The sequence below is a fragment of the Miscanthus floridulus genome, chromosome 12, assembly GCF_019320115.1.
Source record: "Miscanthus floridulus cultivar M001 chromosome 12, ASM1932011v1, whole genome shotgun sequence".
NCBI lineage: Eukaryota > Viridiplantae > Streptophyta > Magnoliopsida > Poales > Poaceae > Miscanthus > Miscanthus floridulus.
The window spans coordinates 35703114-35775025 of NC_089591.1; the positions used below are offsets into that span (position 1 = coordinate 35703114).

The 71912-nt window shown below is 46.2% G+C and overlaps 2 protein-coding genes across 2 annotated transcripts; both read right to left on the reverse strand.

Annotated features, from left to right (window-relative positions):
- Positions 1-22941: 22941 nt before the first annotated feature.
- Positions 22942-31363, reverse strand: LOC136498081 (histone H2A.Z-specific chaperone chz-1-like). Its single transcript, XM_066494021.1, has 2 exons — positions 30755-31363; positions 22942-23216 (listed from the first exon to the last, which is right to left on the reverse strand). Exon 1 carries the CDS (start codon positions 31294-31296, stop codon positions 30781-30783), a length of 516 nt encoding a protein of 171 aa, XP_066350118.1. The 5' UTR covers positions 31297-31363; the 3' UTR covers positions 22942-23216; positions 30755-30780.
- A 20173-nt stretch (positions 31364-51536) lies between these two features.
- On the reverse strand, positions 51537-52158 carry LOC136498448 (histone H2A.Z-specific chaperone chz-1-like). The gene has a single exon (XM_066494379.1). It carries the CDS (start codon positions 52089-52091, stop codon positions 51576-51578), a length of 516 nt encoding a protein of 171 aa, XP_066350476.1. The 5' UTR covers positions 52092-52158; the 3' UTR covers positions 51537-51575.
- Between the last annotated feature and the right edge of the window lie 19754 nt (positions 52159-71912).

Consider the following 71912-nt stretch of genomic DNA (forward strand, 5'->3'; position numbering starts at 1 on the left):
GGTCGCAAAAACTAGGAGTGCGGGTGAATCAATTTTGATCACGCTGGTGAGAAAGGAGGTCGTAGCTACTAGGGCATGGATTTCCCGCAGTCCTACCAGTTGTACTCAGAATTTGTTCCCAAAATCCTAGCCCTTAGGACTTGTTATGAGAAGAATGAAAAACTTAGAGAATGTTTGCACAGGAAGTGTTTCTCAAGATAATCATACTTGTATTATTTATATCAGCCCTCGAGTGAGGTTCGACCCCTCGCAATTTTGCAGGGGTCGGATGTCACTAAAGATCGAGGATTTGTAAAGACAAAAACTGATAAGGAAAAGTATGTGTTTATTATGGGTAAAAATGACGTAGCTATTCAATGTTCTAGGCGTTGGTGAAGACCTTGCCGTCGATGGTTTTCAGCTTGTAGGCGCTTGGCCGGAGTACTTCCGCGATGATGTACGACCCCTCCTAGGGTGGGGAGAGCTTGTGGCGGTCCTTGTTGCTCTGTACGAGGTGGAGAACAAGGTCCCCGATGTTGAAGGCTCGGCCCCGCACTCGTTGGCCATGGTACCACCGTAACGCCTACTGGTACTTGGCTGAACGAATGAGGGTGATGTTGCGGGCTTCGTCTAGTTGGTCCATGGCGTCTTGGTGGGATGCCTCGGCTCCCTATTCGTCATATGCTCTGATTTTTTACGCTCCATAGTCGAGGTCTGTTGGGAGGACGACCTCAGAACCGTAGACCATGAAGAAGGGTGTGTAGCCAGTGGCCTGGCTGGGAGTTGTCCTCAGACTCCATAGCACCGCAGGGAGCTCAGAGACCCAGCGTGCGCTGAATTTATTCAACCGGCTAAAGATCCTGGGATTGAGGCCCCATAGGAGCATGCCATTTGTGCGCTCAACCTGCCCGTTCGTCCGGGGGTGCGCGACGGCCGCCCAATCAACTCGGATGTGTTGTTTATCGCAGAAGCGAATGAATTTCTTGCTGGTGAACTACATGTCGTTGTCTGTGATGATGGAGTTTGGGACTCCAAAGCGATGGATGATGTCAAGGAAGAATAGCACAGCCTGTTTGGACTTGATCACGGAGATCAGCTGAGCCTCAATCCACTTTGTGAACTTGTCTATGGTGACAAGCAAGTGGGTGAAGCCCCCGGGTGCTTTCTTGAGAGGCCCAACCAGGTCGAGCCCCAGACCACGAAGGGCCATGTGATGGGGATCATCTAGAGTGCCTAGGCTAAGAGGTGGGTCTACCGGGCGTAGTACTGGCACCCTTCATAGGTGTGTATGATTTGCTCGGTGTCGGTTACTATAGTGGGCCAGTAGAAGCCTTATCAGAATGCATCCCCAACCAAGGTTCTAGGTGCGGCATGGTGGCCACAGATCCCACCATGGATATCGCTTAGCAAAAGCTTCCCCTATTCTATAGGGATGCAGAGCTACAGGATCCCAGTGTGGCTTTATTTGTAGAGTTTGTCTTCTACAAGAACGAAGGATTTAGCGCAACGTGTGAGCCGTTGAGCTTCCGTCTTGTCCACTAGTAGTGCGTCATGGAGAAGGTAGTCGAGGTAGGGCATTCTCCAGTCGTCCAGAGGGTTAGGCTCTGTTGTTGAATCCTCTTCAAGCTCCATGACCTCAAGGTCGGACGGAGACATTGGTGGGTCAGCCCTCGGGGCTAGATCAGATGGGCCATCGTCGGCCTGTTCTGACCCTTCATAGCGCACCGAGGGCTTATTTGATCACTAGCGAAGACACCCGTTGGCACTAGCTCTCGGCCGGATGCTGCTTTCGCAAGCGTGTTGGTCGCCTCATTGAGGCGCCTTAGGATGTGATTGAGTTTGAGGCCGTCGAACTTATCCTCCAGTCGTCGGACCTCTCGGCAGTAGGCAGCTATCTTGGCGTCGTGGCAGCTTGACTCCTTCATGACTTGGTTGACGGCCAGTTGGGAGTCGCCCCTAATGTCGAGGCATCAGATGCCCAACTCGACGGCGATGCGTAGGCCGTTGATGAGTGCCTCATATTCGGCCACATTATTGGATGAGGGGAAATAGAGATGAACCATGTACCTCATGCAGACTCCGAGGGGTGATACGAAGACCAGCCCCACGTCGGTGCCCTTCTTCATTAGCGATCCATTGAAGTACATCGTCCAGTACTCTTGATCGACGACCATCGGTGGTGTTTGGACCTCGGTCCATTCCGCGATGAAGTCAGCCAGCACCTAGGATTTGATCATCGTTCAAGAGGCATATGTGATGCCCTGATCCATCAACTCGAGCGCCCACTTGGCCGTCCTTCCCATGGCGTCTTGGCTCTAGACAACCTCATCGAGGGGGAATGATGTCATGACTGTCATGGGGTGTGACTCAAAGTAGTGGTGAAGTTTCCTTTTAGTGATGAGGACGACGTATAGGAGTTTCTAGATTTGGGAGTATCAGGTTTTGGAGTCAAACATCACATCACTGATGAAGTACACAAGGCGCTACACCTTGAGGGCGTGCCCCTCTTCCCCTTGCTCTACCACCAGGGCGGCGCTAACCACTTGTGTGGTGGCTGCTATGTATAGTAGGAGGGGTTCTCCATTGCTCGGAGGAACTAGGATTGGGGCCCTCGTCAGAAGCAGTTTGACCATGTCAAGTGCTTCCTGGGCCTCGGATGTCCACTTAAAGCAGTTGACCTTCTTTAGGAGGCGGTAAAGGGGGAGACCTTGTTCACCAAGATGCGAGATGAATTGGCTAAGAATGGCCAGGCACCCTATGATTCGCTGAACCCCCTTTATGTTCTGAATTGGGCCCATCCTCGTGATGGCTGAAATCTTCTCTAGGTTGGCTTCGATGCCATGCTCGAAGACGATGAAGCCGAGCAGCATGCCCCTCGAGACCCCAAAAACACATTTCTCGGGATTGAGTTTGATGCCATTCACCCAGAGTCTCGCAAAGGTTTGTTCAAGATCGGCGATGAGGTGGTCCGCCCATTTGGACTTAACCATGATGTCATCGACGTAGGCCTCAAGGGTCCACCTGATGAGGTCTCTGAAGCATTTGAGCATACAGCGCTGGTACATAGCCCCAGCGTTCTTCAGACTGAACGACATTGAGATGTAGCAGAACGATCTAAAGCAGGTGATGAAAGACGTTGCGAGCTGGTCGGACTCCTTTATCACAATTTGATGGTAGCCGGAGTATGCATCAAGGAAGTAGAGGGTTTTGCACCCTAAGGTAGAATCGACTATTTGGTCAATGTGCGGCAAAGGAAACGGATCCTTTGGGCATGCCTTGTTGAGACCCGTATAGTCAACACACATCCTCCATTTCCCACTCTTTTTTCATACAAGAATGGGATTTGCTAACCACTCTGGGTGGCATACTTCCTTGATGAATCCGGCCACCGAAAGCTTGGCTATTTCCTCATCGATGGCCCTGCATTTCTCCTCGTTGAAGCGATGTAGTCGTTGCTTCACCGGCCTAGAGCCTGGGTGGATTTTCATGGTATGCTCGGTGACTTCCCTCGGAATGCCCGGCATATCCGAGGGTTTCCATGCAAAGATGTCTTTGTTGTCGCGGAGGAAGTCAACAAGCGTGCTTTCCTATTTGGAGGAGAGCGTGGTACCAATGCATACCATTTTGCCCTCGAAGCTATTGGGATCTATGAGGACCTCCTTGGAGCCCTCTGCCGATTCGAACGACCCGGTTGATTTTTTTGCATCGGGCGCTTCTTCGGCGACCTCCTCCTTGAGGGTGGCGAGTTCCCCGGAGGCGACAATTGCTGCGGCGTGGCCGCAGCACTCGACCTCGCACTCATAGGCTTGCTGGAAGGAGGTGCCGACGGTGATGACCCCATGGGGACCCGGCATCTTCAGCTTGAGGAATGTATAATTGGGGACGGACATGAACTTTGCGTAGCACGGTCGCCCCAATATGGCATGCAAGGTTCTAGGGAACCCTACCACCTCTAAGGTGAGGGTTTTCGTCCTATAATTGGATTGATCCATGAAAGTGATAGGCAGGTCGATCTGCCCAAGCGGTATGGCCTGCTTTCCGGGCACGATACCATGGAAAGGCGCTTGGGTTGGGCAGAGGTGCGTCCGATCGATGCCCATCTCGTTGAGCATTTTGATGTACATGATGTTGAGGCCACTGTCTCCATCCATCAGCACTTTAGTGAGCCATTTTGGACCAACGATCGGGTCGACTACAAGCGGATACCTCCCTAGGTGCGGGATAGTATCCGGATGGTCGATCTAGTCGAAGGTTATGGCGGATTCCAACCACTGGAGGAAGGTAGGAGTGGCCGGTTTGATCGTGTAGACCTCGTGGCGTGCGACCTTCTGGCGGCGTTTAGAGTCGTAGGCCGCTGATCCTCCAAAGATCATAAGGATGTCGTTTGGCGTCGGGAAGGTGTCGTCTTTCTCCTCGACGTCATCCATAGTGGGGGGCGGGTCCTTCCCCTGTCCCCCTTGGTTGGAGGTTCCGGACAAGAATTTCCGCATGAGGCCGCAATCCTTGTATAGATGTTTGACCGGGAAAGCATGGTTCAGGCATGGCCCCTCGAGCATTTTTTTGAAGTGATTTGGAGTACCCTCCACGGGCTTCCGACCACCCTTGCGGTCGGTAGTGGCCACGAGCGAGTCCTCGCACCGCTGCTTTTTGTTCTTTCTTTTGGTGGAAGGGTTGGAGGCGCCTTTGCCGACGCCCTCGTCCCGCCTTGCCTTGCCGTCGAAACGGTCAAAGATTGCTTCGACCGCTTCTTCTCCTGAGGCATGGCTAGTGGTGATGTCCAGGAGTTCCTTGGTGGTACACGGGCCCTTACGTCCTAGCTTATGAACTAAGGATTCGCAGGTCGTCCTGGACAGGAAGGCTCCTATTATGTCGGTGTCGATGACATTAGGGAGCTCGTTGCACTGTCAAGAGAAGCGCTAGATATACCCATGGAGGGTCTCATCAGCCTTCTATCGGCAGTTCTTGACATCCCATGGGTTCCCAGGGTGTTTGTACGTGCCCTAAAAGTTTCCCACAAAGATCTCCTTTAGATCCGCCTAACTTTGGATTGCGTTGGACAGCAGGTGTTCCAACCATGCCTGGGCCAAATCGGCCAAGAACAGTGGAAGGTTGCGAATAATGAAGTCATCATCATCCATACCACCGGCTTGATAGGCAAGTCGGTAGTCTTCAAGCCACAGTCTGGGGTTTGTTTCCCTAGAGTATTTAGGGATATTGGTAGGTAGTCGATACCTTGGCGGGAAAGCAACATTGAGGATATGCCAACCGAAGGCAGGAGGGCCTAGCAGCCCGGGACTCGGGCTCTGATCCTCGCCGCTATCGTAGCGTTCGCCGCGTCGAGGGTGGTAGCCGTGTTTGGCTCCTTCTCTTGAGTCATCGTAGGCATGTCTACGGGCATCGAGGGTGCTATGCGCATCGTGGTTATGGCCGAGACACTGATACACTAGGACAACGGTACACTGTCTGCCTGAAAGTGCATCTAGCCCTTTAGTGGGTTTTGGACGATTGAATGACAATGTGATTAAAGGTCTAACCCGTTTGCTAAGTGTGGATAGGTAATAGGTTATCTCACATGTACTTAATAAAAGCCAAAATGATGTGTTGGTTGTATAAACAATCTAGGTCAAGTACAAGACAACAATGCAAATGAAATTCATGCATAGGCATATTCATGGTGGGATTTCCATGTACTATGTGAAAGCAAGCCCGATAAAAATTAGTTGATGAGACATGAGGGATTGCATATGGAATGGTCTCATATTTGAAGCTTGCTAAGTTGAAATGAAAAAGGTAACAATACAAATAAATGAATGATTCAACATAAGATGTGACTTGATGGCTTGAGATGGTGAAGATAGCAAGGAAAGGGTTCGAGGTACTAAGCAAGGGTGAAGGGCAAGCGATGGCTTGGCAACCGAAGAACCTAGCTAGGGTGAAGAAGGAAGTACTTGCATTTAGTTGAGGTACTAATCAAGCTACGATGGTCATATTGATGTGAAGGATCAAATCTATATTGGACAAAGTGTTTGAAGTGACTTGATGCATTTAGAGTTATTCATATTTGATAAATGGAATCAAGTCACGTGCTCAAGATGGCTATGCTCAAGTGAAAAAAATCAAAGTTGACATGATTGTCACCCTCACTTGATGAAGATTGGAATACACGGCTTCAGTTGAAAGAGATCAACTCAAAAGGTTTAAATTTCATTATACTTTTTAAATTTGAGTTAATAGGGTTGCCGTACTATTAAGAGGGATGCATCATGTTGATAGATAATGTTTTATAAGTGCTCAAGCCAACCCATGTGAGTTTTAAGTGTTTGAGAGACAAAAGAGCTAATCTGATTTTGCTGGTCTAGCAATACCGGACATGTCCGGTATTTGCCCAGCAAATGTAAAAGTTGTTCTTCTCGGGTTGGTTCATCAGGAGTTTCAACGTGTGTCGGGAGTTTCGGCAATGGTCGGGAGTTCCGACGTCTTGTGCTTAACTGACTTAGTGTATTCACCGTCCTAGTCGTATGGATGGCCAGAGGCCAACGGCTAGTTTTCATATGCTAAGCGTCGGGAGTTCCGACGTGAGCTGAGAGTTCTGATGGTCGAAAGTCCCGGCATTCATCGGGAGTTTCGACACCTCACAACATCACTGTAACTTAGTTACCGTTGGCGCAGTGTAAGTCATATCGGACGTGTCCGGTATGTCCGGTATGGCAACGGCTAGTTTTTCAAAGGGGTTATAAATACCCCCAAGCCTCCACCTTTGGAGGCTGCTGATTCTGCTGATATACACACATATTTTTTAGCCTTACCAACTCTCCCAACCCTCTCTTTGTGAGTGATTGATCAAATTTGCCAAATCAAATTGTGGGTTGAGTGAAATTCAAAAAGAGAGCAATCCAACCACTTGAGCACTTGTGCATATTGTCAATCTCGTGATTTGTATTTGTTACTCTTAGAATCTTTAGTCCTAGATGGCTAGGCGTCACCGGAGAGCACCCGAGAGATTGTGGTGTTCCGCGGAAAGTTTGTAACGGTCGATTCCGCCGCATCGGAATCAACTAGTGGAAGGAGAAAGAAGAGTTGGAAAAGACTCTGGCTAGAGTGACCTTCATGGTATCCTCTAGGGCTGACCTTCGCTGGGTCGCCCGCAACCCCCTCAACGGAGAGTTGGACTCAAACAAGTCCAAACTTCGGTAAAACAAATATCGTGTCTCAATTCGTATTTCATTTGATATTTGTGTTGCTCTAGCTCTTGTGCAGGTTCTCTATGTACATTGATATCTCCAGTAGGTACCTGCAGTTTGGTTTGAAGATAGAAATCAAAAGGAGCAAGTTCGGGGGCGATCTATAGAAATCGTGTATACCGAACACGTCCGGTATTTCTGACAGCGCTGAATATATTTTGATCTCTGTCCTAACTTTGTGTTTCAGGGTTGTAGCTTCTAGACATATTCTTTATACCTTGTATACTCTGTGGCTAACTTGTGAGGGGTGGTACCACTCTTTATTTGGAGTTTCTATTTAGGAAACTCCATTTACTAATTATTTCCGTATTTAAAGGTGTTAATTTTTAGAAACGCCTATTCACCCCCCTCTAGGCGGCATCCTAGGTCCTTTCACTGCCGCCCGGTGGTGTTTGGTGGACCGATGCATCCCTGGCGAGGCGCACCGAGGGCGTACACTAGCTGGTGTCGAGCTCACGTCGCTGAGACAATGAGCTTTCCGCCTACTGCGCTGCCGCACGCTCGAGCAGCGTGCGAATCTCGCAGTGGGCCTAGCGATCCTTGGGCGTTGCAACCTCTAGAAGGCCATGGAGCAAGGCCATTGCGGCAGCGATGTTCTGGCTTGCTCGAGCGAAGTGGGGAAGGGTTTCATCATCGGCGATGATCCTTCGGTTTACGTCACGGGCCACGGCGCGTGCGTGCCCACCGTCTCCGCGGCGTTCGATCTCCCGATCGACCAACGTGTATTCCCGAACAAGCTATTGTCTGACTTCATTGATCTCTCCCTTTCGAGCTTTGAGCTGTTCCACCCCCACGTGGGACAGGGCCATCGCTCTTCCTTCGGCCCTATCACCGAGGTTGCCTACCGGGGTAACTTCCTTCTCGGAGGCGCTTTCGACGTGTCCCTCAGAGGTTTCTGCCATGAAGCACTCTCGGGAGGGATGATGGCTCCCCCTACCAGAGTCAAAGCTAGAGTCTAACCCCGAACCTTATATGAGGAGGCCATGGAGGGATTCTGTGATGTTCTTAATCATCCCTACGAACTCATTGTTCTTGGGGGACGAGATCGTGCGTTGTGCCATAAGGTGGCTAAAGGTTGCTGTGGCGTTGCGGAGACCGAATGGAAACGCCGTTGAGGCGCTCTGTGCGGAATGTTTCGGAGAGAGGGTGAGGCAGCGCTGGTCCTCCTTGGACAGCTAGGGTCCAAGGGTGATGCCGGGCTAGCGCCCAAGCCTCCCGCAGTCGGAGCCGATGGGGGGGAGAGATTGGATGGCGTGATGGGCCAACGCCAACTCTCCTCCCACCGTGACGATGAAGTTCAGGTCATCGAAACGCACGTGTGCCCCCGGGACCCAGCTGATTACGTGGTTAGCCATCCAAGGCCTGATTTGGAATGCGCAAAGGTCCCTACCTAGCACGCCAACTGTCGGTGTTTCGAACAAACACCGACTAGTAAATTTATAATTGATGCGCGTTAGGCCCGAATGGTGTACTAAAGGACACAAGGTTTATACTGGTTTAGGCCGAATGTCCATACGTCCAGTCTACTGCTGCTTGTGTTATTAGTACCAAAAAGGTTCATAGTAGGGGGTACAAACGGTCAAGAGAGGGACGTGTCCCAAGTCTCTGATGGAAAAGGTCGAAAGGACGCCAAGGGCGTGGTCGCCACTTGGCTGTGCATATTATGTGTTATTGAATCGTGTTGATCAATCTTAACGTGGGTCTTTTTTTGTCCCCCTAGTGGGGTGCCCTGCCCTCCCTTTTATACACCAAGGGGAGCAGGGCTTACATGTTGGAGAAAGGAGAAAAAAACCATAGGCCAAGAAACCCCTCCGAAGGCGTTGGGTCTTCCTTTTCCTCTGAGCCAGCCTCCCTGACACGGCTAGACGGTGTCAGAGAGGGCATGTTCACTGGGCGTGCATGCGTTGATGATGCCTCGCTCTGCAAGTGGTCACGTCCCGTCCTGCCCCCACAGGCAGCGTGTTGGACAGGGGTGTCGACCTACAACCCTCCAGGGAGCAGACGGTGCGGTGACTGCACGTTCGCTACTGTAGAGGATGCGGGTCTCTTCTCGGACCATAGTGGTTGTCGTATGTTCATGTCAGGTTCTGTGCCCGAGGGCTAAAGGCGGCGCCTACAACACTATTCGGACTCTGCCATGCCTAGAAGAGCCTAAAGCGCCCGTCCCGTCGCACCCTGACAGCACTTTCCTACAGTGGCACAGGGCATGGTCTTTGCTACCGTGGTTGACCCAAACGTCTTGTCTTACCCTGTTCCTGTCATCATGAAGGGACAGGGCATAGGTGTCAGGCGAAGCGACGCCCAGCCCTTGATAGCTAGGCGAGCAGAGCCAGCCCTTAGACGTTGGGTGAGGCAGGGTCTAGCCCTTGAGGGTCGAGCGAGGTGGAACCAGCCCTTAGACATCGGACGGAGTGGAGCCCATCCTCAGACGTCGGGCGAGGCAGGGTCGGGCGAGGCGGAGTCTGGCCCTTGACGGTCGGGCGAGGCGGAATCAATCTTCCATGGTTTGGGCAAGAAGAGTCGTCGCGCTCTTGTCTGATCGGAAGTGTCAGCGCTCAGTGTTTATTAGTTCCACCTCATTGGGTACCCCGGTATTAGGTTCCCGACAAGAGTGAGCTTGAGCCAGCTATGGGGCTTAAATAGAAGCCCCCACGAAATAGAGTCGTTGTACCCCTTCACTGGGTATAGCTCAAGGTGGCCGGACGCTCCAGTCATATTGACCGGATGCTGGACCTTAGCGTCCGGTCATGCGATGCACGCCACGTGTCTCCTCTCTTCAAACGCTGAGCGCCCGATCCCAATGGTCAAGTGATGACCGGATGCAGCAGCTCAAAGTGACCGGAAGCTAGACCTCAGCGTCCGGTCGTTTCTAGTAAGCATCTAGAGATGACTTTTCACGACTGGACACACCCAGCGTCTGGTCACACGATGACTCCCCTGTGCACTGCCATGTCAGCAGGACCAGACGCAGCCCTTTAGCGTCCGGTCACTAAGTGACCCAGCGTCCGGCCAGAGACCGACGTTGCGCGTCCTCTGCTGCTACTGACCAGACACACCGGTCCAACCGAGACCAGCGTCCGATCACTTCCAGTGACCTTCATTTTTTCTGTCTAGGGCGTCGGTGAAGTTCCTAACCCTTGCTCAAATGTGCCAACCACCAAGTGTATCACCTTGTGCACATGTGTTAGCATATTTTCACAAACATTCTCAAGGGTGTTAGCACTCCACTATATCCTAAATGCATATGCAATGAGTTAGAGCATCTAGTGGCACTTTGATAACCACATTCTGATATGAGTTTCATCCCTCTTAATAGTACGGCTATTGATCCTAAATGTGATCACACTCACTAAGTGTCTCGATCACCAAAACAAAATGGCTCTTACCATTTATACCTTTGCCTTGAGCCTTTTGTTTTCTCTTTCTTCTTTTTGAGTCCAAGCACTTGATCATCACCATGGCATCACCATCATCATGTCATGATCTTTATTTGCTTCACCACTTGGAATGTGTTACCTATCTCATGATCACTTGATAAACTAGGTTAGCACTTAGGGTTTCATCAATTCACCAAAACCAAACTAGAGCTTTCACCAACCCAAACGAATAGGACGTATGGCTCTATCTGGTAGATTACAACAGATAATGGAGCTTTCAGCTTCAACTCAAGTCATGTATCCAGCTGCCCTCTAGGAATGGCGCTGAACTCTATACCTTGGGAGTCCTCCCTCGTTGCGACATCTTGCTGCTAATATATTTGCCAGTTATAAAAAAACTTTGATGTGCCACACTTTCTTAGACAATCGTTTACTTTACGACATAGGTTTATCATGCTTTAGCTCCACGGTAGAATCATAGTTCTTTCCTATGCCACATGACCTTTCTATTATTACAATCTAAAAATATCGTTGCTAAGTACTTACTATATCTTCTTGCGCTAGGATTTTAGTTCATGTCAAAGAGTAACTTAACAAAATTAACAAAGAATTATTTTTTCATAAAAAATATTTGATAGAGCTTCTCTTAGATTCATCATAGAAAGATGCTCTATCATACAACCCCTAAAATCCATGACAGTGGAATAAGGTTACAGTTATTAAGTTGCTATCATCAAATGGGTCACAACTTGTGGAAACAATATATATTATCAAAAGATGTTGAAGTATTTTGTTCTCAAATAAACTCGTGTGTATAGAATAGGTGAAAATATGGTACTCTCTATGTCCAAGAATAAGTATCCATCTTGCATTTTGAGAAGTCAAACAATCTCAACTTTGATCAAATATACATCAAAATACTGATATTTATTATACTAGATAAGCATCATTAGAGTAATTGTGTCATATACTTGAAGATACAAATATTGATACTATATTTTTTTAAACCTAGTTAGAGTTAAAATTAGTTGACTCCTCAAAATATGGAGACTTAGTTGGAACAGAGGGAATACATAAGAAATCAACACAGGTTTGTTTTGCTTTGCCGCTATCTCAAATAGCACCCACCTCTGAGTACACTCCAAGGGTAGTGTTAGGACTAGGTTATCTAATGGTAATCAACTAAAATTATCATAAAAAGATGTTAACTAAACGAGTTTTCATAGAAATTGCACAAAGGCACAATGCCATTTTTTTTAGAAAATAGTATGCTATCTTAAACCATGTAAGACAATAATTGTTTTTGAATCTTCAGCAATTCAAAAACTAAAAATTTTAGTATTTAATAAGTCAATAGCATATATGCTCATATTCTCATGTATTCATATGGCCTTAGCTAGAGGATACTACCACATGATGCTTGTATAGTACCTTTGTTCTAAAGATGTAATTCTAGAATAGTATCAGGCCCCGTTCGCTTGGATGAATTTGGCTGAAAAATCAAGCCAAAATATTGTTCCGGCTGAATTGTTGTGAGAGAAAAACACTGTCCCGGCTGAAAAAAGAAGCCGAATAAGCCGGCTTTTAAGGTCAGCCGAACGGGGATTTGACTAAATTTATATAAAGAATTTCTAATATTTATCATACTAAATAGATACTATTAGATTTGTCACCAAATATATTTTTATAATATATTTTAATATATATTTGCACAAACTTTGAGCATTTTAATCGACAATAGACTTTGAATTGCATTTTTTAAAACGGAGGAGTAGAGGACTATAGGAGTGCAGTCAGGTGGTGCCCCAAGCAATTGAGCCGAGAGGAAAGCAAAAGCAATGGTCCTGCCATGTCCTGCGCCTGTGCTCGCGCAGCGTGGTGATGTGCAATGCAATGCAATACAATACTGTAGGTGTATACGGAGAATGTACGGCCAGTCTATTCCTCAACGTACAGTGCATCCATCCCTCCGTCCGTCTCTCTACTGCTGCCTGATGTGCGTCGTCCTCTGCTTGTCTTGTTTAGTTCCCATCAAAATTTTAAGTTTTTTCACTCTCTTTCTGTCACATCAATTTTTGGACGCTTGCATAGAGTATTAAATATAGGTAAAAAAATAACTAATTACACAGTTTAGTTGAAAATCACGAGATGAATCTTTTGAGTCTAGTTGATCCACGATTGGACAATATTTACCAAATAAAACAAAAGTGGTACTATTCATCAGGTTGAAAAAACTTTCGATCTAAACAAGGCCCTAGCTAGCATTCAAGCAAGCCGCACCCAAATCATTATAATAATATATATAATAATAAATCCTTAATAATGATTAGATGGCGGACGGACGGACAGACAGGGCAAATGACCTCAGCCTCTGCCCTGTCTCTCTCCTTTCCAAATCCATCAGTCTTTTTCCAGCACCAGGGTTTTTTTTTAAAAAAAAAATCCTTCTCGGCTGCTCGCGGTGCTGTAGAGCAAGGCTAGATCTGGGCCGCCCATCGCTCATTTGAAGATCGTCCATGGGTTTGAATTTCGAACCGGATCCAGTTTTCTGAAGGACGTGACCTCGTCAGTCCGATTTACCTCCTTTAATTAAAAAAACCAAAAAAAATTTATGCTCCACCAACTCTCGAAACAGTCTCATCTATTTTTCTGAACAGGTTTTAAAGCAATTTCGAACTTTCGCGATATTTCGTGGGAGATCAAGTATTTTTTTAAAAAAAATATGAAAATATTTTTTCAACAAAATTATCCAAAATTTTTTCTAGAATAATAAATTTAGAAAATATGAGTACGGAAATTTAATTTAATATTAGAAAATTTATAGTCCCTTTGTCCCTAAATAAATTAATTTTTAGAGTTAGCCTAAGTTAAATTTTTTAAGTTTGACCAAATTTGTAGAAAAGTGCACCAAGATTTATGGCATCAAATCAATATCATTACATACACTATGAAATATATTTTCATAATTTGTTCATTTGATGCTATGAAGTTGTACTTTTTATAAAATTGGTGAAACTAAAAAAATTTGACTTAAGACAACTATAAGAATTGATTTATTCTAGGACAGAGGGAGCAGGATTTTCACCTTTTTTTTTCTAAAATCATGCTCTACCTTTTTTTTCCTTGCATAGAATTATTTGAATTTTATATGGTCTTGTAAAATTTGAAGCCGAGCCAAATATGAAATGGAGAATGCATACCAATACAAATCCTTGCCGATCGCGGCATGAATCATCGTGCAACTTGTTGTGCAAATTGCAAAAAAAAAACATTTGTTCGGCATCAATGTCTTGCTTAACCACGGAGACATGCACGGAAATGACATGTGTAGGCTCATTGGTTGCACGTTAACAACATGTATCATGTGATTTAACTTTGCAGCAAACATCACAACAATGACGTGTAGGCTCATTGGACCATCTAGCATGTAACTTTCCAGACTCCTGAACCAAAGTCTATGACTTGGTCAACAACATCCGGATCGATGCAACCGCTTCGTCGTTTGTCATCGCCGTCATAGGTCTGTGAACGCACTAGGAGCACATGATCGAGCAAGAAAACAATTTGGATGGGCTCAAAATACTGAACTCATGTGTTTCCTAAACCCGTTCCCTATATTATATTATGGTGCCTAGCTTAGAGAAATATAGAGCATGATTTTAGGAAATTATGAAAGTGGTTTCATATTTTTCTATCTTAAAACAACTTTTTTATGATTTTTTATATTAAATCATATTTTCATATTCAACTGTATCTTTATTCCATAAAAACATTTGGATATTTTTTTGAAAAAATAATTTCTACAATTTTTAAAAAATTTAGTTGACCTCCCTAAACTATCGCAAAAGTCCAATTTACCTTCCTCGTGGCTGACGTGGCGCCAAAACCCTTCCAAAACCGCTCAAGGAGGTAAATCGGACGGTTTCAAGAGTTAAAAGGAGTCTAAAAACTCGGTTTTCTAATTGAGGAAGGTAAATTGGACACACAATAATTGAGGGGTTTAGATGGACTTTTTTCCCTTTTCTTAATGCATTTCTAAAATGGTCGTTTCTTCTTCCAAACCAGAAGAGTGGTGTATCATTTCAGTAATAATAGAGTATAAACTAAAGCTAACAAGATTTTTGAAAACATATGTCAAACGGGTTCAAAGAGCACACCATACTATAAGACATTGAAGCGCCAATTGATTATAACATCCCTAAAATACTAACCGGTATCATTTGTGATTAACCCATGGAAGAGTTCATAGAGAGCACCGGCTTTGATGTATTTTTAGTTTTTTTAGATCTTTTATGTGTTAATTTATCGATCTTTTCGTGTTAAGTTATCAATCTTTTAAGACGAGTATGTCACGGCAAGTGTGTCTTCCCGATTGATAACGTATATAAGGCACTGTTTTAAGTGTCTTTATTAAAAGAAATGCATGCCATTGATTCATCCTGTCCCAGTAGATAGTATATAAACGATTTTTCCAGTCAATAATACGGAGCTTGATCGTCGATAACCTTGCTAGGCGATATGATGTTTTCCAATAATATAATTGGCCCCGTTCGCTGGTCTGAAACTTGGCTGAAACTGGCTGAAAAATACTGTTCCGGCTGAATTGTTGTTTGAGAAAAATACTATTCCGACTGAAAAAAAAACCGAACAAGCCGAATATGGGTTAAACCGAACGGGGCCAATAATGACTTCAACGGTTGATTTTGGGTCGAGTTTGCACGTATGAGCTAATGCTGCTGCTGTTTCAATTGACCTTTAGCAACGCACATACAATGCAGTCAATATATATTGCGTCGATCATTCCTTGTATACGCACAAGAAAAATCTTCGTAGTAGGATACCAGATGGAATGGATAAAATGAACGAGGAAAGGAACAAAAAAGAAGAAGATTAATATCAGTGCCAACTAGTACTCGAGATATCATTAATTCAAAAAAAATAGTACTCGAGATAACATTGTGAACGTATGTGCCCTAGAGTAATAATGATTTTACAAACACAAGTTTCCAAAACATCACAGTCGGGAAGGCACTTGCCATGACATACTCGTCATGGATGTCGTTTTCTCATTGGTGGTAGTGTGGTACACAAATTCTTGATAACACGTGGAGCCTATGAGATTGCTGTCACGTGCTTACGTGCGACCGTGGGTGAAGATCAACATCCTAGGTCATTTTAAAAATTCAAAAAATATAATTTAAAGATATGAAGACGATGAAGACGGATATTTTCCACTTGTATCCAAGTCTGAATCCGTTTAGAAGAGTTTAGATCCGTCTGTATCTGAGTCCAGATATTCAACACCTAATATCGTATCTATATCCGAATACTCAAATCACATATTTATCATGTCAATATCCATTCATATCCTATCCGACATAGCTGACATTATCCGTATTCGAATCTGAATCAAGAAATACTATAGCTATCTGTATTCGTATCTCTAGGATCATTTGCACACTTAAGGAAAGGTATGGCTTGTAGAAAATTGCGTAGTTCGCTGATTTTAGGGACCTGTTGGGTGCAACCGATTAATTACATCCGCAAGACAAGGTCTTGTGAAAAACCTCCAATTAAGCTACGCTTTATGGTCACCATATATTCAGTTGCTCGTCATCAGTGTGGCCTTATGTTGTTGAAGCTCGGCCATGGCATTGCCATCACCACGTCAAAGTAACGAAATATGTTGATAATGAAGAGGATGACTTTCGTCTTGTCAGTGTCCGGTCATGTATCCGACTTTCATTAAGCATGGGCATGTCTGTTGCCTTTACCTCGGTGCTAGCAACGATGTGTCCGATCCCACTAATTGTGACGTGTCAGTGGGATAGTGACTTTGCCTCGTCGACATTTGGCTAGAGTTTCATCTACCCTTGTGAACACTAGACGTATGTGATCTTGATAAAAATGGACATACATGACGACCTACGACGTTGACATACTCCCTCTATCCCTAATTAATCTTTTTTAACTTTGACTAGATTTGTATAAAATATTAGTAATATTTGTTCTCCAAATAGATTTATTATAGAAATAGATTCAAATATCCATCCAATGATAGTAATTATGTACGATAAATATTATTCTAATATATATTTAGTTAAAGTTGAGTACGTTTGACTTCTCGAAAAACGAAAACGACAGATAAAAAGGGTTGGAGGGAGTAGCATGTAGACAATGCTTGATATATGATGAATGACAGCCTCTCAGTGTCTCAGATTAGCCTGGTCTTGCCAACACGAGGCATTAATGCCTTCTACAAAACATGAGAAGCTCTGCATGAGAAGCTCGTTACTAAGGGAGTATTTGGTTCAGCTAGGAGCTCTTATTTAATTTTATTTAGTCATATTTAGTCTTTTTTTTATCTAAATACTATGACTAAATGAGACTAAAAGGGACTTTAGTCTTCTCTAGCAACTCTGAAGTGACTAGATGAGACTAAATATTTAGGAGAAACTAAATTTAGTAGCTGCAATCCAAACATGGCCTAATATGCCATGGCCGTGCATAAAATCCATGGATCAACTTCAACAATTACCCAAATTATGGGCACAGGGAAATATACCCGCTCAATTTTCATAAATGACGCAACGCATAGGTTACCCGCTCTACATGTCAGTGACAAAGGCGTCGGTGACTCGAATGCAGAGGATTCCAGTACGTGCTACGCTGCTACTAGCTACGTGTAGACTAGCATAGCAGCTCAACATCCGGGTCTTAGAATATACCCAAGCTTGATTAGGAAAAGGACGCTGAACGGTAAGATAAGTTATGAAAAAGTCTACGTAACCTCCTCATATATTGTAACTCGACTACTTCACCCCAACCTATAAAATCAGATATTTAACCACCCATCTTTACAAAACCGTTCAAATAACCTCCTATGGTGGGTTTGCATAGTGGTTTTGCCACGCGGAGGCGCTGAGGTGGACTTTGGTGCTGACGTGGCCGATTGATAAGTGGGCCATGCTGGTAAGTGGGCAGGTCTCCTCTTCACAGGCAGACTTTTCTACCCACTGCCCAACCCTCTCCCTGACGCGCGGGCCCGGGCGACCTCTACAGTGGGTGCCCGAAACAGAGGAAGGCATGGCGGCTACTGTGGTGAGCGGGGCGGCGCGGCCATGGCAGGGCGGCAGTTGGTGGCTTAGGGTCGCCGGCGGGGGACTTCTCCAGTGAACGGCGGCCCGAGCTAGCCCCAATGGCGGCGGGCGAGCTTCCGAGGCCCGAGGGCATCCATGTCGGGCATGATGAGGAGGACGTCGAGGAGGTTGTTGAGCACGTCGTTGCGGACGATGCGATACGCGAGGCCCTCCACGACGGCCGTCTTGCCCATGTCGGGCTCGCCGATGAGGATGGGGTTCTTCTTGCTACGGCACGATAGGATGCGCACCACGCAGCGGATCTCCTTGTCGCGGCCGATGACGGGGTCTAGCTTCCCGGTCTGCTCGACGAGGTCACAGTCGTACGTCTTGAGCGCCTAGAAGTTGGTGTCGCCTCCCCGTCGCGGAGCTTCTCGAGCTCGGCACGCACCCGCCCCGCGGACACGCCAGCCGCGAGGGCAAGCTCGGTGGCGGAGAGCCCCGGGAGGATAGTCACCCTAGCCGTCGTGAGGTGAGCGAGAAGCGCGGATGGGGAGGGCGCGGGGCCTGCGGAGGCTGAGGGGTACGGAGGCGCCGGGGTGCGCGGGTTGCTGGGTGCCGAAGCGCGAGTGGAGAGGATGGGGCGCCGCCGGGTGGGAGGAAGAGGGCACTGCCGCCATGGCTGCTGCTTGGGTGTGGCGTGAGATCTGCATCTGAAAAATGGGGAGAGAGAACGGAAAAAGGGAGCTCGAGGTAGGGGGTGATGGGTGGGGACCACCTATCAGTGAGAGAAGGTGCATCACTTATGAGTAGGGCCCACTTGTCAGTCATCCACATCAGCATCAAAGTCCACCTCTATCACGCCAGCATGGCAAAACTGCTATGCAAAACCACCGTAGGAGGTTATTTGAACGGTTTTGTAAAGGTGAGGGAATTAAATAGTCGAGTTGTAATAGGTGAGGGAATTATGTAGACTTTTTTCAAGGAAGTTATCTCCAGCAGTAAAGGCATGCAGCACGGCTTACAAGGAAGGCGATAATTAATAACCAAAAACTTACTTCGGCCGTGTTCCAGCAGTAAAGGCATGCAGCACGGCTTACAAACGAATTTTCGGTGGTACTGTAGCGTTTTTGTTTGGTAATAATTGTCCAATCGTTGACTAATTAGGCTCAAAACGTTCGTCTCGCAAAGTACAACCAAACTGTATAATTAGTTTTTAATTTTGTCAACATTTAGTACTCCATACATGTACCACAAGTTTGATGTGACAGAAAATCTTGTTTTTGCATAGTGTCAAATTCTGAAATTGGAGGAAACTAAACATGGTCTTCATGTAGCAACAACCCTGATTATGACAGATACAGTACATAGCGGCAGTAGTAGTATATTTTAACGACCTGCAAATGCACGTCCAGTACAGTAGTAGTAAAAGGGACCCGCAACCGTAAGGCCCAGTAGTAGTACAAGGGACCCGCATGCGTAAGAGCTAGTTACCATCTTGAAGCCGACATCTTCAATGACGTTAACTTTTAGCAATAATGTGTGATTAGATTCACATGATATTCTTATATAATCTTTGGAATGTGTATAAAAGCCTCGCTCTTAATCAAATGCTAGTTTTTCTCTTTCTTTTATTAAAATAGAAAAAAAAATACTTAGAACTACATTAAAAATCGATTGTTGGAGCTGCCCTTGTCAACTAGCGTTGGCGTTGCTTGGCATCACAGCTCATCTCAAAGCCAGACGACATCTTGTAGCTCTAGCCTACTATATATCACCAGTTGGACAGTGAAGATTAATCAGAATCAGAACAGCAAAAGGAGGGTTGGCGTGGGAGCATGTGGGTGTGGCCGTGTGGGTAGCTACCTAGCTAGGCCATTGCCAGCCAGCGCAGTTTGACGAGGAGCTGGAGCAATTTGCAGTGCGCTCTCTCTCTCTCTCTCTCTCTCTCTCTCTCTCTCTCATTAGCTGCTAAGGAGTGGTCGTTAGTTGGCCTCTAATAAAGTAATTAAAAGGTTTGTTTTAGTGTTGTCAGCATATTTTGTCTCTTCTAGTGTTGTTATGCGTACGAATGTTAATTAGCAAGGAACTCTGCCACCGAGCTAGGAGCCTACGCGGCGTTCGGATCAGCAGGGTCTCAAACGTCAAGCGAGTTTGTAGAATGCATTTGCAATATTCGTATTTGTTAAAGTAATGTATTTTTTGTGGCCACGCTCAGTCGTTGTACGAAGCAAGACAAAATCGTGTAGAAAATTAATATAGAAAAATCTTAGAGAGGAAAATAAATTGAGGTTGCTACTTATTTTGTTACCTCGCTAGATTTATTGGTTTAGCAAGTGAACTATAGGAAATATCTGGAGTTGCTCGTATTTGTTACTAGAGAGGTATATATGTTGTCTCTACTTCAGTTAACATGCAAACCGTGCAATAATTTTTGCTTTTGACACCAAAATACACTTATGGCCCGTTTGGATAGGAGAATCATTTTGGATTCTCATGTGGAACCCCAAGAATTTGTGCCAAAGATCAAATGCTGAAACGTTTCTCCTTCTTTGCCTAGGAACTGAAATCACCAACATGCTGGTTTCGCAGTGATTCTAGTACGGTTTCTTTTGCCTCCCTTCTCTTCTAACAATTGTATCTTATTTGTTTATAATTCTTTTTTGGTGCAACAAATTAAATGTGTTGTATTTAAGTTTTTCTTCGCTAAAAAAAATTAAGATTTTTTAGAGCATATTTTTATTTATATGGTTTTCTAAGAAAAATATATATATTCCTATGAATGAATCATAATCTAGCCTACCAGCCAAACGATCTCACGAAGTGATTTTGATTCATCTTTTAAAACGTTTGTTGAGAGAATCTGAAACTAGTATTTTCTACGAGAATCTAGATCCCTACCAGACACACCCTCTGGAGACCACATAACCAGATTCTCAAAATAGATGTCATGTTAAAAAAGAGAGGAGAAAGTTAATACTCCCGAGCCCCACCAGTCAGCCCCTTGACCCCCTCTTTTCACCAGTGACCTGATCACTTCTTTTCTCTACCACGCAGTATTGCTTTACTGTCCTCCTGCTCATGTCTTTGTCCGAAGCAACTCTCTCCGTCCCATGACAGATGACACCCTTTCCCTCATCTTTTCGGCCATCATTGTCATCGATTATATCTATCCAAACGAAAGGTCTTCTGTAGATTTCCTTATCATTATATATTTATATCACAAGGTAAAATGTATTGTATTATTGCATCATATAAGTGAAGTGCAGTGTAGTGTGGACTCGTCATTTATTTTCTCTAAGTTTTCTAGGACCTGTCTTTATCTCTATCTAACCTGATTTAATAATCATTAAAATGATTAAGATACTACTCCCTCCTTTCGGAAAAAGAAATACAATTCTAACATAACATCAAGTTAAAGTATCTCAAGTTTGATTAATTATATATAAAAAATATTAATAGTTATGACATCAAATAAGTATTATTAGATTTACTACGAGATATATTTTCATAATATACTTATTGGTCAAACTTTGGATACTTTAATTGAAAATATATCTAGAATTGCATTCTTGTCAGAACAGATGTAGTACTTGACGTCATGGTTTTTTTTTCATCCCTAGCTCTCGGTTGGTGATGTCAAAAGATTATAGAATAGTAAAAGGAGGAAATGAGAAGAAGAAAACCATGGGAAAGTGGCATCTTTGTGGGGAGCTACCCTAGGCATTAAGATAATGGTGCATTTGCAACTAAACTAAGGGAGGTCCTAGTATGGATCCACAGCAACCTCCTCTGGCCTAGGCTAGGCAAGGCATTTGGTGGAGTAAAAGGCTTGCTTTATTTCCCTCCAAGAATTAAAAAAATAAAAGATTCTGTTTCTGACACACCTTAGCCAATCAGGTGCAGAGCTAAAAAAAAGCTCAGAGGGGAGAGAGCATGGAAAGGTGGTACTACTACTACGACTACGACCTACTTTCATCAGTACTATTTGGTAGTACCCCTGTGATACTCCCGGAATGAGAGAATGTTTGAGCACTCAGCCACACCCAATCCAGTGACAATGGATCGAATATGCTCATGTAGAAAATCTCGACCATGATGTCCGTAAAGGCAAAGCCGGGGGATAGGCTGCTAGCAACCCGCTTAATTTTAAGTTAATTAACCTTTACCAAAACGATGGACGCATCTTTGTAGACCGCATTTGAACCATAGCATTTATTTTTCACCTGAATAGCATTTGAAAATCGTTTGATTCATGTTGAGGGTAAAATGGCAATAAGCACATAAGTCACACTTCCATCCACAAAAAAACACATGCCATTTTTTTTAAAAAAAAACTTTGACCAAGTTAATAGAAAAATTCATATACATTTATAACACCAAATCATTTTTATCAAACCCACCAATTGATAATTTTCTTTTTGTCGAAGTTGGAGAAGGTTAACTCGCGAAACCAACCCCTCTCGTGTTAGGCAGCACCGGATAAGTGAAGTCATGCAGTGACCCCAGTGGATAAGTGATGTGGGACGATCCATCATCAAGATAGATTTCTATCAGCACGCATATCCTTTGATCCGCGGTTGCCTTTCCCCCGGCCCCCTTTGGTTGATGGAATCATGCATGCCCTCGGTTCGGACTATGGATCATCACCGAGACAATCAATCGACCAGTGTGATTGCTCAAAGGATGCATGCCATGGGGGAGAACTTATTCTCCAGACCCCGGTTCCAATCATGTGCACCAAGGACCACCACGAAAGCGACGCACGCTTTACTATTCATTCATCTCCTTCTGGCTTCTGGTCCATGATGCATCACATGCCCATCAGCCACCGGCATTCAACTTGACCAAATATAGAAGCAGGCGAGGAGAACGGTTATCAAGCGGCAACACATGGCAGGGCCTGTCCGTTTGGGCTTGTTTGGCTAATAAACCATGACTGAAAGTAGTGTTGGCTGATTTAGTGTGAGAGAAAAATACTATTCATTGACTAAAAAAGTACGGTTTATAAGCCAAACAAGCCCAAACAAACAGGGCTGCTATCTTGCCCGAGCACATACTGCTCAGGACAAGTCGTCCTTCAGGACGTCTCCTTTGTCTATGATCCCATATTCCCAGTTCGGCAGTTCCATCCAACATCTGCAAGACCATGCCAGGAGCTAGTCCACAACAGCAGCCGGATAAAAGAAGCATACCAGGGAACAAGGCTCGCTACACGGGAACCAACTGCTGGAATCTGCAAGGCTGGAAACACAGACAGAGGCAAACCGTTAACTGTTCAATCATGATCACAGCATAACCGTTTACCAAATCTTAAGCCTTACTACATAGTTAGAACTAAAAACGTGTTATCTTGAGCACTCCCAAAGTCCCAAGTAACACCCTACTGAAGCCGTAAATCATGGTGACAGACAACTCTTAATGATTGCCGAATGACGATTAGGCTATCCACAAACAAACCCTAACAGAGAACACGTCCATCTAGGTCCCCCAGGCACAGGAGGATACAGATACCCAGCACCAAAAGCCACCATTCATTCCTGCAGGGAATAGAAAACGAGCACAGAATTAGCAACAAGCTTTTATTGGTTTCCTACCTAAACGATCGGGGAAATGCGTGACTCCAAGTTCTACAACAATGCAGAGATTTATTGAGCACATCACGTTTCAATCATGTGCTTATATCAGACCAACAAGAAGGGGCTTTATTTCTTTGGTCCCGCCTAAGCAATCAGAGATCGATACAAGCACATCAACTATTGAGTGATCAGTAACAGAGTAGGTTTTGGCAGCACATTAATTGGCCGCTACTAGAAACACATGGGAGGGTCCCCGCTAATTATGCGGTTCTTTGGAATGAATGAGCAGCCCTTTAGGGCCCGTTCGGCTGCAGTCGGCTAAAGCTGTTTTGTTGTGAGAGAAAAATACTATAGATTCTAGCTGATAATCATTTGATGCATTGGTGAAACAAAAAATGATTAAATATTGACAAACAATAGGCTCGCAAACATCCAAATGCAACCATTATGAGTCAACCAACTACAATTCAGAGTTGCATATTGACAACTGCGCTAGACAAAGATTTGGGTGTAAAAACTACATCCAGTGTATGGTGCAATAAATCTTGTGATGTATATATGAATATGGCCTGGGGTTTTTATGTTATGATGCAGATCACCATGCCACCATGTTCAAATTTAATGAGGTGATGGTAACACCTCAAGTAGACACACCTTGGCAGATTTCAGTCAGAACCATACTAACTGTATCCAATACATTATATGATATCTACTTGTCTTGTTCGGATTTTGAACTGTGATTTAATAAGAGAAACTGTTCTAGAACCATGACTTTTAATTGTAAATCTGGGTGAAATAGGGGAGTAAGGGGCAGCTCAGATCAAACAGAACTTAAGAAATAAGGACATCCGTACTGACAACGAAGTTCCAACGCCAACAAGAACACAAGAATATCAAATGACTTCAAGCAACATGAGCGATGGATACAAGACAGTGCTTCACAATGGCAAAAGGCCAATTTCACATAACAGGTCAATAAGTGGCTATCAAACGGCGGCGAAAACAGGACACACTAACAACTTGGGGGTGGATCAAAGGTCAGAACATATGGAACTGTGGAAGCACGTAGGGATGGCTTGGCTTATATATGTCACAAGATAAGAACCATTGCTCAAGCAGGCAGCTATGTGTGGAAGGATATCAAGAAGCACAACCAAACTAAGCACATTTAGTTTACAGATGGTGGGGCTGAGAAACTATCATAGAAAATAACATAAAGTACAAATGTAAATAAGTGTATGTTCTATGAAGAACAAGCTTTAAAATTGAGTGAAAAATCTAAATAGTTGCTTTTCAGATCAATAAAAGTCTATAATTCAGTATAAGGTCATTAATGATGGTAGGATTTGGTGCAAAAGTACATGTTAAATTTGTGAATACTTTTATATGTTTCAAAAGAGGACAATGCTTAAAAATGTTTAAAAGGATCACCAAGTAGTAACTGAAAGGGGATCCTATTCCTATATTATTTTGTTTGCAGGACTTGCAAGTAACTGATGAAAATAAATTTCAGGAAAGCAAATGATAAACTGCTAATTTAGTTCATCGGCGCCCGGGTGCGGTGCAAAATGAGCAAGGGTCTTCACACCTACCTCGATGGGTGCGAAGGGTAAGGAAGCTGGTCGAGCCAACTAGGATCCGTTTAGGTCGCTGGAATGTAGGGTCCCTTACAGGTAAGTTAAGAGAGTTAGTGGACACAGCAGTTAGGAGGCGTGTAAATATCTTATGCGTCCAAGAGACTAAATGGAAGGGGCAAAAGGCGAAGGAGGTGGACAATACCGGCTTCAAGCTCTGGTACACAGGGACAACTTCAAATAAAAATGGAGTAGGACTTTTGATTGATAAGAGCCTCAATGATGGTGTGGTGGAGGTGAGAAGGCAAGGGGATAGGATCATCTTAGTTAAACTTGTCATTAGTGATATGGTCTTAAACGTAATTAGTGCGTATGCCCCCCAAGTAGGCCATGATGAGAGTGCTAAGCGGCTTTTCTGGGAAGACTTAGATCGCTTGGTTAGAGCTGTCCCTAGTAGCGAGAAGCTCTTTATAGAAGGTGATCTTAATGGCCATGTAGGTACATCAAGTGCAGGTTTCGAGGCGGTTCATGAGGGTTTCGGATATGGTAGTAGGAACCAGGAGGGAGAGGAAGTCTTAGACTTCACCATAGCTTTTGATCTGATGATAGCTAACACTTTCTTCCGTAAGAGACAGTCCCATTTAGTGACCTTTAGTAGCGGCCAGTACTCTAGTCAAATCGACTTTGTCCTTACAAGGAGGAGGGATAAACGAACATGTGTGGACTGTAAGGTGATACCTAGAGACAGTGGCGGATGCAGAACAGTATTGAAGGGGGGTTGATCTCTTATTCTTCCTCTCTCTCTCCATTTTTCTTCTTTCCTCCACATCTTCTTCTCCCTCACCCTCCCCATATTTCCATTGATGCACCAGTTGTAGGGGGGGCTGGAGCCCCCCTAGCCCCCCTGTAGATCCGCCCCGGCCTGGAGAATGTGTGGTCAATCAACACAAGCTGGTGGTGGCTGATTTCCGCTTTCTGGTGCAAGCTCGTGGGAACAAACAATCTAGGGTTGCTAGAACGAAGTGGTGGAAATTAGAAGGGGAGGCATCAAAGGTCTTTAAGGAAAAGGTCATTGAAGAGGGCCCTTGGAATGATGAAGGCGATGCAAACAGCATGTGGGAGAAGATGGCAACATGCGTTTGGAAGGTTGCTTCAGAGGTGCTTGGAGTGACCAAAGGGAGCGGATGCGACTCGAAAGACACTTGGTGGTGGAATGAAGATGTGCAAAAGGCTATTAAGAAAAAGGAGCGCTATAAGCTGCTTGTATCATGACAGATGTGCAAATAACATAGAGAAGTACAAGGTGGCAAAGAAGACTGCAAAACGAGCGGTGAGTGAGGCAAAGGGGCGGGCCTATAAGGACCTTTACCGACGTTTGAGTATGAAGGAAGAAGATGACATTTATAGGATGGCTAGGGCTCGCGATAGGAAGGCAAGGGACTTCAACCAAGTTAAGTGCATAAAGGATGAGAGGGAGCAGCTCTTGGTGAAGGAGGATGAGATCAGACATAGATGGCAAGAGTATTTTGATAAATTGTTCAATGGTGAGAACGAGAACACCACCGTTCAGCTGGACGACTCGTTTGATGACACTAACAGGCGCTTTGTGCGGAGGATTCAAGAATCGGAGGTCAGAGAAGCCTTGAAAAGGATGAATGGGGGCAAAGCGATGAGCCCCTGATGGTATCCCAATCAAGGTGTGGAGATGTCTCAGGGGATATAGCTATAGTATGGCTAACCAAGATGTTCAACAATATCTTTCGATTCGAACAAGATGCCCGAGGAGTGGAGAAGAAGCATATTGGTACCAATCTACAAGAACAAGGGAGATATCCAAAGTTGTACTGATTATCGGGGAATTAAGTTGATGAACCACACTATGAAGTTATGGGAGAGTCATCGAGCAAGCGCCTGCGAGGAACGACGCAGATATCAACAAACCAATTTGGTTTCATGCCCGGAAGGTCAACCACAGAAGCAATCTTCTTAATAAGACAGGTTATGAAGCGGTTTAGAGAGCAGAAGAAGGACATCCACTTGGTTTTCATTGACTTGGAGAAGGCTTATGACAAGATACAAGAAATGTTATGTGATGGTCTTTGGACAAACATAAACACATCAAGGACATGTACAACAACGTTGCGACTAGTGTTCGAACAAACTATGGTAACACAGATTACTTCTCGATTAAAATTGGACTTCATCAAGGGTCAGCCTTAAGCCCGTATCTCTTTGCCTTGGTAATGGATGAGGTTATCCCTTGGTGTATGTTGTTCGTTGATGATGTAGTGTCAGTGGACGAAAGTCAGACGGGAGTAAATAGAAAACTAGAGTTATGGCGGCAGACCCTTGAGTCTAAAGGTTTTAGATTGAGCAGAACTAAAACCGAATACATGAGATGCGACTTTAGCGGAGTTGTACATGAGGAGGGAGATGTGAGTTTGGAAGGTCAAGTAGTGCCTAAGAAGAATACCTTTCGGTATCTCGGATCGATGCTACAGAGGGATGGAGATATTGATGCGGACGTTAGCCATAGAATCAAAACATGGTGGATCAAGTGGCGACAAGCTTCTGGCATTCTCTGTGACAAGAGGGTACCACAAAAGCTAAAAGGCAAGTTCTATAGAACGGCGATTAGACCGGCTATGTTGTATGGAGCAGAATGTTGGCCTACAAAGATTCGACATGTTCAACAATTGAGTGTTGCAGAAATACGTATGTTGCGATGGATTTGCGGTCACACAAGAATGGAACCGAGTTCGGAACGATGATATACGTGATCGTCTAGAGGTAGCACCAATTGAAGAAAAGCTTGTCCAACATCGGTTGAGGTGGTTTGGCCATGTCCAAAGGAGACCTCTAGAGGCACCAGTGCATTGTGGAGTCCTAAGCCAAGCTAATAATATGAGGAAGGGTAGAGGAAGATGGAAATTGATATGGGGGGAGGCAATAAAAAGATATTTGAAAGCTTGGGATATAACTAGAGATCTATGTTTGAATAGGAGTACTTGGAAAGCAGCTATTGAAGTGCTTGAACCGTGACTTGGGGCTCTTAGTGGGTTTCAACTCTAGCCTACCCCAACTTGCTTTGGACTGAAAGGTTATGTTGTTGTTGTTGTTGTAGTAGTAGTAGTTCATCTAGCATTTGTTTTACATCAATTACATGTGCTTTGGGCTTCGGACTAAATGGCTGTCATTTTTGTTGTAAGCCACACATGGCATCCATGTGGTCTAGTCTAGGCCAAGATAACTGTCTTGAAAACCTGATAGTGTTAATGCTTGATATTAGTACACACAGTAGTTATATTAGAAGTTGATAACCACAAGACAACTGGCAGAGCTAAACTGAAACTTAGAAATAACAAAGTCACATAAGTATAGCTCATAAGATAACCTTGATTAATGCATTAGAATATGAATTGCACAACATAACAGGAAATCAACAGTAAAGCAAAAGCATATTTCTGTTAGGAAAGTTAAGTGAAGTATAAATTTGAGAAGATAGTCAGGTTATTCAGGTTAAGGCAGAATCTCACATGGAATCAGTAATGAAATATGCTCTTATTGTTTCAGGAAGGTTATGAGCATAGAATATATGCCTTTTCAATAACAGGCAGTCGGGCACAAGCCTTCATGGAGTAGTAGAATGAATCAGATGCATACACAATACATACTGTGTCAATATGAAGCTGGGCAAACATATCAAAGCCTATCCTTGAAACAAGTATGAATTTTTGCTCAACTCAGAATCATATCGCATTTTGGGTCCGTACTGAGTCCAGCTTACAGATAAAAACCGACTTCAAGTTGATACAGAGCTCGGTTCAGATATCCTCTCATGTTTTCATAATTTACTAAAGTACTAATGTACAGCAAAGAAAAAACCTTCATCAACACCACCTAAGCATTTAGTGAGCTCAAGATCCAAACTCATTAACATTCTCCAAGATGCAACACCAGCATCTCTGTTAGTAGAGTTCCAGAAAATGTTAAGGGCTAAGCAGGCGACTGGGTAGCACTTAGCACTTAGTCTACAAACACGGAGACAACGATTGTTTCAAATTGGAGATATTTACACTTTAATGTTTATGAATAATTAGGGCATCTGTAGCGTGCAAAAATCACCGGCCTTGAGGCCCAGCTGGCATCGTTAGGGGTGACCGCACATACATACCATCATAGGACCAAACTTCAAGATTGAGGCCGGGTCTCAAAGAATTAAAAAAAAATCAGCATGCTGCCATTGCCTCCGTCTCCAATCCCTACATCTCCTGCTGTCCAATGTCATCTTGCACAACATAGCCACCGCCCGACTGTCGGCAACTTTGGCGCTCCAACCAGCAGCAAAAAGGCCATGCAGAAGCAACCAACAATCCATGGGGAGAGCCGTCCACCTCTTCGTTCATTTCCCCAACTGGAAACGAGTCTTGCATGAAGCACCGGCTGGTGCCCGTCTTCACCAACTCTGTCCACTCATGTGCGGGCGAGGGAGGAGGAGCATCGGCTCTTGTGCTGACTTTAGCACCAAAGGACGCTCTCATGCCAGCGAACAGCTGGGGCGGCGGGATCTCACGCCAGTGGCGGTGCCTCTCACACGATCTGACACCAGGGGCATCGGTGAGAAGGGCTCCAACGGGGCAAGTGTGGGACGGGTGGATCTCGCATTGGCAGCGCTCTCGCGCTGATTGAGAGCAGGAGCAGAGGCAGCGGCCGGCAGGGAGTTCTACCGCTAGTGCGAGGTTGACCATGTGCGGACAAGGATGGGAGAAGAAGAGATTGGGGATTTCTTTTATGATGAACATGGGCCGCACCTTAAGACCCATATATATGAGACCTTATACATAAGAGAGGGAGACCTCAGCACAAGTGTGTCTCAGCTTATGGTTAAGGCCGGCCATACCCATTCCGGATGCCCTTATTTACTATGCCTGTTGAGGTCAGGACAGATAGCACAGATGTAACACTTGTCTTGAATCCACCTGCCCAAAAATCTTTATACCAAAAGCAACATCCCCTCACCACCTCTTACCCTCCGTCTAGCATAATTTTGTTGCTACCGATTCTTCCCTCCTTAGCACTCTTCTTACCCCAGCACCTCCTCCAAACATGCCACAACCCCACTCTTCCCACGCATGCACCCAGTATCACTTCAGTGCCTGTCTATCTTAACACGCTGCCCCTTGAGCGGCCTAGGTCGTGCCAGCAATTAAACTGCAGACATCAGTCCAAACCAGAGCAGCAGTGTTGCACCTAGGCCAATTTCAGGATCACGATACCGACAAATTTTACAAAGCAAGTACAATTCATTTAAACGCATAAATCCAATATACAAAACAACAAACCTCTAGAACAGCATAGCTCATTACAGATGAATTAACAGTTTTTCATTTTCCAAATGTGTACTGGTTCGTATAAGAACAATCTATTGCTATTTTGTTGTACATGTTTCAAAAGGGATCAAGGACCATGCAGTTCTATCTTACGTTAAAGTCTGCAAATCTCTGTAAAGGCTCAATTAAAAACTGGCAAGCCAGCATAAACTGGTTTCAACATGAACTCTTGCTCACAACTGTAACACTTATATCTATAATGCAGCATCAAAGCTCTGACTAAACCCATTTTGAGAACATCACCAAACAATGCGATTTGGACTGATGTCATCCAAATGCAAATGAAACTTTGCACATAAATAGGGCGTATTTCCATACCAGAAATACAAGGCATTGGCTGCAAAAAACGCAGCGCATCTAATGCACATCAAACTGCACAGGGACAGGTTTTAGGTAACACATGGTCACACGGCACGGGAACCTTGCATGATAAATTATTGCAATTAAAAACAAACGCTACAAATCAAAATGCACCCAACTAACAGGACTCACAAATGCGTTTGAGCAGCACAGGGGCCAGGGATAAAGAAATTACCTAGTGAGCCCGTTGCCGAGGCAGACCTAATCGCTCTCCTCCCCCTCCGCACCCTCATCCTCCTCAGAAACCACGTCAGCGTCGTCTTCGTCGTCCTCCGCGGCAGCCTCCTCCGGAGTGACGAGGTACGCCCCGGGCTGCGGGGGCGCGCGGCGGCGGGTTCGTGACGGGAGGATGTTGCTGAGATCTACCTCGGCCATCGGGTCTTCGACGAGCTCGTCGTCGTCGTCATCGCTGCCGCCGCCGCCGCCCTCCTCGTCGTCGCTGCTCTCGTCGCTGTCGTCTTCCTCCTCCTCCTCCTCCTCGACTACCATCTTGCCCTTACCCTTGTCAGCCGCGCTAGCCCTTGCCCTGGCCGCCTCGGCCACGGCGGCGGCCTCCTCGTCGACGTCGGGACGCGCGGCCTTGGGGGTCGCGAGGTCGGCGTCGGCTTCCGCATCCGCCTCGGGCTTGCGCTTGGCCGGGGAGGGGGAAGGTGCCGGAGCCGGGACCTGGGCGGGGTCGGTGGCCACGGCCTGGGGCTCGCCGTCGGCGGTGGCCATCGCGCGGGTGGGGCGACGGGGGTTGAGCTAGGGTTTTAGGACGGTGAGCGCGGTGTTGTGTCGTCTAGCGAATGAAGAGCGGGGAAGAGAACTAGAGGATGTGGGCTTCGCAGCCTTAATGGTGGGTGGCGCGGTTTGGTGGGTTGGTGGGCATGACCTGCGTATGGGTTATGGGCCGTATTTCCGGCCTGGGCATGCCGCGGGCCTAACGATACTCTTGTGCTGCTGGCCTAACGATTCTCCTGTAGATGTTTCGAATCTTGATATTCTTCATAAACGTTTCTCTGCGGAATCATAATCATTTATGGAATTGTTTGGTTATCTCATTGGATTCTTGGAACTACAGTTAGGAGAAACCAGATTTTGAGTGTTTCTATGGACTAGTACAAAAACGAGCTAAGAAAGACGTTTCTCTTTGTGGCGTTTGGCGGCGGTTCTAGTGATTTTGCTGAGAATTTGTAACATTTCTCGATGTCAAACGCACCCTTAGTCAAACTATGACTGCCACAAAAAGTAAGGCGAACAAAATCGAAGCTACGCTTCTGGCAAAATTTAGCAAGAAAATGAGTCTATGACATATGAGATATAGTATACTAAGGAAGCGAGACACGCTATAGTGTGACAATGAACCAAAACTAGCAAAGAAATTATGGCATGACTAAGTGTGGCAATATTGGGCACGAACCAAACATGCACTAGGCTTTCAACTTTGGAGTTCATGGAGACGATGGCCAGGTCTCTCTGTGGCAAGTTGAAAGGTTGCATCGAATGACTTATGGATCATGTGGATTCATGGTCAGCCTTTTTCCCTTGTTAGATTAGAGGCAATCCATAATTGCATATCGCAAAGCGTGGCCGCAAATAACGCTTGCCATTGTCAGAAAAAAAAAATCAGTCGTTACCTTCACCTTGTGACTCCATTCGTCGTTCGCTCTTCCCTTAAGAGTTTGTCGGTGTCTACACAAGATTGTGCTTTCTCTCAAAACTCTCTTGCTTCTGGTTCGTAATCATTTACTCAATCCGCCCGGAGAAGAATACAATTCTAACATAGTATTGAGTTAAACCATTTTGAGGTTGATATAGTCTTTTGTAAGTTAATTAGACCATATTCAAGCGCTTATTTGATCAAAAGGTTACCATGTTAGATTGTTAGGATTTTTGAACTTTTAATTCCACGGTTGTAGTATTGATACCACAAAATCCTATAGCTACATATGATATGGATAAATTGATAATCACTAATTAAACCGTTATTACTAAAAGAGTTAGATCTTGTTTTTTTATTGAGGTAAACTATATTAGTTTCATTTTATCATTCTTTTAGTTTGTCTGTTGTAGTATCCACGTTATCTTTTATGAATAAATCTTTCAATTTAACTACTAGTAATATTATCTACTTTATTAGTTTATCATGTTATCTTGTTAAGATAAAAGGTGTAAAGGTCCACATGACCTATTCGTCCAAGGGCGATTCAGCCCTTAGGAGGTCACGTAAGATCTCTCTGCTCATTTTCCTCCGTTTTTTTATGGAACTTCAGTCAGTTTCTGTCCAAAAAAAGCTAATACCTCGCCAAATGATGAACTTGGCCAGCTTATCCCTCGAGACCAACTTGTGCAGGTTAGCTAAATGCATATGTGAAGCCCTTTCATAGCCTCTGTGCTATCGTTTTCTATTTTCCCTAATCCTCACTCGTATCTCAGTATTCTCATTGCCCATTTTCCCCGAGCGTACGCTTGCTACCCGCGGCGCTAATCGACTCCCATGTGCGAGCTTTCCCTCTCCCGTGCGTGTCCTTGTTACCGGCGCCACTACGGTAGCTGCATGAGTATCTCAAAATACCAAAACTGAACTGAGGGAGTATTTTTTAGGTGAGTTTTCTAAGAACGGAGTGAGTACTTTTTAGGTGGTTTTTATTTAAAAAATAGCTAAATCTTATAAGTTGAAATATAGGCCCTATTCGTTTTGCTGAAATTTGGCTTATGCTACTGCTTATGTTTGAGAAGAAAACACTGTCCGTTCGCTGAAAAGAGTGCTATAGAACAGGGCCATAATTTTAGCTGGTTTCCGTTGCCCGAGCTCGAAAATGAACGCAGTGCTAAGTTTTTCGGGCAGCAGGGGTCGAGCCGCTTCTGCTGGCTTTTCCCCCCACCCGTGCCAGCGCCCATCCTCCTTGGTCCACTTCTCCCCTCGCATGCGCCTCCAGAACTACAGCGCCTCTAGAACTGCAAGTGTCATCGCTCACCGGTTGAAGCTTCTGTGGGTCTATTTGGTTGGGTGGCTAACTCCCAACCACTCTCTAGGAAGCTAACTTGCAGTTGTTTGGTAGCATGTAAACAACCCGTAGTTAGGCCCAACTAAGCCACTTTAGAGGCCTTAGCCAGGCTCTGCAAAAACAAGATGGAATTCTGTTTTTCGGTGGCCAGGCTTGCCATGGAGGCCCCTTGCCCGCTCCTCTCCCCCTTGGTGCTCATGGCCATGGAGGCCCCTTGCGTGCTCGCTTGGCTCGCCTCCCCGCCCCCCGGCGCAGCGGCGCCCCGCGCGTCCCCTCCCCCTCGGTGGAGCCCCGGTGCCCCTTCCCCCTCAGTGCAGCCCCAGCCCCTGCGCAGGCCATCCCGACGCGGACACACTCCGACAGTGGTCATGGAACTCGCGGCCATGGAGGCACAGGCAGGGGAGGCGCCGTCACCATCACCGGATTAGGCACCAGTCGAGATCACCGAACTAGCCACCCTTGTCCTCACCCACCTCATGCTCCTGGGCAACGAGACGTCCGGCGACGGCGTGCACCCGTAGCTCCCAAGTGGTGGTAGACCCTTCCTACACTACTCATGGTTCACCTCCGGCTACTGCTTCGCCTCCTCCTCCCATCGCCTCCCCACCCGAACCCTCCTCCGCCTCCCTCTTCCCAATCCGTCGCTGGGCTGCTCACTGTGCTTGTTAGGGTGCTAGTTGTGCTCGTTGGATGCTCACCGTGCACCCATTCAAGAGGTGTCGACTAGGTGTTCGACCAAATTTCTCAAAAGGGGTAAACTTACCGATTTAGAGAAGAGATGACTATATCAAAACAAATCAGGCAACCAAACACACTCTCGGACTAGCCAGGCTAACGTAGTTGAAAGCTCTAGTTTGATTTTGGTGAATTGATGAAACCCTAAGTGCTAACCTAGTTTATCAAGTGATCATAAGATAGGTAGCACACTTCAAGTGGAGAAGCTAATGAAGATCATAACATGACAATGGTGATGGGACTGACGATGATCAAGGGCTTAAATTTAAAAAGAAGAAAGAGAAAAACAAAAAGCTCAAGGCAAAGGTATACCTTGTAGGAGCTATTTTGTTTTGGTGATCAAGACACTGTCGATGTTTGACCACCTGATAGCCTGCCACGGGGGTACCCGGGGCAGTATGTTCGGGTTTCAGCGTATGCAGAACTCGACGGTTAACGCAAGAGACAGTCGATTTATCCTGGTTCAGGCCCTCGATCGCAGATCGAGTAATAGCCCTACGTCTAGTCGGTGTTTGCCTTTACGTTGGATTGATTATGAAGTGTTGTGTCGTATAATTGTTCTGTTGAACTCCCTATCTAAGGAGCCCTGCCCTCCTTTATATAGTCAGGAGGTCAGAGTCCTAGTCGGTTTACAATGAGAATTCCTAGTAGGATTACGAAGTAACACTGCTACTAAGATTATAGGAGAAGAGTCCTAGTTAGACTAGGTCTTCTACCTTCCTTACCGGGGTATCCTGTGGGTCCCACACTGACAAGCCCCCGAGCACTTCATGGTTGAGTTCTGGAAGTCTCGTCTTATTCCTTCAAGTCTTGTTGAGTAGGAACAAGCGTCTGTCCGAGTGCTTTCTTGATTGAAACCGTGTAGCGCTTCGTGAGATCTTTGCGTGGTGAGTACCTTTTTGAAAAAAAGTACTCCCATATGGATGTAGCCCCCGAGCCTCTTGCTGTTTGGCACAAGGAGCTTGAGGGTCTTTTTTGTAACTTTCCTGATTCTTTGTCGAAAGGCTCCCCGACTTCTTTGTTGAAAAGGGGCTCTGATGTAGCTGTGTTCGGGTTCTTTTTGTCTTGTGGTCCCTGACGTCGTCTGTCTTGAAGAAGCATTCTGAGTGGTGTGCGCTTTTTTGGAGAAAAAAGTGCACTCACTGAGTGTAGCCCTCGAGCCTCATGCTATTTGAAACAAAAAGTTGGAGGGTCTTGAATCTGAGTTGTTTGATAGAACTATATACCTCTCCTTTTGCAGCCCCCGAGCATATATCCGGATTGTTTTGTTCAGGAAGGACTTGGAAGCAGGGTTTTGGCATATTCTCTAGTGGTCTGCTGTTGTCAGATGTAGTTGTATGGTGATGGTTGAGTGTGAATGCCTTTTGTTCATGGGTTGTACTGCGTCGGTATATTCTTCCGAATATGCCCGTCTTCGAGTACTGTTCTCTCCCGCCTAAGTCTTTCATTATTGAGTCTTGTCTTTTCACTGTGTCCTTTGTTTAGGCTTATTTTGTTGGTACTCCTAGTCCTATATGCACCGCTCCTTTGATCTATAAATACCCTCCTGGAGTGCTTGCTTTCATCCATTGAACATTCTATTGAAACCTTTGTGATCACTAACATGGTAGTTTGTGAAGTAGAGCAGCCCCCGAGCGTGTTTCGTAGTTCTTGTGTGTCTTGTCAGTAGTTGGAGGAAGTCTTGTGATGTGGACTTTGTTCCTTCATCTGGCAGTTCTGGGCTGATCCTCGTCGTCTATCTTGAGACTGTCCGGTGCAGATCAACACCATATCCAGTATCACATCGGTCTTGGGTAGACAGATGCCTGTCGGCCTTCTCTACTCCATATTGTCCTGCCGTGCTACTGATTTCCGCCTTGGATGCACTACAGTCCATCCTTTGAAGAAAACAGTGTAGCCAATGGCGGTTTGTCCTTCGAGTAGCAATTTAGGGACACGTAGTCGTTCCTAAAGTCCTAGCCGTGTTCGTGTTCTTCTTTGCTACTTTGCTTTTCGTGGTACCGAGTATGTTGGGTCTTGTAAGATTTGTAATCTTCTATTTTTGAAGTCGCTTGTAATGGAAAGAATCTTGTCTTCTGAGTTGTTATTTACTTTTCTGCTGTAGTTCCGGTTGTTAATGATATTCCCGAGTTCTTTCCTGTAAGAACCGAGTTCTTATGTTCCTTGTGAAGTTGCCCTTCTTTTCTTCTTTGTTGACAGGTTGTTCTTGCAGTTATCTGATTAATCCGCAGTAGTGCTAGATGGATAAGTCTGAAATCTGCTCGTTGAATTATACCATTGTGTGGATTTGTGCCCTCCGTCATTTTAGCTGTGTCGGTAAATAGGACCATTGCGTTCTCACACGGTGCTTTAATAGGCCTGGTGGGCTGTTTTTAATGTTGTGAAATCTATTTAAAGACCCTTCATCTTCTTTTTCTTACTACCTTTCTCTTGCCTTCAAACCCTAGCTCTCAGTCATCTGCCATCGCCATTGCCGCCGCTGTCTCTAGCACCGCTGTCTAGGCTTTCTTTTCCCCTAATTGCTTTTTGCCTCCATTAGTTCATGGGTAAGAAGAAAACCGCAAGTAAGTCCCAGTCTTCTTTCATGGACGAGGAGTCATCACTCTCCGTGATCAAGAATCAGGAGTTTGTTGCCATGAGGGCCACCTAGAAGTCTTGGCCAACTCCGACAACCACCAAAGAGCAGCTCCGCGAGCTTGTCAGCGACGGCTTGATCCAGAGCAAGGATTTTGCTGAATGGAGAGTTCTAGGCGAGCATCGGGTCCCTGCTCTAGGTCCTGGTGAGATCGTTCTTTTTGTCTCTTTCATTCGCGCTGGACTTTGCCTTCCTGCCTCCTGCTTTTTTTCATCAAATTTTCAGCTATTTTGGGATTTGCTTGAACCATTTTGCTCCTAATGCAGTTCTCCACCTTTCTATCTTTGTTCATCTTTGCGAAGCTTTCCTTGGAATTCCTCCTTCTCTTTCTCTGTTTCGTTACTTCTTTCGCCTGAAACCCCAACCCCACCGTGAAGAAACCAGTGTTCTTGGTGGTTGTGAGATTCAATTTCGCCAGGGTCTTAAGAGCAAGTTCTTTGACTATGACCTGGATCAATTCTGTAATAGATTGGCAGTGCCGACTGGTTTTATACTGCCAATCTGATCCCTTCCCTTGCTTGTCCACTCTGGATCTGGTCCCGTGGTTAATGACCAATGGGATAAGAACCCTAGTGTCGCCCGCTGAGGTCTAGGCAATCCTAGCTATTCCTTGATGGGATTAGTATGCTGAAACAGTAGGGTTTAACCGGTTTCGGTATTGTCTCGAGTTTTCTTCGTCACCGAGTTTCAGCCTTTGAAGGAGCGAGAGCACCTCGGCTTCAAGTACTCTGGGGCTGAGGATCCTTCACGCATGGTTCCAGCTCTTGAGCTGACCGATGAGGAGGTACTTGAGCGTCCCTAGAAGATGCTGAAAGGAGCAAGCGTTGTCCCACTTACTGTCTCCTAAGTTCTCTGTCAACAACCCGCCTCCAGCTGTAAGTTGTTTTTCTCTTTGTTTGGGTGCTTTATGAATTCTTGCTGTATCCATTTTTGTTTAACTTTTCCCTATCTTGTTGTTTTATTCTTTTTTCGTAGGAGCTTGGGCGCAACTTTGTTGACCTGATCCCTCTTGATGTTCTCCCTGCTGTGGCGAAAACTGGGGAGAAACTTGCTAGAGCTTTCAGTAACCTAGTAAGTTCCCAATCTCCACAACGCTTCCTGGAGTTTCTTCCGGATTTGTTGATGTATATAAAGAATATGTTCCTCGTCTAGTTCCCCGCGGTCCTCGTAGTGTCTTGAAGAGGGGGCGAATGGATGGGTCTGCATCTAGCCTGCCTGCTTCTAAGAAGTCTTGCAAGCCAAGTACTCTTCTAGGTACTCCAGTTGTAGCTAGCATGCTCTTAGGTGAGCATATTTTATACTCTCTGTCCCTTTGTTTTCTTGTTTTTATCTTGAACCGAGTACTTTTATTCTTTTTTCAGCGGATGCTCTGGTGGCCTTGGTTGAGACCGAGGGGGAAGATGATGAAGAAGTACCCCTCATCATGCGGCGGTGAGTTGTTTTCATATTCCCCTTCCATTGAATTTCTCCTCTTTGTCTTGACTTTTAGTCTTGATCTTTCTGAAGTAACCGAACGTCGGGTATGGGTTCTTCTGAGGCTCCCACGCTGGCTTCTTCTGAAGCCCTGGTGTTGAGTTCTTTGGTAGCTTTGGTACCGAGCTCTTCTGCACCTTCGGATGCCGAGTTCTTCCGTGGCTCCAGCCCCGGCTTCTTCCGGGGCTCTGGTATCGGCTATACCGCTCCTGTCGCCAAGTGGCGGGGATGTTTTTGCTGCCGTGGTCTCCCCTGCGAGGTCTTCTTTTGGCTTTGCGAGGAAGAAGGTGGCTGGGTGAGTAGATTCTGGCTTCATCTTTTTGCTTCTGTTCTTCTTTTTTATGGTTCTCATCGGCGATTTCTTTTATCAATTTTCAGTCCTTCGTCTTCTCTCGCTTCTTCATCGACTTCTTCTCAGCCCTCCGTCGTGCCATCGAGTACCGAGCCTTAGGACTCGCAGCGTACTGTTGGTGAAGTGGCTATGGGGGCTATGAAGCTTTCTAGTGATGGTGCCGCTATAGACTTGGCCGCCCCGGAGGTGACCATGGCCATTGCATCGGGTCCTTCTGAGGGATTGGGCTCGGCTTCCTGGGAGGTCACTCTGGTCATTCCTTCTTTGCCTCGGCCGGCCTCTCCTTCTCCTTCTCTTGCCTCCGGCGGTCCGCCTTTTGCTGATGATGTGGTGCAGCAGTTCGATGCCACTCATCGGCTATCAGAATTAACTGCTGTCTGGGGAAACTTGTCGTCCCTTATGACTTCTTTTGGAGAAAAGCTCCTGGTAAGCTTTTTCATCATTCCTTCTTTGGATGTTCACTTTTCTTTGGTCCTTATTCTTTGTTTTTCTTTGTATGTTTTTGCTTAGTCCTTCTTTCATGATCATACCAGCTTCTTTTTCTCGTCTGAAAATGAGAAAAAGTTGTCTTCAGAAGTGAGCACCCTGAAAGCTAATCTTGATCTCCTCTAGGCCAAGATGGAGGCTGAGTGTCAAACGCATCAGGATGAAGAAAAATCTCTTCGTGCCTGGGCTATTGAAATCGAGAAACAAAGGGATGCCGCTCTTTAGGAGGCTCGAAAGAACTCGGAGGCTGTGAAGGACTTGGAGGTCGTGAAGAAAGTGTGCAACGGTATTGAGGGTTATTTTTGTTTCTTTTTGTATTTGAACTTTCCTTTCTGCTGACTTGTTGTCTGCTGCTTCGTCTAGCTCTCTGAGTTGAAAAGCAAAAGCTCTCAGAGGGCGTTGAAGAAATGAAGACTCTTGTTCGTACAAGTCACAACAAGGCTGAGGAGGTAATTACTCATGCTGAAGAGGAACTTGCGCTTGCTAAGTTGATTAGGTGTGGAGCTGATAGAGATCTTGTACAGGTCTAGAAAACCATTGAAGACTTGTCTGGCTAGGTTGGCGACTGGCTACTGAAAACTAGAAGGCTTTGTGGAAATCCTTTCATTCAGTAGCCGACATTCGAACTCCAACAGATGATGGGCATTCTTGGGCTCAGTTGATTCCTCGAATTCTGACTCATTTCCAAGAGTTTGTGAAGAGGTGCGCTCAACTGTGTACCAAGAATGTTCTGGCCCAAGTCCGGGTTCTTGCTCCAGTGGCTCCTTTGTCCAAGATAGCAGAGGAAGCTGATAGTCAAGAATACATCAATGCTATTGAGAGGATGGAGCCTAAAGTTGAAGACTTAGCCAGTAGGATAGTAGATAATCTTAATATCGTTCTCCCTTCTCCTGATGATGAGGCTTGATGTATTTGACTTTTATGCCCGTGCCTTGTAATATGACATTATACTTCTTTTTTGAATGAAGGTCTTTTTTGTTGATGTCTTCTTTGCCTGAATGCCCTACCTATTCCTCGGATGATTTGTCGAGTACTTTTCTATTTAAGTAAACAACTCGTGTTAACGACCTTTCTTGATCTATCGAGTGCTTGTCTAGGCCTTCTCTTGTGCCCTATAAACAACTCGTTATATGTAGATCTTTGTGTTGACGACCTTTCTTGATCTGTCGAGTTGTAAACAACTCGTTATATGTAGATCTTTGCGTTCTTGGGTATCTCTAGTGTAGCCCCCTGAGCCTCTTGCTATTTGGTACAAGTAGCTGGAGGGTCTTGCTTTTGATATTGCTCTGGTCTATGCCCAGGCTTAGTTTCAGTCGTTTTGATTTTATTTCAGGTGTTAGCTTGTTAGCTACCCTCATCGGCGGGCTCAAGTGTCTTTTCAACTATTTTGCTCTCGGCCGGGATGCTCAGGCGTCTTTTCAGCTATTTTGCATTTTATTTTGGGTGTTAGCTTGTTAGCTACCCTCATCGGTGGACTCAAGTGTCTTTTCAACTATTTTGCTCTCGGCCGGGATGCTCAGGCGTCTTTTCAGCCATTTTGCATTTTATTTCGGGTCTTAGCTTGTTAGCTACCCTCATCGGCGGGCTCAAGTGTCTTTTCAACTATTTTGCTCTCGGCCAGGATGCTCAGGCGTCTTTTCAGCCATTTTGCATTTTCTTTCAGGTCTTAGCTTGTTAACTACCCTCATCAGCAGGCTCAAGTGTCTTTTCAACTATTTTGCTCTTGGCCGGGATGCTCAGGCGTCTTTTCAGCCATTTTGCATTTTATTTCGGGTGTTAGCTTGTTAGCTACCCTCATCGGCGGGCTCAAGTGTCTTTTCAACTATTTTGCTCTCGGCCGGGATGCTCAGGCGTCTTTTCAACCATTTTGCATTTTATTTCAGGTGTTAGCTTGTTAGCTACCCTCATCGGTGGGCTCAAGTGTCTTTTCAACTATTTTGCTCTCGGCCGGGATGCTCAGGCGTATTTTCAGCCATTTTGCATTTAAGAAATAACTCGGATAGAGCCATGAGACATGTTTGTCGAGAGATAACCATCTTTATTGATCATGAATATTGATGTGTTACAATGATACATTACGGTATCTTTGTTGATCATGAACGTTGATCTCTTGCATCTTGTATACATATTCTCCCTTGAGTTGTTTTTATGCGTAGAATCTCCGTAGCTGACTGATGTGCCATGTATTGTTGACTTCTTTTTCATCTTCAGTTATGAGCTTGTATGTGCCTGGTCCGATGACTTTTGCGATGATAAAAGGACCTTCCCATGGACTGAGTAGTTTGTGGCGTCCGTTGGTTTTTTGTATTCTTCTTAGTGTTAAGTCTCCGACTTGTAATGATCGAGACTGAGTATTCTTGTTGTAGTGGCGCCTTAGTCCTTGGAGGTATTTCATTGATTGCAGGGTAGCGTTTACTCTGACTTCTTCTGTGCTATCGAGTTCTAATCTTCGGGTGTGTTCTGCTTCTCCTTCATCGTATTGTTCTATCCTTAGTGACGTCCAGATCAGGTCTGCGGGTAGTACGGCTTCTAATCCGTATACCAGGAAGAAAGGTGAGTATCTGGTGGCTCTGCTTATTTAAGTCCATAGCCCCCATACAACTTTGGGTAATTCTTCGATCCATTTTGACCCATAGTCTACTAGTTCTTCATACAATCTTGGTTTTAATCCAGCTAGTATGAGTCCATTAGCCCTTTCTACCTGTCCGTTGGCTTCTGGATGTGCGACTGATGCATAATCTATACTAAAGCCAAAATCCTGTGCCCAACTTTTGAATTCTGTAGCTATGAAGGGAGAACCCAAATCTGTGATGATTCAATTGGGCATGCCGAAGCGGTGCATAATATCTTGGATGAACTCGACCGCTTTGGCTGCGCTGTATTTTGCGAGTGGTCTGTATTCGATCCACTTAGAGAACTTGTCGATTGCTACAAAGATGCACTCAAAATCGCCCTTTGCTTTCTTGAGAGGTCCCACTTGATCCAGCCCCCAGTAGGAGAAAGGCCAAGCGGGTGGAATGCAGATGAGGTTGTGGGCTGGCACATGAGCTTGTCTTGCGAACATCTGACAACTTTTGCATCTTCTGACGAGTTATTCTGCATCTTTCAAAGCGGTTGGCCAGTAGAAACCAGTGCGGAATGCTTTGCCGACTAGTGTTCTTGAAGCGGCGTGATTTCCACAGCAGCCTGAGTGTATGTCGTCTTGGATTTGTTTACCTTCTTCAAATGAGATGCATTTTAGGAGTACTCCTGATGATGTGGCTCTTCTGTATAGCTTGTCTCCCACTAGGACATAATTCTTGCTTCTACGGACGACTTGTGTGGCTTGCTGTTTTTCCGCTAGTAACTTATTCTCTTTGATGTAATCAATAAAAACCTGTGTCTATGAAGTGTTGATCACCAGAATCTGGTTGCCTTCAGCTGTGAGTTCTATGGTTGTCTCACCGGGTTGTTTGATAGAAGGAGCTGATAACTCCTCTATGAATACACCGGGTGGGACCTTTGCCCTGTCGGATCCAAGCTTGGCAAGAACATCTGCTGCAATGTTGGAATCCCGCAAGACATGTAGAATTTCTAGTCCTTGGAAGTGTTTTTTGAGTTTTTGGATTTCAGCACAGTAAGCACCCATGTTTTCTTTGGTGCAATCTCAATCTTTGTTGACTTGGTTGATGACTACTGCTAAATCGTTGTATACGAGTAGTCGCTTGATTCCGAGGGTAATAGCCACTCTTAGCCCATGTATGAGAGCTTCGTATTCTACTTCATTGTTGGTGGCTTACCATAATATCTGAAGGACATACTTTAGTTGTCTTCCGTCTAGAGAAATTAGGAGGACGCCTGCACCAGCTCTACCTAGCTTAAGTGATACATCAAAGTACATCTTCCAATGATCAAGGATGGCGCTTGATACGGGTTGTTGAATTTCTGTCCATTCGATAACAAAATCGGCAAGGGCTTGAGATTTAATTGCTTTTCGTGGGGTGAAATCGATGTTGAGAGCACCGAGTTCAACCGCTATCGATGGAATATCATTGGCAGTCCACCGAGGGGTATCCCGTGATGGTAGATTGATCGGCAGAGGAGCGTGTAATCAAAAACAAGAAAGCAACAGAGACACACGAGTTATATAGGTTCAGGCCGTCAACACGACGTAATACCTTACTCTTGTGGTCTGTTGGTTTGTATTAGCTATCATATGATTTGCCGTGATTTTGTAGGGGGTCCCTACCCGCCTTATATAGTCCGGGGGGCAAGGTTACAAGTCGGTTAGATCTAAGAGATAACCGGAAAGTAATAACATATTACAAGAAACACGGGATCGTACATATCCTATCAGATCACGTAACATCTTCCGGATATCCTCCCCATGCCTTGCGGGATGCGCCGAGCAGAATCGTGCCCCGCAAGGCTCCTTCTCGTGGGCTGGACCGCCCCTGGAGGCGTAGCCCATGTGGCCTGCCGTGGGTATTCGGGGTCATGCCCCCCATAGCTAGTCCCCGAGCGCCTTGTACCCATTGAGCAACGCCATCTTGAACTTTTCCGAGCAGGTGCGAACAAAAACCAAGCTATCCAAGTCATGGTCCGACCACCAAAATGAATCGCCGAGCAGTTGTGAGCAGCTATCGAGCAGCATGCACCATCACTGACCAGTGTGTTCCGAGCATGGCTTGACATAAGGGTGTAAGGAGCTCAATTTCAGAATTGAAAATTCCTGCGCGGTAAAATGAAGTGTGCCCACTTAGAGTCCGACCATGAGGTTAAAGATACCTTGGTTTAACTTTTAGAGGCTCAGAGTCTTTCAGAAGAAACAAACACATTCGCCATAAGGTGAAGTGTGCCCACTTAGTCCCCGAGCCTGACAGTAGGTGACATAGTCACATGGTGCCAGGCTCAGAAAATATTGAACCAGCTGAGCAGGTAACTAGTCTCCGAGTGTAGCCTCGAGATGAAAAACAAACACATTCACCGCAAGGTGAAGTGTGCCCACTTAGTCCCCGAGCCTGACAGTAGGTGACGTAGTCACATGGTGCCAGGCTCAGAAAAAAGTAATCCACCCAAGCAAGTAGCCAGTCCCCATTTGTCTGGCATAGATATCGGATAAATCAAACCGTGGAGAAAAAATCAGAGTAATGGCTGTGCAGCATCGGGTACTGAGCCTCATTAATTTGCAGAGAAATCAATGAATATTTTGCGGCGATAAATGAGCGACGTGGGCTACTGTTACGTGATAGCCCAATTTGCGGCCCATTAAACCACGTTGGTGGAGTCTAAGTAGCACTAATAGCGGGAACGGTTTCCCAAAAACCCTCAGACGCAATGAAAACTAGAGGAAGTGCTTTATAACCGTGTCGCCACATACATCGCCTCCTACCTCACTCAATCTGCCTTTCTTCCTTCCTTCGCCATTCCCTACGCTCCACATTCCGCACCATCGCGAGACTCGCCTCCAACCTAGTTCCAATCCAAAGAAAATGGCGCCAAAAAAGGAGCCGCAAAGCCGAGGAAGGTGGCCACCGGAGCCAGCCGCGATGAGGAGTGGGTGCTGTCGAAGATGGCGGCGGTGGATCTCAACAGGATGGTGGCAGTGGGTGTTCTCCTAGACCACCTCGCTGCCAGATGGTGGCCGGCTAGTGGTGAGCCCTTCCCAACACCACATACTGATGAGGCTGTAGTATTTGAAGATTATTTTTGGCGAAGGATTAGGGTTTTCCAGTCCACCCCTTTTTAAGGGATCTTATGGAGTTTTGGGCGATTAGCCTCTGTAATCTACATCCCAACACCATTCTGCATGTGTCTATCTTTATCCATTTCTATGAGGCGTTTCTCGGTGTTCTTCCGCACTTCAACCTCTTTAGGCACCTGTTCTGTCTGAAGAAAAAGGGGGGCAGCGGTTCCAAGGTGGTCGGTGGTGTGTACCTACAACTCAGGGATGGGATGGCCAGCGAATATATCAGCATACCGCTAAATACTTCCCTCAAAGGTTGGAACGCCAGATGGTTCTATATAAAACAAAGTCACCCAATGATTCAATGCGACATCCACCACATCTCGGTTAATCATAGTAACTAGTTGGAGAGACCCAACAATGCTGACATGGAGCAGGTAATGGAACTTCTAGACTTGATTAAGGGCATGGAGCTTAGGGGTGAACTGGTGGCAGCTAGCTTCATAGTGCGGCGCGTCCAGCCCTGCAAAGAGAGAGCCCACCTGGCATTCGACTATAAAGGCGACAATGACTGGTACCTAGGAAAACACAGTCCATCTGACGAAGAAAGAAGTAATAGACCGTGCCATGGACCTATTTACTTCCAATGTCTCATTCAGTTGGCCAAAAGGAACGAAGGCTTTCAACTGTACCAATCCACCTCCTCAAGTAACCCTTTCACCTTGCATTGTTTAGGCATCAATTTCCGAGCAAAGGACTGACTTCCTTATGTAAAGATCTATTCGTAGGATAGGGCAATATACTTTTCAAATGTGCCAAGAGCCGATTGGTCGAAGGGAGTGGACATTCGGCGGCCGCTACAGTCCAAAGAGGAGGAGCAGAGCACCTCATCGGATAGTCCATCCCCAGCATCGGAAAAGATCCATAGGAAAAGACTAGCAGTAGATGAGCCAGTCCAAAAAAGGAGAAAAACCGCAAGCTCTACTGCACCAAAAATGGGCGGCGTCACGCTTAGTGAAGACCGAACCGCTCGACCACGAAGAAACGCTGTGCTAGAGTGGTCGGACGATGACAAGGACCAGGCAGCGCATCCACCGAGCACGAAAGAGCCATCGATGGATGCTGAAGCTCCTGAGCAGCAAGCGAGGAGAAGCTTTGTGTGGGCAACGATAGAAGTCCTAGTGGCGCAGACGACCAAAGTCCCCGAGCAGCAAGAGGGGATAGCCGCAGAGCAGCACACAGAGGTGGCCCCAGGGCACCAAGCAGAGCAGCACTCTGTTGTAGAGGAGCAGGAGTCCTCCCATCAGGCGGACCAAGCAGCAGTGCCTAGGGGATCAGGCAGACATCACTGGTTCAAGAAATTTAATCGGAAAACCAAACCGTAAGTATATTTGCCTTGGAGTAATAATATTGTTCTTTGAATTTTCTTGATTACTGAAAAGCCAATATTACACAGGGCAACGCCGAGGCCCATACCCTTAGTACAAAAAATGCCAACTGCCCCTATCTAGGAGTCCTCGAGTGCTCGACCAACAGAGGACGGGGCAGCTACCGCTGCCAGCGGTCCTGGCGATGGTGAATCATTGGCGCACACGATAGGCGCGTCGGTGACCACGTCCGAGGCTATGACTGAAAAGGTCGGTACTTTGGAAGCGGAACTATAGCTGTTGTTGATGCACCGGAGGCTGAGGATGCAGCTCCGTCGACGGCCGAGGAGCAACCTTCACCATCCGCAACGGTGCCAGGAGTGGTTGGAGCAGCTGTCCGACCATGGAGTCCCCTAGTGGTCCCTCAATCGACGGTGGAGGAGGACGAGGTTGTGGAGATCGAGCGTGCCACACCCAAGCCCTAGTCCATCCGGATTCTCCAAAAACGTGGGGAAGAGGTGGTAGTTGTCGAGGAAGAAGACACCACCAGGGAAATAAAGAGGTTAAAATCCACCGTTGCTGGTGTTATGACTCAAATCGAGGTGAGTGCCGCACCTGAAACACTGATATATGTTGTTTGAAACCATGGCTTATCTCTAGCATTGTTCATCCGCAGGGGATAGCTCGAACAGCCGAGCAGCGACATCAACTAATGAAGAGGATGGAGCCCCTCGCCGAGGAAAACAAGTAACTCCGGGAGGCGCTAAATCTTTCGGAGAAGGATATTAGGAGGGCCCAGCGTGAGTGGGACCTTGCAGAGTCTAACTCATGGGACCTTGAACATCAGAAGGGGGTTCTATCTGAACAATTAATGGCTACATCCGAGCAATTGAAGAAGAAGTCCAAGCAACTGGTGATTGTATCAGAGGAGCTAAAAATATGTCCGAGCAATTGGGCAAGAAAACCGGAGAACTCAAAAATAAATCCAAGCAACTCGATCAGAAGTGCCAGCAGTTCGAGGATGTATCCAAGCAGAAATCCGGTATGCCTTACTACATAATGTACTTTGCAATAATTTTCCAATCCGCTGTTATGATAACTGTTGTGCTTGCAGAGCAAGACGCAGAACTCAGCCAGCTTTGCCAGACCGTCGAGCAAATTTGATAAGAGAAAGCGAAAGAGTCGGAGCGAGTAGCCAAACTGGCCAAAGAACTAAAAGATAGATACCCCCTGATCGGAAGTAATGTTGTAGTACTTTTCTGGTCTGACGAACCATTCTAATTTTTGTAGATTACCGCCATAAAACCAAGGCACAATTTGATGTGCTGTTACAGGAAGCCAAAGTCCAGAAAGACAACTTCACCACTATATCCACCGCAATAGCACCAGTACTCGACTACGTCGACATTGAACCAGCACCCCATCCTGACAGCAGGCAGTAAGGGCCAGACACCATCATTCAGAGATGCAAGGCAGCGTGGGAGAATTTCAAAAATTTCAACCGTGATGCCGTTTTGACCGCCGCTACTCATGCCCTTGCAGTGGTTCGGTCCCACTATCCGTCTATCGACATCCAGTCGATAGGTGGTGGGTTCGCGAATGGGCTGAGCGATGTGCAAACCCAGCAACTAGAGGATGACGTTGAAGATGCAGCAAAAATGCTTGTCGGCGATATAGACCTGTTTGGTGAAATAGAAGCTGGTGGTGAATCTTGACGAACTGCTCGGATATTGTCGCCTATACTACTTACTTTATTTAGCGATGAAGAGTCGTTTGTATTAACAACCCGACGCCGTTATGCATAATATAAGCAGTGTTCGATCAGTTAGTTTGCACTAAACCTGATGTTTTAGCTAACCCATAATTCGTAACGCGGAGCAGGTAGCCCATGTGCATGTTGGGAAAACAAGCGTTACAATAGGACCGTAGCCTACCGCCCGATTCGCAGAGCACGGAGCCCATAGCACATGTGGTGGGATATTAGAGCCTTGGTTTTCCTCCATAATTATCAAAGCAAAACACATGCTCCATAATTATCAAAGCAAAACACATGCTGCACAGGAGTGATGTTCGAGCAGTTAGTCTATGCCTAAAATCTAGGCCTTGATTAGCCCATAGTCCATAGCGTCGAGCACAGAGACCCTGACATGTGTAGGATTAACAGGCATGACCAAGGAACCGTAGCCGACCAACTGAAACATAGAGCGCGGAGCCCCTTAGCACGTGTAGGAAGTAATCGGAGACTGGGTCTTCCCATAGAAAACAGAGAAGAAAAACGTGTGTTGCTCGACGATCGACGAGCTATGTTACGAAATTTGGGGTGCAAAAATCATCGTCGTTTTTAGGAGGAAAAACTTATGTGATTCGGAGAGAACATAATAGGTGATTTTTTGGAGAAATCAGTGTTCGTTGATTTTTGGAGTTATCATGTTCGGCAATTTTTGGAGTTAACGTGTTCGACGATTTGGAGTTAACGTGTTCGGTGTTTCGGAGGAATCATTTTCGGCCATTTGGAGAAATCGTGCTCGGCGATTTGGAGAAATCATGATCGGCGATTTGGAGAAATCATTTTTGGCGATTTGGAGAAATCGTTTTTGGCGATTTGGAGTAATCGTGATCGGTGATTTGGAGAAATCATTTTTGGCGATTTGGAGTTATCGTGATCGGCGATTTGGAGAAATCATTTTTGGCGATTTGGGCGTACTTGGCGAGCGTATTGGAGGTCGTCACGGAGTGGCGTATAGCCCGATAACGGTAAGTGAAACTTATAATGGAGGAAAAATAGAGGAAAATTATGGAGACCAAAACTTTATTAATATGAAAGTAAAGAATACATATCTGTAGTTATTTCAGAGGGTAGAAACGTATAAGGTGCTCTATGTGCCATGGAGTTGGGAACATCGAGTCCATCTAAGTCACATAAGCAATAAGACCCTGGTCGAGTAACACCTTTTATGACGTAAGGGCCCTCCCAGGGTGAAGACAGCTTGTGAAGCCCTTCGGTTTTTGTTTTCGACGTAAGATGAGGTCGCCGATCACGAACGAACGACCTTTGATGTTACGGCTGTAATACCTTCACAGACCTTCGAGGTACTTGGCTGTGCGAATGCAAGTAATCAGACATTCTTTCTCAGCCCGATCAATGTCTTCTGTTCGAACAGCTGCGGCTTGCTCTTCATCATAATTTTCTACTCTAGGTGCTCGGAATGCAATATCCGCTGGGAGTATGGCCTCTGAGCCGTAGACCATAAAATATGAAGATATGCCGGTACTACGACTAGCTTGAGTGCGTAGTCCCCAGACCTCTCTGTTAGTAGAGTTCCAGAAAATGTTAAGGGCTAAGCAGGCGACTGGGTAGCACTTAGCACTTAGTCTACAAACACGGAGACAACGATTGTTTCAAATTGGAGATATTTACACTTTAATGTTTATGAATAATTAGGGCATCTGTAGCGTGCAAAAATCACCGGCCTTGAGGCCCAGCTGGCATCGTTAGGGGTGACCGCACATACATACCATCATAGGACCAAACTTCAAGATTGAGGCCGGGTCTCAAAGAATTAAAAAAAAATCAGCATGCTGCCATTGCCTCCGTCTCCAATCCCTACATCTCCTGCTGTCCAATGTCATCTTGCACAACATAGCCACCGCCCGACTGTCGGCAACTTTGGCGCTCCAACCAGCAGCAAAAAGGCCATGCAGAAGCAACCAACAATCCATGGGGAGAGCCGTCCACCTCTTCGTTCATTTCCCCAACTGGAAACGAGTCTTGCATGAAGCACCGGCTGGTGCCCGTCTTCACCAACTCTGTCCACTCATGTGCGGGCGAGGGAGGAGGAGCATCGGCTCTTGTGCTGACTTTAGCACCAAAGGACGCTCTCATGCCAGCGAACAGCTGGGGCGGCGGGATCTCACGCCAGTGGCGGTGCCTCTCACACGATCTGACACCAGGGGCATCGGTGAGAAGGGCTCCAACGGGGCAAGTGTGGGACGGGTGGATCTCGCATTGGCAGCGCTCTCGCGCTGATTGAGAGCAGGAGCAGAGGCAGCGGCCGGCAGGGAGTTCTACCGCTAGTGCGAGGTTGACCATGTGCGGACAAGGATGGGAGAAGAAGAGATTGGGGATTTCTTTTATGATGAACATGGGCCGCACCTTAAGACCCATATATATGAGACCTTATACATAAGAGAGGGAGACCTCAGCACAAGTGTGTCTCAGCTTATGGTTAAGGCCGGCCATACCCATTCCGGATGCCCTTATTTACTATGCCTGTTGAGGTCAGGACAGATAGCACAGATGTAACACTTGTCTTGAATCCACCTGCCCAAAAATCTTTATACCAAAAGCAACATCCCCTCACCACCTCTTACCCTCCGTCTAGCATAATTTTGTTGCTACCGATTCTTCCCTCCTTAGCACTCTTCTTACCCCAGCACCTCCTCCAAACATGCCACAACCCCACTCTTCCCACGCATGCACCCAGTATCACTTCAGTGCCTGTCTATCTTAACACGCTGCCCCTTGAGCGGCCTAGGTCGTGCCAGCAATTAAACTGCAGACATCAGTCCAAACCAGAGCAGCAGTGTTGCACCTAGGCCAATTTCAGGATCACGATACCGACAAATTTTACAAAGCAAGTACAATTCATTTAAACGCATAAATCCAATATACAAAACAACAAACCTCTAGAACAGCATAGCTCATTACAGATGAATTAACAGTTTTTCATTTTCCAAATGTGTACTGGTTCGTATAAGAACAATCTATTGCTATTTTGTTGTACATGTTTCAAAAGGGATCAAGGACCATGCAGTTCTATCTTACGTTAAAGTCTGCAAATCTCTGTAAAGGCTCAATTAAAAACTGGCAAGCCAGCATAAACTGGTTTCAACATGAACTCTTGCTCACAACTGTAACACTTATATCTATAATGCAGCATCAAAGCTCTGACTAAACCCATTTTGAGAACATCACCAAACAATGCGATTTGGACTGATGTCATCCAAATGCAAATGAAACTTTGCACATAAATAGGGCGTATTTCCATACCAGAAATACAAGGCATTGGCTGCAAAAAACGCAGCGCATCTAATGCACATCAAACTGCACAGGGACAGGTTTTAGGTAACACATGGTCACACGGCACGGGAACCTTGCATGATAAATTATTGCAATTAAAAACAAACGCTACAAATCAAAATGCACCCAACTAACAGGACTCACAAATGCGTTTGAGCAGCACAGGGGCCAGGGATAAAGAAATTACCTAGTGAGCCCGTTGCCGAGGCAGACCTAATCGCTCTCCTCCCCCTCCGCACCCTCATCCTCCTCAGAAACCACGTCAGCGTCGTCTTCGTCGTCCTCCGCGGCAGCCTCCTCCGGAGTGACGAGGTACGCCCCGGGCTGCGGGGGCGCGCGGCGGCGGGTTCGTGACGGGAGGATGTTGCTGAGATCTACCTCGGCCATCGGGTCTTCGACGAGCTCGTCGTCGTCGTCATCGCTGCCGCCGCCGCCGCCCTCCTCGTCGTCGCTGCTCTCGTCGCTGTCGTCTTCCTCCTCCTCCTCCTCCTCGACTACCATCTTGCCCTTACCCTTGTCAGCCGCGCTAGCCCTTGCCCTGGCCGCCTCGGCCACGGCGGCGGCCTCCTCGTCGACGTCGGGACGCGCGGCCTTGGGGGTCGCGAGGTCGGCGTCGGCTTCCGCATCCGCCTCGGGCTTGCGCTTGGCCGGGGAGGGGGAAGGTGCCGGAGCCGGGACCTGGGCGGGGTCGGTGGCCACGGCCTGGGGCTCGCCGTCGGCGGTGGCCATCGCGCGGGTGGGGCGACGGGGGTTGAGCTAGGGTTTTAGGACGGTGAGCGCGGTGTTGTGTCGTCTAGCGAATGAAGAGCGGGGAAGAGAACTAGAGGATGTGGGCTTCGCAGCCTTAATGGTGGGTGGCGCGGTTTGGTGGGTTGGTGGGCATGACCTGCGTATGGGTTATGGGCCGTATTTCCGGCCTGGGCATGCCGCGGGCCTAACGATACTCTTGTGCTGCTGGCCTAACGATTCTCCTGTAGATGTTTCGAATCTTGATATTCTTCATAAACGTTTCTCTGCGGAATCATAATCATTTATGGAATTGTTTGGTTATCTCATTGGATTCTTGGAACTACAGTTAGGAGAAACCAGATTTTGAGTGTTTCTATGGACTAGTACAAAAACGAGCTAAGAAAGACGTTTCTCTTTGTGGCGTTTGGCGGCGGTTCTAGTGATTTTGCTGAGAATTTGTAACATTTCTCGATGTCAAACGCACCCTTAGTCAAACTATGACTGCCACAAAAAGTAAGGCGAACAAAATCGAAGCTACGCTTCTGGCAAAATTTAGCAAGAAAATGAGTCTATGACATATGAGATATAGTATACTAAGGAAGCGAGACACGCTATAGTGTGACAATGAACCAAAACTAGCAAAGAAATTATGGCATGACTAAGTGTGGCAATATTGGGCACGAACCAAACATGCACTAGGCTTTCAACTTTGGAGTTCATGGAGACGATGGCCAGGTCTCTCTGTGGCAAGTTGAAAGGTTGCATCGAATGACTTATGGATCATGTGGATTCATGGTCAGCCTTTTTCCCTTGTTAGATTAGAGGCAATCCATAATTGCATATCGCAAAGCGTGGCCGCAAATAACGCTTGCCATTGTCAGAAAAAAAAAATCAGTCGTTACCTTCACCTTGTGACTCCATTCGTCGTTCGCTCTTCCCTTAAGAGTTTGTCGGTGTCTACACAAGATTGTGCTTTCTCTCAAAACTCTCTTGCTTCTGGTTCGTAATCATTTACTCAATCCGCCCGGAGAAGAATACAATTCTAACATAGTATTGAGTTAAACCATTTTGAGGTTGATATAGTCTTTTGTAAGTTAATTAGACCATATTCAAGCGCTTATTTGATCAAAAGGTTACCATGTTAGATTGTTAGGATTTTTGAACTTTTAATTCCACGGTTGTAGTATTGATACCACAAAATCCTATAGCTACATATGATATGGATAAATTGATAATCACTAATTAAACCGTTATTACTAAAAGAGTTAGATCTTGTTTTTTTATTGAGGTAAACTATATTAGTTTCATTTTATCATTCTTTTAGTTTGTCTGTTGTAGTATCCACGTTATCTTTTATGAATAAATCTTTCAATTTAACTACTAGTAATATTATCTACTTTATTAGTTTATCATGTTATCTTGTTAAGATAAAAGGTGTAAAGGTCCACATGACCTATTCGTCCAAGGGCGATTCAGCCCTTAGGAGGTCACGTAAGATCTCTCTGCTCATTTTCCTCCGTTTTTTTATGGAACTTCAGTCAGTTTCTGTCCAAAAAAAGCTAATACCTCGCCAAATGATGAACTTGGCCAGCTTATCCCTCGAGACCAACTTGTGCAGGTTAGCTAAATGCATATGTGAAGCCCTTTCATAGCCTCTGTGCTATCGTTTTCTATTTTCCCTAATCCTCACTCGTATCTCAGTATTCTCATTGCCCATTTTCCCCGAGCGTACGCTTGCTACCCGCGGCGCTAATCGACTCCCATGTGCGAGCTTTCCCTCTCCCGTGCGTGTCCTTGTTACCGGCGCCACTACGGTAGCTGCATGAGTATCTCAAAATACCAAAACTGAACTGAGGGAGTATTTTTTAGGTGAGTTTTCTAAGAACGGAGTGAGTACTTTTTAGGTGGTTTTTATTTAAAAAATAGCTAAATCTTATAAGTTGAAATATAGGCCCTATTCGTTTTGCTGAAATTTGGCTTATGCTACTGCTTATGTTTGAGAAGAAAACACTGTCCGTTCGCTGAAAAGAGTGCTATAGAACAGGGCCATAATTTTAGCTGGTTTCCGTTGCCCGAGCTCGAAAATGAACGCAGTGCTAAGTTTTTCGGGCAGCAGGGGTCGAGCCGCTTCTGCTGGCTTTTCCCCCCACCCGTGCCAGCGCCCATCCTCCTTGGTCCACTTCTCCCCTCGCATGCGCCTCCAGAACTACAGCGCCTCTAGAACTGCAAGTGTCATCGCTCACCGGTTGAAGCTTCTGTGGGTCTATTTGGTTGGGTGGCTAACTCCCAACCACTCTCTAGGAAGCTAACTTGCAGTTGTTTGGTAGCATGTAAACAACCCGTAGTTAGGCCCAACTAAGCCACTTTAGAGGCCTTAGCCAGGCTCTGCAAAAACAAGATGGAATTCTGTTTTTCGGTGGCCAGGCTTGCCATGGAGGCCCCTTGCCCGCTCCTCTCCCCCTTGGTGCTCATGGCCATGGAGGCCCCTTGCGTGCTCGCTTGGCTCGCCTCCCCGCCCCCCGGCGCAGCGGCGCCCCGCGCGTCCCCTCCCCCTCGGTGGAGCCCCGGTGCCCCTTCCCCCTCAGTGCAGCCCCAGCCCCTGCGCAGGCCATCCCGACGCGGACACACTCCGACAGTGGTCATGGAACTCGCGGCCATGGAGGCACAGGCAGGGGAGGCGCCGTCACCATCACCGGATTAGGCACCAGTCGAGATCACCGAACTAGCCACCCTTGTCCTCACCCACCTCATGCTCCTGGGCAACGAGACGTCCGGCGACGGCGTGCACCCGTAGCTCCCAAGTGGTGGTAGACCCTTCCTACACTACTCATGGTTCACCTCCGGCTACTGCTTCGCCTCCTCCTCCCATCGCCTCCCCACCCGAACCCTCCTCCGCCTCCCTCTTCCCAATCCGTCGCTGGGCTGCTCACTGTGCTTGTTAGGGTGCTAGTTGTGCTCGTTGGATGCTCACCGTGCACCCATTCAAGAGGTGTCGACTAGGTGTTCGACCAAATTTCTCAAAAGGGGTAAACTTACCGATTTAGAGAAGAGATGACTATATCAAAACAAATCAGGCAACCAAACACACTCTCGGACTAGCCAGGCTAACGTAGTTGAAAGCTCTAGTTTGATTTTGGTGAATTGATGAAACCCTAAGTGCTAACCTAGTTTATCAAGTGATCATAAGATAGGTAGCACACTTCAAGTGGAGAAGCTAATGAAGATCATAACATGACAATGGTGATGGGACTGACGATGATCAAGGGCTTAAATTTAAAAAGAAGAAAGAGAAAAACAAAAAGCTCAAGGCAAAGGTATACCTTGTAGGAGCTATTTTGTTTTGGTGATCAAGACACTGTCGATGTTTGACCACCTGATAGCCTGCCACGGGGGTACCCGGGGCAGTATGTTCGGGTTTCAGCGTATGCAGAACTCGACGGTTAACGCAAGAGACAGTCGATTTATCCTGGTTCAGGCCCTCGATCGCAGATCGAGTAATAGCCCTACGTCTAGTCGGTGTTTGCCTTTACGTTGGATTGATTATGAAGTGTTGTGTCGTATAATTGTTCTGTTGAACTCCCTATCTAAGGAGCCCTGCCCTCCTTTATATAGTCAGGAGGTCAGAGTCCTAGTCGGTTTACAATGAGAATTCCTAGTAGGATTACGAAGTAACACTGCTACTAAGATTATAGGAGAAGAGTCCTAGTTAGACTAGGTCTTCTACCTTCCTTACCGGGGTATCCTGTGGGTCCCACACTGACAAGCCCCCGAGCACTTCATGGTTGAGTTCTGGAAGTCTCGTCTTATTCCTTCAAGTCTTGTTGAGTAGGAACAAGCGTCTGTCCGAGTGCTTTCTTGATTGAAACCGTGTAGCGCTTCGTGAGATCTTTGCGTGGTGAGTACCTTTTTGAAAAAAAGTACTCCCATATGGATGTAGCCCCCGAGCCTCTTGCTGTTTGGCACAAGGAGCTTGAGGGTCTTTTTTGTAACTTTCCTGATTCTTTGTCGAAAGGCTCCCCGACTTCTTTGTTGAAAAGGGGCTCTGATGTAGCTGTGTTCGGGTTCTTTTTGTCTTGTGGTCCCTGACGTCGTCTGTCTTGAAGAAGCATTCTGAGTGGTGTGCGCTTTTTTGGAGAAAAAAGTGCACTCACTGAGTGTAGCCCTCGAGCCTCATGCTATTTGAAACAAAAAGTTGGAGGGTCTTGAATCTGAGTTGTTTGATAGAACTATATACCTCTCCTTTTGCAGCCCCCGAGCATATATCCGGATTGTTTTGTTCAGGAAGGACTTGGAAGCAGGGTTTTGGCATATTCTCTAGTGGTCTGCTGTTGTCAGATGTAGTTGTATGGTGATGGTTGAGTGTGAATGCCTTTTGTTCATGGGTTGTACTGCGTCGGTATATTCTTCCGAATATGCCCGTCTTCGAGTACTGTTCTCTCCCGCCTAAGTCTTTCATTATTGAGTCTTGTCTTTTCACTGTGTCCTTTGTTTAGGCTTATTTTGTTGGTACTCCTAGTCCTATATGCACCGCTCCTTTGATCTATAAATACCCTCCTGGAGTGCTTGCTTTCATCCATTGAACATTCTATTGAAACCTTTGTGATCACTAACATGGTAGTTTGTGAAGTAGAGCAGCCCCCGAGCGTGTTTCGTAGTTCTTGTGTGTCTTGTCAGTAGTTGGAGGAAGTCTTGTGATGTGGACTTTGTTCCTTCATCTGGCAGTTCTGGGCTGATCCTCGTCGTCTATCTTGAGACTGTCCGGTGCAGATCAACACCATATCCAGTATCACATCGGTCTTGGGTAGACAGATGCCTGTCGGCCTTCTCTACTCCATATTGTCCTGCCGTGCTACTGATTTCCGCCTTGGATGCACTACAGTCCATCCTTTGAAGAAAACAGTGTAGCCAATGGCGGTTTGTCCTTCGAGTAGCAATTTAGGGACACGTAGTCGTTCCTAAAGTCCTAGCCGTGTTCGTGTTCTTCTTTGCTACTTTGCTTTTCGTGGTACCGAGTATGTTGGGTCTTGTAAGATTTGTAATCTTCTATTTTTGAAGTCGCTTGTAATGGAAAGAATCTTGTCTTCTGAGTTGTTATTTACTTTTCTGCTGTAGTTCCGGTTGTTAATGATATTCCCGAGTTCTTTCCTGTAAGAACCGAGTTCTTATGTTCCTTGTGAAGTTGCCCTTCTTTTCTTCTTTGTTGACAGGTTGTTCTTGCAGTTATCTGATTAATCCGCAGTAGTGCTAGATGGATAAGTCTGAAATCTGCTCGTTGAATTATACCATTGTGTGGATTTGTGCCCTCCGTCATTTTAGCTGTGTCGGTAAATAGGACCATTGCGTTCTCACACGGTGCTTTAATAGGCCTGGTGGGCTGTTTTTAATGTTGTGAAATCTATTTAAAGACCCTTCATCTTCTTTTTCTTACTACCTTTCTCTTGCCTTCAAACCCTAGCTCTCAGTCATCTGCCATCGCCATTGCCGCCGCTGTCTCTAGCACCGCTGTCTAGGCTTTCTTTTCCCCTAATTGCTTTTTGCCTCCATTAGTTCATGGGTAAGAAGAAAACCGCAAGTAAGTCCCAGTCTTCTTTCATGGACGAGGAGTCATCACTCTCCGTGATCAAGAATCAGGAGTTTGTTGCCATGAGGGCCACCTAGAAGTCTTGGCCAACTCCGACAACCACCAAAGAGCAGCTCCGCGAGCTTGTCAGCGACGGCTTGATCCAGAGCAAGGATTTTGCTGAATGGAGAGTTCTAGGCGAGCATCGGGTCCCTGCTCTAGGTCCTGGTGAGATCGTTCTTTTTGTCTCTTTCATTCGCGCTGGACTTTGCCTTCCTGCCTCCTGCTTTTTTTCATCAAATTTTCAGCTATTTTGGGATTTGCTTGAACCATTTTGCTCCTAATGCAGTTCTCCACCTTTCTATCTTTGTTCATCTTTGCGAAGCTTTCCTTGGAATTCCTCCTTCTCTTTCTCTGTTTCGTTACTTCTTTCGCCTGAAACCCCAACCCCACCGTGAAGAAACCAGTGTTCTTGGTGGTTGTGAGATTCAATTTCGCCAGGGTCTTAAGAGCAAGTTCTTTGACTATGACCTGGATCAATTCTGTAATAGATTGGCAGTGCCGACTGGTTTTATACTGCCAATCTGATCCCTTCCCTTGCTTGTCCACTCTGGATCTGGTCCCGTGGTTAATGACCAATGGGATAAGAACCCTAGTGTCGCCCGCTGAGGTCTAGGCAATCCTAGCTATTCCTTGATGGGATTAGTATGCTGAAACAGTAGGGTTTAACCGGTTTCGGTATTGTCTCGAGTTTTCTTCGTCACCGAGTTTCAGCCTTTGAAGGAGCGAGAGCACCTCGGCTTCAAGTACTCTGGGGCTGAGGATCCTTCACGCATGGTTCCAGCTCTTGAGCTGACCGATGAGGAGGTACTTGAGCGTCCCTAGAAGATGCTGAAAGGAGCAAGCGTTGTCCCACTTACTGTCTCCTAAGTTCTCTGTCAACAACCCGCCTCCAGCTGTAAGTTGTTTTTCTCTTTGTTTGGGTGCTTTATGAATTCTTGCTGTATCCATTTTTGTTTAACTTTTCCCTATCTTGTTGTTTTATTCTTTTTTCGTAGGAGCTTGGGCGCAACTTTGTTGACCTGATCCCTCTTGATGTTCTCCCTGCTGTGGCGAAAACTGGGGAGAAACTTGCTAGAGCTTTCAGTAACCTAGTAAGTTCCCAATCTCCACAACGCTTCCTGGAGTTTCTTCCGGATTTGTTGATGTATATAAAGAATATGTTCCTCGTCTAGTTCCCCGCGGTCCTCGTAGTGTCTTGAAGAGGGGGCGAATGGATGGGTCTGCATCTAGCCTGCCTGCTTCTAAGAAGTCTTGCAAGCCAAGTACTCTTCTAGGTACTCCAGTTGTAGCTAGCATGCTCTTAGGTGAGCATATTTTATACTCTCTGTCCCTTTGTTTTCTTGTTTTTATCTTGAACCGAGTACTTTTATTCTTTTTTCAGCGGATGCTCTGGTGGCCTTGGTTGAGACCGAGGGGGAAGATGATGAAGAAGTACCCCTCATCATGCGGCGGTGAGTTGTTTTCATATTCCCCTTCCATTGAATTTCTCCTCTTTGTCTTGACTTTTAGTCTTGATCTTTCTGAAGTAACCGAACGTCGGGTATGGGTTCTTCTGAGGCTCCCACGCTGGCTTCTTCTGAAGCCCTGGTGTTGAGTTCTTTGGTAGCTTTGGTACCGAGCTCTTCTGCACCTTCGGATGCCGAGTTCTTCCGTGGCTCCAGCCCCGGCTTCTTCCGGGGCTCTGGTATCGGCTATACCGCTCCTGTCGCCAAGTGGCGGGGATGTTTTTGCTGCCGTGGTCTCCCCTGCGAGGTCTTCTTTTGGCTTTGCGAGGAAGAAGGTGGCTGGGTGAGTAGATTCTGGCTTCATCTTTTTGCTTCTGTTCTTCTTTTTTATGGTTCTCATCGGCGATTTCTTTTATCAATTTTCAGTCCTTCGTCTTCTCTCGCTTCTTCATCGACTTCTTCTCAGCCCTCCGTCGTGCCATCGAGTACCGAGCCTTAGGACTCGCAGCGTACTGTTGGTGAAGTGGCTATGGGGGCTATGAAGCTTTCTAGTGATGGTGCCGCTATAGACTTGGCCGCCCCGGAGGTGACCATGGCCATTGCATCGGGTCCTTCTGAGGGATTGGGCTCGGCTTCCTGGGAGGTCACTCTGGTCATTCCTTCTTTGCCTCGGCCGGCCTCTCCTTCTCCTTCTCTTGCCTCCGGCGGTCCGCCTTTTGCTGATGATGTGGTGCAGCAGTTCGATGCCACTCATCGGCTATCAGAATTAACTGCTGTCTGGGGAAACTTGTCGTCCCTTATGACTTCTTTTGGAGAAAAGCTCCTGGTAAGCTTTTTCATCATTCCTTCTTTGGATGTTCACTTTTCTTTGGTCCTTATTCTTTGTTTTTCTTTGTATGTTTTTGCTTAGTCCTTCTTTCATGATCATACCAGCTTCTTTTTCTCGTCTGAAAATGAGAAAAAGTTGTCTTCAGAAGTGAGCACCCTGAAAGCTAATCTTGATCTCCTCTAGGCCAAGATGGAGGCTGAGTGTCAAACGCATCAGGATGAAGAAAAATCTCTTCGTGCCTGGGCTATTGAAATCGAGAAACAAAGGGATGCCGCTCTTTAGGAGGCTCGAAAGAACTCGGAGGCTGTGAAGGACTTGGAGGTCGTGAAGAAAGTGTGCAACGGTATTGAGGGTTATTTTTGTTTCTTTTTGTATTTGAACTTTCCTTTCTGCTGACTTGTTGTCTGCTGCTTCGTCTAGCTCTCTGAGTTGAAAAGCAAAAGCTCTCAGAGGGCGTTGAAGAAATGAAGACTCTTGTTCGTACAAGTCACAACAAGGCTGAGGAGGTAATTACTCATGCTGAAGAGGAACTTGCGCTTGCTAAGTTGATTAGGTGTGGAGCTGATAGAGATCTTGTACAGGTCTAGAAAACCATTGAAGACTTGTCTGGCTAGGTTGGCGACTGGCTACTGAAAACTAGAAGGCTTTGTGGAAATCCTTTCATTCAGTAGCCGACATTCGAACTCCAACAGATGATGGGCATTCTTGGGCTCAGTTGATTCCTCGAATTCTGACTCATTTCCAAGAGTTTGTGAAGAGGTGCGCTCAACTGTGTACCAAGAATGTTCTGGCCCAAGTCCGGGTTCTTGCTCCAGTGGCTCCTTTGTCCAAGATAGCAGAGGAAGCTGATAGTCAAGAATACATCAATGCTATTGAGAGGATGGAGCCTAAAGTTGAAGACTTAGCCAGTAGGATAGTAGATAATCTTAATATCGTTCTCCCTTCTCCTGATGATGAGGCTTGATGTATTTGACTTTTATGCCCGTGCCTTGTAATATGACATTATACTTCTTTTTTGAATGAAGGTCTTTTTTGTTGATGTCTTCTTTGCCTGAATGCCCTACCTATTCCTCGGATGATTTGTCGAGTACTTTTCTATTTAAGTAAACAACTCGTGTTAACGACCTTTCTTGATCTATCGAGTGCTTGTCTAGGCCTTCTCTTGTGCCCTATAAACAACTCGTTATATGTAGATCTTTGTGTTGACGACCTTTCTTGATCTGTCGAGTTGTAAACAACTCGTTATATGTAGATCTTTGCGTTCTTGGGTATCTCTAGTGTAGCCCCCTGAGCCTCTTGCTATTTGGTACAAGTAGCTGGAGGGTCTTGCTTTTGATATTGCTCTGGTCTATGCCCAGGCTTAGTTTCAGTCGTTTTGATTTTATTTCAGGTGTTAGCTTGTTAGCTACCCTCATCGGCGGGCTCAAGTGTCTTTTCAACTATTTTGCTCTCGGCCGGGATGCTCAGGCGTCTTTTCAGCTATTTTGCATTTTATTTTGGGTGTTAGCTTGTTAGCTACCCTCATCGGTGGACTCAAGTGTCTTTTCAACTATTTTGCTCTCGGCCGGGATGCTCAGGCGTCTTTTCAGCCATTTTGCATTTTATTTCGGGTCTTAGCTTGTTAGCTACCCTCATCGGCGGGCTCAAGTGTCTTTTCAACTATTTTGCTCTCGGCCAGGATGCTCAGGCGTCTTTTCAGCCATTTTGCATTTTCTTTCAGGTCTTAGCTTGTTAACTACCCTCATCAGCAGGCTCAAGTGTCTTTTCAACTATTTTGCTCTTGGCCGGGATGCTCAGGCGTCTTTTCAGCCATTTTGCATTTTATTTCGGGTGTTAGCTTGTTAGCTACCCTCATCGGCGGGCTCAAGTGTCTTTTCAACTATTTTGCTCTCGGCCGGGATGCTCAGGCGTCTTTTCAACCATTTTGCATTTTATTTCAGGTGTTAGCTTGTTAGCTACCCTCATCGGTGGGCTCAAGTGTCTTTTCAACTATTTTGCTCTCGGCCGGGATGCTCAGGCGTATTTTCAGCCATTTTGCATTTAAGAAATAACTCGGATAGAGCCATGAGACATGTTTGTCGAGAGATAACCATCTTTATTGATCATGAATATTGATGTGTTACAATGATACATTACGGTATCTTTGTTGATCATGAACGTTGATCTCTTGCATCTTGTATACATATTCTCCCTTGAGTTGTTTTTATGCGTAGAATCTCCGTAGCTGACTGATGTGCCATGTATTGTTGACTTCTTTTTCATCTTCAGTTATGAGCTTGTATGTGCCTGGTCCGATGACTTTTGCGATGATAAAAGGACCTTCCCATGGACTGAGTAGTTTGTGGCGTCCGTTGGTTTTTTGTATTCTTCTTAGTGTTAAGTCTCCGACTTGTAATGATCGAGACTGAGTATTCTTGTTGTAGTGGCGCCTTAGTCCTTGGAGGTATTTCATTGATTGCAGGGTAGCGTTTACTCTGACTTCTTCTGTGCTATCGAGTTCTAATCTTCGGGTGTGTTCTGCTTCTCCTTCATCGTATTGTTCTATCCTTAGTGACGTCCAGATCAGGTCTGCGGGTAGTACGGCTTCTAATCCGTATACCAGGAAGAAAGGTGAGTATCTGGTGGCTCTGCTTATTTAAGTCCATAGCCCCCATACAACTTTGGGTAATTCTTCGATCCATTTTGACCCATAGTCTACTAGTTCTTCATACAATCTTGGTTTTAATCCAGCTAGTATGAGTCCATTAGCCCTTTCTACCTGTCCGTTGGCTTCTGGATGTGCGACTGATGCATAATCTATACTAAAGCCAAAATCCTGTGCCCAACTTTTGAATTCTGTAGCTATGAAGGGAGAACCCAAATCTGTGATGATTCAATTGGGCATGCCGAAGCGGTGCATAATATCTTGGATGAACTCGACCGCTTTGGCTGCGCTGTATTTTGCGAGTGGTCTGTATTCGATCCACTTAGAGAACTTGTCGATTGCTACAAAGATGCACTCAAAATCGCCCTTTGCTTTCTTGAGAGGTCCCACTTGATCCAGCCCCCAGTAGGAGAAAGGCCAAGCGGGTGGAATGCAGATGAGGTTGTGGGCTGGCACATGAGCTTGTCTTGCGAACATCTGACAACTTTTGCATCTTCTGACGAGTTATTCTGCATCTTTCAAAGCGGTTGGCCAGTAGAAACCAGTGCGGAATGCTTTGCCGACTAGTGTTCTTGAAGCGGCGTGATTTCCACAGCAGCCTGAGTGTATGTCGTCTTGGATTTGTTTACCTTCTTCAAATGAGATGCATTTTAGGAGTACTCCTGATGATGTGGCTCTTCTGTATAGCTTGTCTCCCACTAGGACATAATTCTTGCTTCTACGGACGACTTGTGTGGCTTGCTGTTTTTCCGCTAGTAACTTATTCTCTTTGATGTAATCAATAAAAACCTGTGTCTATGAAGTGTTGATCACCAGAATCTGGTTGCCTTCAGCTGTGAGTTCTATGGTTGTCTCACCGGGTTGTTTGATAGAAGGAGCTGATAACTCCTCTATGAATACACCGGGTGGGACCTTTGCCCTGTCGGATCCAAGCTTGGCAAGAACATCTGCTGCAATGTTGGAATCCCGCAAGACATGTAGAATTTCTAGTCCTTGGAAGTGTTTTTTGAGTTTTTGGATTTCAGCACAGTAAGCACCCATGTTTTCTTTGGTGCAATCTCAATCTTTGTTGACTTGGTTGATGACTACTGCTAAATCGTTGTATACGAGTAGTCGCTTGATTCCGAGGGTAATAGCCACTCTTAGCCCATGTATGAGAGCTTCGTATTCTACTTCATTGTTGGTGGCTTACCATAATATCTGAAGGACATACTTTAGTTGTCTTCCGTCTAGAGAAATTAGGAGGACGCCTGCACCAGCTCTACCTAGCTTAAGTGATACATCAAAGTACATCTTCCAATGATCAAGGATGGCGCTTGATACGGGTTGTTGAATTTCTGTCCATTCGATAACAAAATCGGCAAGGGCTTGAGATTTAATTGCTTTTCGTGGGGTGAAATCGATGTTGAGAGCACCGAGTTCAACCGCTATCGATGGAATATCATTGGCAGTCCACCGAGGGGTATCCCGTGATGGTAGATTGATCGGCAGAGGAGCGTGTAATCAAAAACAAGAAAGCAACAGAGACACACGAGTTATATAGGTTCAGGCCGTCAACACGACGTAATACCTTACTCTTGTGGTCTGTTGGTTTGTATTAGCTATCATATGATTTGCCGTGATTTTGTAGGGGGTCCCTACCCGCCTTATATAGTCCGGGGGGCAAGGTTACAAGTCGGTTAGATCTAAGAGATAACCGGAAAGTAATAACATATTACAAGAAACACGGGATCGTACATATCCTATCAGATCACGTAACATCTTCCGGATATCCTCCCCATGCCTTGCGGGATGCGCCGAGCAGAATCGTGCCCCGCAAGGCTCCTTCTCGTGGGCTGGACCGCCCCTGGAGGCGTAGCCCATGTGGCCTGCCGTGGGTATTCGGGGTCATGCCCCCCATAGCTAGTCCCCGAGCGCCTTGTACCCATTGAGCAACGCCATCTTGAACTTTTCCGAGCAGGTGCGAACAAAAACCAAGCTATCCAAGTCATGGTCCGACCACCAAAATGAATCGCCGAGCAGTTGTGAGCAGCTATCGAGCAGCATGCACCATCACTGACCAGTGTGTTCCGAGCATGGCTTGACATAAGGGTGTAAGGAGCTCAATTTCAGAATTGAAAATTCCTGCGCGGTAAAATGAAGTGTGCCCACTTAGAGTCCGACCATGAGGTTAAAGATACCTTGGTTTAACTTTTAGAGGCTCAGAGTCTTTCAGAAGAAACAAACACATTCGCCATAAGGTGAAGTGTGCCCACTTAGTCCCCGAGCCTGACAGTAGGTGACATAGTCACATGGTGCCAGGCTCAGAAAATATTGAACCAGCTGAGCAGGTAACTAGTCTCCGAGTGTAGCCTCGAGATGAAAAACAAACACATTCACCGCAAGGTGAAGTGTGCCCACTTAGTCCCCGAGCCTGACAGTAGGTGACGTAGTCACATGGTGCCAGGCTCAGAAAAAAGTAATCCACCCAAGCAAGTAGCCAGTCCCCATTTGTCTGGCATAGATATCGGATAAATCAAACCGTGGAGAAAAAATCAGAGTAATGGCTGTGCAGCATCGGGTACTGAGCCTCATTAATTTGCAGAGAAATCAATGAATATTTTGCGGCGATAAATGAGCGACGTGGGCTACTGTTACGTGATAGCCCAATTTGCGGCCCATTAAACCACGTTGGTGGAGTCTAAGTAGCACTAATAGCGGGAACGGTTTCCCAAAAACCCTCAGACGCAATGAAAACTAGAGGAAGTGCTTTATAACCGTGTCGCCACATACATCGCCTCCTACCTCACTCAATCTGCCTTTCTTCCTTCCTTCGCCATTCCCTACGCTCCACATTCCGCACCATCGCGAGACTCGCCTCCAACCTAGTTCCAATCCAAAGAAAATGGCGCCAAAAAAGGAGCCGCAAAGCCGAGGAAGGTGGCCACCGGAGCCAGCCGCGATGAGGAGTGGGTGCTGTCGAAGATGGCGGCGGTGGATCTCAACAGGATGGTGGCAGTGGGTGTTCTCCTAGACCACCTCGCTGCCAGATGGTGGCCGGCTAGTGGTGAGCCCTTCCCAACACCACATACTGATGAGGCTGTAGTATTTGAAGATTATTTTTGGCGAAGGATTAGGGTTTTCCAGTCCACCCCTTTTTAAGGGATCTTATGGAGTTTTGGGCGATTAGCCTCTGTAATCTACATCCCAACACCATTCTGCATGTGTCTATCTTTATCCATTTCTATGAGGCGTTTCTCGGTGTTCTTCCGCACTTCAACCTCTTTAGGCACCTGTTCTGTCTGAAGAAAAAGGGGGGCAGCGGTTCCAAGGTGGTCGGTGGTGTGTACCTACAACTCAGGGATGGGATGGCCAGCGAATATATCAGCATACCGCTAAATACTTCCCTCAAAGGTTGGAACGCCAGATGGTTCTATATAAAACAAAGTCACCCAATGATTCAATGCGACATCCACCACATCTCGGTTAATCATAGTAACTAGTTGGAGAGACCCAACAATGCTGACATGGAGCAGGTAATGGAACTTCTAGACTTGATTAAGGGCATGGAGCTTAGGGGTGAACTGGTGGCAGCTAGCTTCATAGTGCGGCGCGTCCAGCCCTGCAAAGAGAGAGCCCACCTGGCATTCGACTATAAAGGCGACAATGACTGGTACCTAGGAAAACACAGTCCATCTGACGAAGAAAGAAGTAATAGACCGTGCCATGGACCTATTTACTTCCAATGTCTCATTCAGTTGGCCAAAAGGAACGAAGGCTTTCAACTGTACCAATCCACCTCCTCAAGTAACCCTTTCACCTTGCATTGTTTAGGCATCAATTTCCGAGCAAAGGACTGACTTCCTTATGTAAAGATCTATTCGTAGGATAGGGCAATATACTTTTCAAATGTGCCAAGAGCCGATTGGTCGAAGGGAGTGGACATTCGGCGGCCGCTACAGTCCAAAGAGGAGGAGCAGAGCACCTCATCGGATAGTCCATCCCCAGCATCGGAAAAGATCCATAGGAAAAGACTAGCAGTAGATGAGCCAGTCCAAAAAAGGAGAAAAACCGCAAGCTCTACTGCACCAAAAATGGGCGGCGTCACGCTTAGTGAAGACCGAACCGCTCGACCACGAAGAAACGCTGTGCTAGAGTGGTCGGACGATGACAAGGACCAGGCAGCGCATCCACCGAGCACGAAAGAGCCATCGATGGATGCTGAAGCTCCTGAGCAGCAAGCGAGGAGAAGCTTTGTGTGGGCAACGATAGAAGTCCTAGTGGCGCAGACGACCAAAGTCCCCGAGCAGCAAGAGGGGATAGCCGCAGAGCAGCACACAGAGGTGGCCCCAGGGCACCAAGCAGAGCAGCACTCTGTTGTAGAGGAGCAGGAGTCCTCCCATCAGGCGGACCAAGCAGCAGTGCCTAGGGGATCAGGCAGACATCACTGGTTCAAGAAATTTAATCGGAAAACCAAACCGTAAGTATATTTGCCTTGGAGTAATAATATTGTTCTTTGAATTTTCTTGATTACTGAAAAGCCAATATTACACAGGGCAACGCCGAGGCCCATACCCTTAGTACAAAAAATGCCAACTGCCCCTATCTAGGAGTCCTCGAGTGCTCGACCAACAGAGGACGGGGCAGCTACCGCTGCCAGCGGTCCTGGCGATGGTGAATCATTGGCGCACACGATAGGCGCGTCGGTGACCACGTCCGAGGCTATGACTGAAAAGGTCGGTACTTTGGAAGCGGAACTATAGCTGTTGTTGATGCACCGGAGGCTGAGGATGCAGCTCCGTCGACGGCCGAGGAGCAACCTTCACCATCCGCAACGGTGCCAGGAGTGGTTGGAGCAGCTGTCCGACCATGGAGTCCCCTAGTGGTCCCTCAATCGACGGTGGAGGAGGACGAGGTTGTGGAGATCGAGCGTGCCACACCCAAGCCCTAGTCCATCCGGATTCTCCAAAAACGTGGGGAAGAGGTGGTAGTTGTCGAGGAAGAAGACACCACCAGGGAAATAAAGAGGTTAAAATCCACCGTTGCTGGTGTTATGACTCAAATCGAGGTGAGTGCCGCACCTGAAACACTGATATATGTTGTTTGAAACCATGGCTTATCTCTAGCATTGTTCATCCGCAGGGGATAGCTCGAACAGCCGAGCAGCGACATCAACTAATGAAGAGGATGGAGCCCCTCGCCGAGGAAAACAAGTAACTCCGGGAGGCGCTAAATCTTTCGGAGAAGGATATTAGGAGGGCCCAGCGTGAGTGGGACCTTGCAGAGTCTAACTCATGGGACCTTGAACATCAGAAGGGGGTTCTATCTGAACAATTAATGGCTACATCCGAGCAATTGAAGAAGAAGTCCAAGCAACTGGTGATTGTATCAGAGGAGCTAAAAATATGTCCGAGCAATTGGGCAAGAAAACCGGAGAACTCAAAAATAAATCCAAGCAACTCGATCAGAAGTGCCAGCAGTTCGAGGATGTATCCAAGCAGAAATCCGGTATGCCTTACTACATAATGTACTTTGCAATAATTTTCCAATCCGCTGTTATGATAACTGTTGTGCTTGCAGAGCAAGACGCAGAACTCAGCCAGCTTTGCCAGACCGTCGAGCAAATTTGATAAGAGAAAGCGAAAGAGTCGGAGCGAGTAGCCAAACTGGCCAAAGAACTAAAAGATAGATACCCCCTGATCGGAAGTAATGTTGTAGTACTTTTCTGGTCTGACGAACCATTCTAATTTTTGTAGATTACCGCCATAAAACCAAGGCACAATTTGATGTGCTGTTACAGGAAGCCAAAGTCCAGAAAGACAACTTCACCACTATATCCACCGCAATAGCACCAGTACTCGACTACGTCGACATTGAACCAGCACCCCATCCTGACAGCAGGCAGTAAGGGCCAGACACCATCATTCAGAGATGCAAGGCAGCGTGGGAGAATTTCAAAAATTTCAACCGTGATGCCGTTTTGACCGCCGCTACTCATGCCCTTGCAGTGGTTCGGTCCCACTATCCGTCTATCGACATCCAGTCGATAGGTGGTGGGTTCGCGAATGGGCTGAGCGATGTGCAAACCCAGCAACTAGAGGATGACGTTGAAGATGCAGCAAAAATGCTTGTCGGCGATATAGACCTGTTTGGTGAAATAGAAGCTGGTGGTGAATCTTGACGAACTGCTCGGATATTGTCGCCTATACTACTTACTTTATTTAGCGATGAAGAGTCGTTTGTATTAACAACCCGACGCCGTTATGCATAATATAAGCAGTGTTCGATCAGTTAGTTTGCACTAAACCTGATGTTTTAGCTAACCCATAATTCGTAACGCGGAGCAGGTAGCCCATGTGCATGTTGGGAAAACAAGCGTTACAATAGGACCGTAGCCTACCGCCCGATTCGCAGAGCACGGAGCCCATAGCACATGTGGTGGGATATTAGAGCCTTGGTTTTCCTCCATAATTATCAAAGCAAAACACATGCTCCATAATTATCAAAGCAAAACACATGCTGCACAGGAGTGATGTTCGAGCAGTTAGTCTATGCCTAAAATCTAGGCCTTGATTAGCCCATAGTCCATAGCGTCGAGCACAGAGACCCTGACATGTGTAGGATTAACAGGCATGACCAAGGAACCGTAGCCGACCAACTGAAACATAGAGCGCGGAGCCCCTTAGCACGTGTAGGAAGTAATCGGAGACTGGGTCTTCCCATAGAAAACAGAGAAGAAAAACGTGTGTTGCTCGACGATCGACGAGCTATGTTACGAAATTTGGGGTGCAAAAATCATCGTCGTTTTTAGGAGGAAAAACTTATGTGATTCGGAGAGAACATAATAGGTGATTTTTTGGAGAAATCAGTGTTCGTTGATTTTTGGAGTTATCATGTTCGGCAATTTTTGGAGTTAACGTGTTCGACGATTTGGAGTTAACGTGTTCGGTGTTTCGGAGGAATCATTTTCGGCCATTTGGAGAAATCGTGCTCGGCGATTTGGAGAAATCATGATCGGCGATTTGGAGAAATCATTTTTGGCGATTTGGAGAAATCGTTTTTGGCGATTTGGAGTAATCGTGATCGGTGATTTGGAGAAATCATTTTTGGCGATTTGGAGTTATCGTGATCGGCGATTTGGAGAAATCATTTTTGGCGATTTGGGCGTACTTGGCGAGCGTATTGGAGGTCGTCACGGAGTGGCGTATAGCCCGATAACGGTAAGTGAAACTTATAATGGAGGAAAAATAGAGGAAAATTATGGAGACCAAAACTTTATTAATATGAAAGTAAAGAATACATATCTGTAGTTATTTCAGAGGGTAGAAACGTATAAGGTGCTCTATGTGCCATGGAGTTGGGAACATCGAGTCCATCTAAGTCACATAAGCAATAAGACCCTGGTCGAGTAACACCTTTTATGACGTAAGGGCCCTCCCAGGGTGAAGACAGCTTGTGAAGCCCTTCGGTTTTTGTTTTCGACGTAAGATGAGGTCGCCGATCACGAACGAACGACCTTTGATGTTACGGCTGTAATACCTTCACAGACCTTCGAGGTACTTGGCTGTGCGAATGCAAGTAATCAGACATTCTTTCTCAGCCCGATCAATGTCTTCTGTTCGAACAGCTGCGGCTTGCTCTTCATCATAATTTTCTACTCTAGGTGCTCGGAATGCAATATCCGCTGGGAGTATGGCCTCTGAGCCGTAGACCATAAAATATGAAGATATGCCGGTACTACGACTAGCTTGAGTGCGTAGTCCCCAGACCACAGCTGGTAGTTCTTTGAGCCATCTGCCCGGATGCTTTTCTTCTTTTTGATAGAGCCTTTTTTTGAGGGCGTCGAGGATCATACCATTAGCCCGTTCGACCTGGCCGTTAGCTCTAGGATGAGCAACGGAAACATATTTAACAGAGATGCACCAGTCTTCGTAGAAGTCCCAAAAATGATGGCCGGTAAAAGTTGTCCCGAGGTCGGTGATGATGCTGTTCGGGAGACCGAATCTGTGTACGATGTCTTCAAAGAGCTCGACTGCTTTCTTAGCAGTAGCTGCGATGAGTGGTTTGTACTCAATCCACTTGGAGAACTTATCAATGGCGACGTACACATACCGAAAACCTCCTGGCGCAGGTTTGAAAGGCCCAATCATATCCAGTCCCTAGCATGAGAATGGCCAGGAAGTTGGAATGGTCTATACTTCCTGTGCCAGGTACATGTATTTGCTTGGCAAAAAACTGACAACCCTCACATCGTCGAACGAGGTCTTCCGCATCGGAGATGGCCGTCGGCCAGTAAAAACCTGCTCGAAAAGCTTTGCCGACCAGTGTTCTTGAAGCCACATGATTGCCACAGGAACCAGAGTGAATTTCAGAAAGTAGCTTCACACTGTCGTCTTGGCTGATGCACTTCTGCAGTATCCCTTCCTTGGCACTTTTCCTCATCAGGGTACCATCTACCAACACATAATGCTTGCTTCGGCGAATTAGTCATTTGGTTTCGATTTTGTCGGTGGGTACTTCGTCGTTGGAGAGGTATTTGATGAACTGTTCCCTCCAATCGGCGACCGGCAAAGGTACCGCGAGTACCAACTGCTCGGCAGGGGGTACTTCTACAACTTCCTTATCTTCTTTAATGGATGGTGTCAGGAGGTCTTGGACAAAAACCCCTGGTGGAGCCGCGGCGCGAGAAGATCCTATCTTTGACAGCTGGTTGGCTAGTTGGTTTTGATCCCATACCACGTGGTGGTACTCGATACCGTAGAATTTCCCTTCAAGCTTCCTGACTTCGGCGCAGTATGCATCCATTTTCTCACTAGAACAGGACCAATCCTTATTGAGTTGGTTGATAACCAGCACGGAATCCCCATATACCATGAGGCGTTTGACTCCGAGCTCGACGGCTATACGGAGACCATGGAGACATGCTTCGTACTCCGTGGCGTTGTTGGAGGCTGGAAAATGTATGCGAAGAACATATCGAAGTTTATCCTTTGTCGGCAGTGATGAACAAAATACCCGCACCAGCACCATTGATGTTAAGGGCACCGTCGAAATACATCACCTAGTGCTCGGGGCAGGTAGCGGCAATGGGTTCTTAGATCTCGGTCCACTCGGCGATGAAATCAGCGAGCGCCTGTGACTTAACGGTCGGTCTGCTTCTGAAGTCAATGGAGTAAGTGCCGAGCTCAACAACCCACTTGATTATACGACCATTGGCCTCTTTATTGCGGAGAATATCCCCCAGAGGGAACTCTGTGACCACGGTGATCTTGTAGTATTCAAAGTAATGTTGGAGTTTGTG

What these genes read in the sequence shown, in the direction of transcription:
- LOC136498448 (XM_066494379.1), bottom strand. Translation starts at nt 52,091, where the DNA reads ATGGCCACCGCCGACGGCGAGCCCCAGGCCGTGGCCACCGACCCCGCC.
- LOC136498081 (XM_066494021.1), bottom strand. Translation starts at nt 31,296, where the DNA reads ATGGCCACCGCCGACGGCGAGCCCCAGGCCGTGGCCACCGACCCCGCC.